General features: G+C 36.2%; 2 protein-coding genes across 5 annotated transcripts; both read right to left on the reverse strand.

The window, feature by feature from the left end:
* Positions 1–6,685: 6,685 nt before the first annotated feature.
* Positions 6,686–19,896, reverse strand: LOC115977624 (nuclear transcription factor Y subunit B-10-like). 4 transcript variants are annotated; one of them, XM_031099595.1, is made up of 14 exons: positions 19,756–19,896; positions 19,377–19,601; positions 19,156–19,285; positions 18,985–18,990; positions 18,739–18,813; positions 18,600–18,650; positions 16,975–17,140; positions 16,196–16,348; positions 15,609–15,959; positions 15,451–15,527; positions 14,714–14,786; positions 13,246–13,523; positions 10,351–10,639; positions 6,686–8,775 (listed from the first exon to the last, which is right to left on the reverse strand). In XM_031099595.1, exons 2-14 carry the CDS (start codon positions 19,592–19,594, stop codon positions 6,905–6,907), a joined length of 3,738 nt encoding a protein of 1,245 aa, XP_030955455.1. In that variant the 5' UTR covers positions 19,595–19,601; positions 19,756–19,896; the 3' UTR covers positions 6,686–6,904. The 4 variants fall into 4 exon arrangements, with proteins under 4 accessions (XP_030955455.1, XP_030955454.1, XP_030955456.1 ...); XM_031099594.1 differs by having other exon boundaries at positions 19,377–19,616; XM_031099596.1 differs by lacking the exons at positions 6,686–8,775; positions 10,351–10,639 and having other exon boundaries at positions 13,374–13,488; positions 19,377–19,616.
* Positions 19,897–23,654: 3,758 nt separating this feature from the next.
* Positions 23,655–49,246, reverse strand: LOC115974094 (probable WRKY transcription factor 26). Its single transcript, XM_031094311.1, has 4 exons — positions 48,962–49,246; positions 25,374–25,805; positions 24,477–24,608; positions 23,655–23,711 (listed from the first exon to the last, which is right to left on the reverse strand). Exons 1-4 carry the CDS (start codon positions 49,244–49,246, stop codon positions 23,655–23,657), a joined length of 906 nt encoding a protein of 301 aa, XP_030950171.1.
* Between the last annotated feature and the right edge of the window lie 22,843 nt (positions 49,247–72,089).

A 72,089-nucleotide genomic window follows, 5' to 3' on the forward strand; every position in this document is an offset into this window, starting at 1 on the left:
CATAGTGCAAGAGATCATCCACACTATTAGTAAAAAGAAAGGAAGAGTGGGCTACATGGCAATTAAAGTTGATCTCGAAAAGGCCTATGATAAGTTGGAATGAAGCTTTATCTGGGAAACTCTATTGAAAGCAAATCTCCATAGGGACTCAATTGATCTCATTATGAACTGTGTGTCTTCCACCACCACTTCTGTGTTATTTAATGGGGGCAATCTTGATTCGTTTTGGCCATCTCGAGGAATTCGGCAAGGGGACCCATTGTATTGAGGAAAAGTGTAGAGATAAGAAATGCATTCCTATTGAAGCTTCTAGAAGCGGAATTGCTTTTTCCCATCTATTTTTCACAGATGACCTTGTACTATTCACAAGGGTAGATGGCAGTAATTGTTTAGCTATTAGGGAGGCTTTGGATGAGTTTTGTATTAGGTCGGACCAATCTGTTAGCGAAGCCAAATCTAGAGTATTTTTCTCTCCTAATGTGGATAGAGACACTTGGGAAGCCCTTTGTGATATATTGGGTTTTTCTTCAACTCCTAACCTTGGTAAATACCTGGGGTTTCCTATTAGGCATCGAGGATCCAGCAGCCAAGACTTCAACTTTGTCCTTGATAGAGTCAAGCAAAAACTAGCAGGTTAGAAGGACAGTTTACTATCCTCTGCTGGTAGAACAATCCTTGTTCAGGCATCTTCTTCGACCATACCAACGTATGTTATGCAATGCAATGCTCTCCTGGGTAAGCTCCTGGATAACATCGATAGAGTGAATAGGAATTTTCTGCAGGGTTCCTCTGAGTTGGTGAAAAAGATGCATTGGGTGGGTTGGCAAGGTCACATAGCCTAAAAGTGAAGGTGGGCTCGGCCTACACACTGCAAAGGGCAGAAACCTTTCTCTTCTTGCTAAGCTTAATTGGCGATTTCATTCTGAGAAGGTTTTGCTATGGAGTAAGGTTTTAAGAAGTAAATATTGCAATAGGCAAAGACTGAATGCCAAAAATCCTGCAAAGCTACCTTGTTCCAACGTATGGTCAGCAATGAAAAATGGTGAAGATATCTTTCGAAAAGGGACAAGATGGGTTATGGGCAAGAATAGTGAATTGTGCTTCTGGTTTGATAATTGGTGCAGTGATGGGCCTCTTGGAAGTCTGGTACAAGGAGCTTTGCCTATGGAAGAGGAGAAGCTTAAAGTCAAGGAGGTGGTTACAGTAAATGGATGGGATTGGTCTAAAATCTCCATTCCTATGCCAGATAATGTCAGCACTAAGCTAAAAGCCACCCCGGTTTCCCTTGCAGCCCGAGGTCAAGACAGATTAACTTGGGGTGTGTCCACTAATGGAGGTTTCGAGCTTAAAAGTGCCTATAAACTTGCCATTGGAGGTGAGGAAGGGGATTCTCCTTTTACTGGCCAATGGGTTTGGAAAACCAACATCCTCCCCCATATTCAAACCTTTGTGTGGATGTGCTTGCATAATAGTATTGGCGTAAAGGAGTACCTCACAAAGAGGGGGGTTTAGGTGGATTCATAATCCACGCGCTAAGGGATTGTAGAATAGTTAAAAAATTTTGGGCTCAGTTGGAAGCAGAGGAGGTCAACACCTCATATTTCAGTGGGAATTTGCAACAGTGGGTCTCTATTAATGGAAGGGCTGAACGGAGAAAGCATAAAGACCACCCCCATGGTGAACTTCATTACTTTTTGCAATCTGGCGCATATGGAAGCATAGGAATCAAGTTGTATTTCATAACAAGCCCATACATCAAAACTTGGGTCATGAAATATTTAGAGAAGCCATGGAGTATGAACACTATGTAAAAGTCCCTAGAGCAATTACTAACCAAGTGGTGAAAAGAGTCAGGTGGGAAAAACCAGAGGCGAGGTGGTTCAGACTCAATTCGGATGGCTCCTCAATGGGCAACCCAGGCCCAGCTGGTAGCGGTGGCCTCATCAGAAATGGAGAGGGAGATTGGGTGTGTGGGTATGCGAGGAAGATTGGAGTCACAACGAGTTTTGCAGCAGAACTATGGGGTCTTAGAGATGGATTACTACATTGTTTTAATCTTCATTTACCTGCTATTGAGATTGAAATTGACACCAAATCTATAGTTGACTTGCTAAATAATCCTAAGAATGCTAACAATGTCATTTCTGCTTTGGTGGATGACTGCAGGTACCTTATCTATCAGCTTCCTCAAACCCAAATTAAACACTGCTTCCGAGAAGCAAATAGATGTGCTAATGCTCTAGCAAGACTAGGTTCCAACCAAGAAGAGGATTTTTGCTTTTTTAGTAGTCCGCCTGTGGACATTATTGATTTGCTAAAAGCTGATTCTGAAGGCTTGTGCTTAAATAGACTTTGTATTAAGCCTATTCTGGCTATTTAGTTTTAGTAATATATCCCTCCTTTACCAAAAAAAAAAAAAAAGATTACAAAATTTTCACAAGGAAGAAGGTATACTGTCATCTGCAAATGTCCGTTGAACCAAAGAACTAAAAGAATAGGTATCTTTGCCTATCAAGAGGAAGCTCAACCCCATCAAATTTCCTTTGACATCAAATCATCTATGAGAGACAGCACTAAATTCCAAACCCTTTGCTATTTGATCACCCAAAAACCCATATCAAACAAAGAAGCAACTCAAACTTAAGCTGCCATGCCGCCACCATCTCAAAGTCCAACCTTCAATAGATCTCAACCAAGCCCCAAAACACCACTTGAAAATGAACAAATCCAATGACCCATTTCAATTGAGAGAGACATAGGGCAAATGAGAGAGAGAGAGAGTATACCATCGGGCCAGTAGAGGAATTGGAACCACCTCAACACCAGTCCTCACTGCCATTCCTCATTGTCGAGCACTACAAGCAATGATCTTTAGGCCTCACCCTTTCTCTCTCGACCAAAACATGAAGCTCTGGATTGTGGGCCGTAACTTATAACAGAAAGGGTTTTCTATATGATAGTTAGGGATTTTGATCATGTTGAGTAATATTTTTAAAAAAATTTTAATTAAATGTGACGTGGCAGTAAGTTGACATGGCAGAAAATAATATTTTATTTGGGCCATTAGCCACATCAGCATTTTTCATCCAACACTTAACGGCAGGGATCAAATTGACATGACACTGAAAAAGTTAAGGACCAAATTGACACAATTTAAAGGTTAGAGACAAAATTGAAATATGGTGTAAAGGATAGGGACCAACTTTGTAATTTACCCTTATATAAATTTTATTACCATATCATTTGTTTAGTTATATACCGCCTTTAATGGGATTGGCTTGCATTTTGGATTAACACGCAATGGAAGTCCACACCCTCTACTTGTTAAAGTATTTGTTTGGCCCATTAAAACCAATACATTTTGTCACACACACATAGATAATTAGACACTCCATTCTTGACATTACATGAATTTTGTTCCTCTTATATTCATGGAGCCCCAAGCGTGTTTTGTTACATTTGTAATCCTATATTTAGTGAAAAATATATGCTACTTACATCAATTGCTGGAAAAACTTGATCAAATGAGGATCCACATTACCAAATGAGTAAGGGGATCTATAACACTCAAGTATAATTAACATATATTTGTCTTCATAATTGTCAGTATCATACGATACACAATACGTATTGTATACAAAAAGTTGTGTATCTAAAGCTTTATAAAAAATGCTTATGAATCACACGATACGTAGGTGCGTATCATATGAATCGTATCGTATTTGACGATACTGATGATATATGAACATATGGTTTAAATTTGGGTTTTTACTAAAATTTTGGCCGTTAATTTGAGCCCAAATGCTTTTCTACTTGTTTTTAAATAAAATTATTGGTCTACTACTACTTCAACCCAATACAAAAACCCAAAATGTGTTTTCTTTTTTTTTACTCTCTTTTTCCCTAAAAATTTTAGACCACGCATTTGTCTATTTTTAATCTCTCTCTCTCTCTCTCTCTCTCTCTCTATATATATATATATATGGATTTTAGGTTGAAGCCTCTCATTCCTTCTTAAGTATAACTCAAAAGCTTCTTTTGTTTTTACTTATTGAAACTTTCAATCCACTAGACCACAATTGATAATTAATGTATAATTAAAAATAAGTAATGCTAGAGATACAAACTTTTTTACAAATTTTTTTACAAATTGCTAATGTGATGAGTGGTTATTGGTGATGTTAATGGTGGGTCTAGATGAAGACCAATGAAAAGTTGGTCACATCAACAATATGTAAAAATGTTGTAAAATAGTTTGTGACTATTGCATTATTCATTAAAAATTATATTAAAACTAAATAAAATTTTATTTTGACATATATAGATTAACACTTTTACATTAGATAAATTTGAATATGGATGTTAAAAATATGTTTTCATTTGATTTATTTGATTAGTTTTGTCAAATATTTTGTCATAAGTGATAATTAAAGTAGTCATTAGTTGCATATGTAATCCAATTTTATAATAAATATAGCAATGAGCTATTTGGTGACCCTTGGTGCGGTGGTTACTCCACAAGTATAAATGTTTGTGGGGTGTGGGGGGCAAGGGCAGAGGTTCAAGTATTCAGGAAAGAGCTTCACACACAAATACACTTAGATTAAGCTAAAGTAGAATTTCTATCTTGTATATAAAAAAAAAATTATATATATATATATATATATATATTTATATGTATATATGTATATTTATAATTTTTTCATAAATTTTATGCAATGTTTATATATCTTACAATACATGATATGAAACAATATACGATCAAAAAAAAAAAAAAAAAAAAAACAATTCACGTTTTGACAACTATGATTGTAACAAATATTAACATGACACTAACACACCTGATGAAGAGCCCTCCATGAGAATGAGAAGATGAAAGCCGCGTGTTCTTGTAATGTCAAGAATGGAGTGTTCAGTGTGAGAAGGGGAGGTACTATGCCTTTTCCCCAACTAAGTAATAATTATGATCCCTAGAAAAAGGTAATAGTTATGACAACTTGAGGGAATATCAAGTGATTTTGAAAGAATAAGCATCAAAGTCTGTTTCACTAATTATGATTTGCGTTAGAAAGACTGAGCATATTCTTAAGGTGATTCGTTTTAATTTCATCTACTTTTTGTTAAAAATAAATATTTAAGGGGAACTCAAAAATAATATCCGCTCAGTGACTTACCAAGGTCAATGCACCTATGGTATTGGTATATATATTACACTGCAAACCTTACATCCAAGAAACTACAATTGCTCCGTGGACCGGGTTCATAAGAGATTTTTAGGTGAATGGCCTAGTAACATCCAAGAAACTAACATCCGTTAAACAAAACAACAAAGACGTTACCATCATATAAAATCAATCCACCGGAAAAGTTTACTAATGTTAGGTCATTAATTTAGTACATCAAAATAAAATAGTGTTGACTACACAACCAATATAAGATTCTGGCTTTAAAACAAAAAAGGAAGATAGACAATTAACACAAATGTGTAGGATTCCAGGAAAGACTTTCCCACATGTTCATGAGCTTGGATTTTATTAGTATTTTGTGTTTGGAGAATCATAAATTCAAATTTCAAACACAAACTTCTTTTATTTTATTTGGGAAAAATGCTAGAAGACCCCCTAAACTTTAGAGTAGTAGCCAAGAGACCCCCTGGACTTTTATTTTAGCTAATTTACTCCTTAAACTATACTTAAAAGCCAAATTGAGACATTTGTTCACTTTTCGTTTAAACTAACTAACGTTGATCACGTGACACGCACGTGCAACTTGCCAAACACCTAGAGAAAAGCTAGGCTAGGTTCAACATTGACAAAGTGCAGTTGAGAGGAGAGAGAGGATGCAGCTCACCGGACTTCGGGGTCCCGCCGTCACTGGTCTTGTCCAACACCGATCTTGACATTCTTGACTTCCCCCGAAAACCCATTACTAATTAAATCGCAACACGAATTGATATATTTTGATGTTGAACTTGAATGATTCTCCTTATTGTGGATGAGTGGCCTGTGGGAATAATCGCAAGCCAAATCAAACTTGCAAATTTTGATTTTTTTTTGTTCAAGTGGTTTTGCTTTTCTTTTTCCAATGCTGGAATGGCTAGCCATTCCTAGTGCTAGGACAAGCATCAATATTCAGTATGATGTTAATCTTGCATTCCTCTATTTACTTAATATTTATAGGGAAAAATAAAGATCTCTCTAGAAGCATCAGCCACAACCACAAGTTTTTCTTTGTCAAACTTGGCACAGTCAAGTTAATCGATTTATGGGTTTCCAATCTTTGGATTTATAAGAGCTTGTTTGAATCTGTCTCTCTATTTATCAGTTGTTGTCAGAAACCATTAACGGCAGCGAAAGCCAAGGATGGCAAGATCGGCGGTGGAAGAGACCAGTGACAGCGGGACCACAACTTTCGACGAGCCACAGCCTCTCTCTCCTTTTGTCTGCACTCTGTTAATGTTGAACCTAGCTTTTCTATCTCTGTCCATCAATTCGGGTGTTTGGCAAGCTGCATGTGCGTTTCACTTGAGCAATGTTAGTCAATTTAAACAGAGACTTTAACAGATGTCTTAATTTGGCTCTTTAAACAGAGTTCAAGGTGTAAATTGACTAAAATAAAAGTTCAGGGAGTCTCTTGACCACTACTTAAAAAGTTTAAGGGGTCTCTTGGCATTTTTCCCATTTTTTTTTACAAATAGCATGAGTAGGATAAATTGGGCTAGAGGGACTACATTCAGTGTAAGTAGGGTCTCATCCCCATAACTGCTACAAGAGTATAACATAGCAAACAGAGAGTGGTCCAAGGAAGCCTCAGCTTACAATTATACACTATAATTGACATTGAATCAACGAGCTTGCATAAGGCAATACACAGACTAATTTTCATTAGGGAACATTTCAAGTGCTCAGCAATCCCATATGTTGATTGGAACAAAAATTTTATCCAAATAACCCGGACGACCATTGATCCACTCCAATGCATCCCACCAACTCTTCAAACCCTTTATCCTCTTCAAATTCTGAGTAGATACTTCATCAATTAATGGATTCTTAAGATTTGGGCATTTATAAAAACTCAACCATTCTAACTTTGGTGCAATGTGTAAACCACCAAAGATGCTAACTAGTCCAGGCATGTCATGAAGTGAAATCTTTTTCAAATTTGGGAGAAAAGAAGTGGTTTTGTGCTCAACAGCAATGTCAAAACATACTATGCTGTTGATGGAGGCACAGTCTTCAACATTAAGCTCTTCTAATTTGCATAGGTTATTAAGCAACCCTTGTGTGAAAATAGTGGTCAACTTGGGACACGTGCACAATGTCAAGGACTTGAGAAGAGACAAAGAATTTTGCTGTACTGACCCCTCCCAGATGCTCCTTAAACTCCTCATATAATATATATACAGGTATTCAAGTGATCCAAGAACAAATTTTTCTGTACCATATGATTCAGATACATTTTCATTGCTATCATCTTCTTTATAACCATCTGCTTCATCTATAATCACTTGAAGCTTATTACATTCCCCCACAACTAAGCATTTTAGTTTCTCCATATTTTGAATTCCAAAATCAGATAGCTTCTTAACAGTTGCATGCCTGTCCAAGAAAAATGCCGTGGCATGTTGGAGTACCTTCCTAATATCTCTAGGGACACTCCTGCCATTTATGTATTTCAAGCACCTCTCCCATCGTTCTAGTTCAAACTCAACATCACGAGGGACTCGAGATAAAATGCGCTTGACATGACGGCCAACAATAAATCTGAAATACAACAGTGCAGGGATTTTGCACTGAATGCGACTTAAAAGCTCCATCCTTGGAAAATAGAATTTAAGCATGTTCAAATTCTTTAAGCTACATATTTCAGCAACAATAGCTTCCACACATGCATCCCATTGCTCAGCATCTGGATTCACATCAATATTCAACTCTTCTAAGTTAGATAGGGCAGAAATAACTCCACAAGGAACCATGGCACTTGATTGCATGGCTTTCCTACCATCACTCTTATATCCATAAAATGAAACTTCAAAGCAAGTCAGATTAGTTAACTTCTTAATCTCATGAGGTAAGTCCATAATCTCGGTCCCTTCAAGATCAAGAACCTCGAGCTGCTTGAGTTCTCCAACTTTGGGTGACAACCTCATGAATCGATGGCAATCATTTAGAAACAGTCTTTTGAGGCTAAACAATCTGATAATGGACTCAGGTAAGGACTTTATACCAGTCCTGGATAGGTTCAGGATTTCAAGAGCAGGCATGTAATCAAAAAATGTGGGAGGAATCATTTTTAATTTGTAGTTTCTTTTAAGGAACAGTGCTGACAGCTTGGGACACCTTGGATTCTCAGGTAAAACAGACAACTCATTGTCCATCAAGTTCATCACTTTGGCGTTCTCCCAATCCTCATCCTTTGGTGGCTCAGTTAATCCTAAACCGCCCTTCATGAGAAATTGTCGAGATTCTTCTGGTCGATCTGTTTCAGGTTCCATCTCATTGTCTTTGATCTGAAATTCCATCTGCCCGCTAGATTTAGGCATCTTAAGTGCATCAACATCAAACACCACTTCAAGAGGTTTCAGAGTACTTATTGCTTGTTCCATTTCCTCATCTTGTATAAACTCTGGCTGCTTTTGTGAAGCTTCATACCCAATTTCTTTAATTTCAAATTTCATTTCTACACTTGAATTAGATGTCATCTGATTCATCTCAACTGCTCTATCATCAAGCCACACTCCTTGAGGATCTAACTTTGTTTGTCCTTCACTTCTTGCTGCAAAAAGATTTCAAGTAGGCCAATCAAATCCATATCTTTCATAGATTCCAAAATAAGTATAAAAAATATAAAATAAATATTTCACAAAGATTTATATTGAAAAAAGTAAATGTGAAGTTCACCAAGTATCCCTATATTGATTGTTTTCAGCCCATCTGATGCAGCCATGGAGGATTAATTTGCAATTACTTTGCAAATTCGCCTATTCAAGAATTATTTAATTGGGTCCACATGTGAAGTCCAGTTGAAAGTAAAAGTCGTGTGGTTTTAAAGGTCTAAGTATGAGTTTTTTAGGGTAAAAACAGTTTCTATTTGGGTTTTATTTGATGCATTTGCTACTGATCAACCCTCCATGTTGCATGAAGCGGTAAAGCTTGATATGATGCTTTTTGTAAGTCAAGATAAGGTTGTAGTTTTTTGCTGGAGGAGCTTAGGGCCTGTTTGGTTATTATTGGGGTGTGTATTCATATTCTCTTTTCATTTTCTGAACTCATTTTCTATTTCTCAAATCCTGTATTCATTTTCTATTCTCACCTTATTTTCTGTTTGCCACCAATTTCCTAGTCTAGTATTTGATTTCTTTTTCCCCTTCTATCTTTCAATTAAAAAAACAGGTGCTGTCAAACCCACACCACACTTCATATCTCTCTCTCACCAACGGTAAAACCACCATCACCACCAAACCCATATCCACCACCCACAGCCATACCCACTACTTATATTCACCACCACCTACAACCCAAATCCACCACCTACCCCAAATTCACCACCAACACAGTCACAGAAATCCCAACCCACAGCCGCACCTACTGCCCGTATTCACCACCACCTACAACCCAAATCCAGGCCTACAATCTATCTTCACCACCATCAACATCAACCACAAATTCACCATCCCCATAGTCACACAAATACCCACATGCAAATGGGTTCAAAACCCACACTACCATCCAAATCCATCACCTAGAGCCACATCCACAAACCGTTTTCACCACCACCAACCCCAAATCCATGACCCAAATCAACCAAGAGAGAGAGAAAAAAATTGATCTTGTTGAGGAGAGAAATAGAACAATCTTACATCAAAACGGCGTCGTCTTGCGTCAATCGTCGACGAAGAACTCGTCAGAGGATAGAGGGAGAGAATCGGTGTAGAGGAAAGAGAGAAAAGTTGGTTCTGTGACTTGTGAGGGAGAGAAGAAGATGAAGTGTGAGAGAGAGAGATATGAAGTCTTTATTAAATATTTGGGCCCCACCAACTTTGAGTTTTTACAAGAATGCCACTGTATTCATTTTCATTGAAAATGAAAATGGCTAAAAGTTGTATTCATTTTCTGTATTCAAATCCACTTTTTTTTTTTTAACTAAAAATGAATATTGAGTACAAAAACACAACCAAACCAGTTTTTTTATGGTGGATCTCACAAAAAACTGAAAATGATTTAAGAATAAGACAGAACATATATTGGAAGAACCAACTTGTAGGAATGAAATCCGTATCAAGAGGAACAAACCGCAACATCATCTATAAGACAAATAGAACAATGGGTTAGGTGTTCCAGAAGGGAATACCTTTCTCGTGTTCCTCATCAGCTAATTTTGTATCAAAATATTCTTGCTGCTCTAGTTCCCTCTTTGCTTGTTCAGCATCATTTAGTTTCTTCAATGTTCCAGGAATGCAATGCTCTGAGAGAGCTTTTTGGAAGGTCTCAATAGCAGGTTCATAGTGCTTTGAGTGTTTTGCCATTTTCACCAAGGCAGTTCCTTTCCTACTCAAAGTTATTGCAATCATCTTAGAGTCTGATTTAAGTTGTCTTCCCCTTTCAACAACCTCGTCACAATCTTTAATACATTCATCATACTGAAAAAACAATAATATAAGAACTTGGATCAGAGTGTAGTTGAAAAAATATATAAATGCAAATATCAGACAATTGAATACAGTAAGTAATGATGCAGGACAAAAGCTTGAATGGGCTAATATACCAATTTTTATGTAGGATCTTTAGGAGTTTAACACTAAATTAGGGTTCTTTGTGATCATGAAGGGTTTCTTTTTTGATAAGTAATGATATTTTATTTAAGAGGTTACTTCATGTTCACAATGATGAGCACAACGTAATCTAAAAGAACTACAAAAGAATCGTACGCAAGAGTGAAGTGAATTTATGAAATCTAATAAGGAAATTCTACCAAGTAAGAGCCCACGCATGAGCCCAATCAAACAGATTACAGACCAATGTTTGTAACTGAGCCATTGATCATTCTATATTGTCAAAAATACGACTATTTCTCTCCTTCCACAGTACCACATCAAACATAACATAACATAGTTTCAAATATCCAATAAGTGCTTTATGACGCAGGAATACCCAAAAAAAAAAAAAAAAAAATTTAAGTAAAATTGAAAGACTGGAAAATAAAGGGAGAAAACCACTAGAAGTTAACAACTAGGGTGGAGCTGAAGTCAACACTAAACCAAAAGACCATATTTTTCATTTATCAAAATATCAACTATCTTCGAAAGGAGTACAATAGTTTGCTTATAATGGATTGTTAAACCCTAGTACACTGGAAGTGTACTATAGTGGCACAAATCAAGAACCTAGATTACAACGATCAATAAGATCGGAAAGAGAAAAATGCTGCTAGAATTTTATTAAAATCAATCTCACTATTTTTTATTTATTGAATATATAAATATTCTTTTATAGGCCATTGCCAATACTGCTAGAAAGACTAGAACTCCTATATTACATTTTGGGAAAACTATCCTTTAACATCCTATACTATACTTCAGATTACACTTTGCACTCCAAACTTTTTGAATGCACATTTGTATCCTAAACTATGACCATTGTGATACTTTGCACCCTGACATTAAGTTTGCCGTTAACCTGGATGGAAAAATATGACATCACGTGAAAAAATCCAATTGCACATCTTCTCAATTCCTTAAAAACAAATGAGAAATTACACTTTATCACCCTAAACTATACTCTTGAATACATTTTGCACCCTAAACTTTGGATTTCCATCCAAGTTAACAACAAATTTGACGTCGGGGTGCAAAGTGTTATAAGGGTCATAGTTTAGGCTATAAAACATGCATTTGAAAAGTTTAGAATGCAAAATGTAATATGAGCTATAGTTTATAGTTTAAGGTGATAAAGTGTAATTTTCCCTAACTTTTTCCTTAAAAGACTAGTACTCCTAATTATAATGAAAGGTAATTAAGAACTTCAAAACCAAATTGAAGGACTCAAGATGTAAAAATAAATAAATAAATAAAGAATCATGGGCTTCTAGAAGAACCTAGTCCAAAAAAATTGGAAGTTGCCAAATAGGTAAAACTTTAAAACTGAAACAGCAACTTCTAAAAAAAATCTTAATACCAGACTCAGCATTAACTGAAGTAGCATATGAAAAGGCCAAGATGATACGATTTAGGTAACTCAGCAAGTTGGACCTAGCTGAGCTGTATCAAGCTGAAGTAGCATATGAAAAAGCCAAGATGATACGATTTAGGTAACTCAGCAAGTTGGACCTAGCTGAGGTGTATCAAATAGAATTTCAATGAATTGATGAATCAAAATCCAATGACATTGTGATAAAGAAATAATTGACAGAGCCTTAATGGAAATCATATAATAAGCCCCAAGGTCCACATCCATATGAACTCCAACTCATCAAACTATAGAACCAATATGTTAGGAGTCACATATTGCAAAATTCTAACCTTTTCCACTTTCCAGTCTTGGTAACAGCTGCCCAAATTGAGAGAACTTTATAACTTCTAAACACAAAGCATACATACCCAACTCTCAAGTTCAGACAACATAATCTAAGGGGCAGTGTGTATCCACGTGTGCAATAACAGTTAAATAGTGAGTCTAACTCAATTTCGAAATTGAAAACATGATATAAACACATGATTTTAGTATTATTAAACACTTTGTGTGTAATAAGTTTTACCCTAATCTAAGAGAGAGCAACCATGGTGGACCAATCCACTAAGCTGCCACACAAGTCATCAACATAAAGGTTTCAAATTTGGCATATCAAGAAAAACATTGTCAACAAAAGGCAAAAAATTAACAACAAATTAGACCTCCCTATTATTGCTATTCCACATCAAACCCATCTTGTCTAAGTAATCAAACCTAAATAACTCCACCAATCTTTATTTTTGAGCCTTTTTGACACTAAGGAAGGAGCAACAGAGTTCAAATTACACACACACACACACACACACATCATTGAGACATTCATCAACCCAGTCAAGTACAACAACATAACTAAATTGTAACCAAAAGCAAACAAAATTACATGTAAAATAATACCAATGAGCATATAAACTCAATTGTAACCAAAAAAAAAAAATATATATATATATATATATATTACAATCAAAATCAAAAGTAAACCAGTCTGGCCAAGAAAATTTTGTAACCAGATTTGTCATACCTGTCCTATTGCCAGATAAGCAACAGCCCGATTCATGAGACACGAAATGTTCCCATCATCCAACACCATCACCTTAGTATAATGCGCAATTGCAGTATCGAAATCATTCTTAGTATATGCTGCATTGCCCATTTCCTGTTCCTTACATGCCTGCGACTCCCTATCCATCCCCTCATCTGCTGTCAACTCCATCAGATCCAGTTCCTTTGCCAGCTCAGTCTCAGCACTTTTCTTCCTCTCTGGCTGCAGCGACAGCAAAGACGAAGACTGAGGAAACTCTGCATCCACAGAAGTAGGTTTCCAGATGTTGATGTTCAACAAAACCCCAAGTGCTTGTTACTGGGGCTGTAAATGAACCAAGCCGTTCATAAACAGCTCGGGTTTGGCTCGATAAAAAGCTCGTTCATGTTTATTTGTTTGTTTATTAACAAGCCAAGCTTAAGCTTTGGTTTTAGGCTTGTTTAATAAACAAGTTGAGCCCAAGTAAAAAATATTGTTCATGAACAAACTTGTGAACACCAAGGCTCGATATAAAAGTAACAAAAAAAGTTGAGCCTAGGCTTATTTATGAGTTTGGTAATAAAATTGATATGAACTTAACAAGTAAACTCATATCCTTCTAAGACTTTAATTAATTATAAGTTAAGACCATTCATCCAAACTAAATAGGCTAGATAATAAATTTGATATAAGCTTGATAATATACTTGTGTTGGATCTCAAGCTCAAAAACATGATATTAAGTTTGAGCTTGGGCTTGATATTGAGCTTGAGCTTGGCTTAACCAATGAATCAAGCCAAGCTAAGCCAAGCTCAAGCTTTTATACTTTATAACAAGCTCAAGCTTGAACATTCTACTTTTTTTGTCGAGCCAAGCTTGAACATTCGCTACTCAACAAAGCTCGACTCGTTTACAGCCTGGCTTGTATAACCCTCTTGTCCTTAAGATAGTTATTATGGAGCTCATGCATCATCCTCACAAAATTGTTATTTTGAAGGTAGGCCTGGGTGGTTGGATTCGCAGTGAGCTTGTGCCACATTTCAGGCCACAACAACATGTCTTTGAAGGAAGATAAGACTAAACTAGCTTTGGAAAACATGCGAAGATCACATTGTTAGCGCCCAAGGAAACACACTTTAGTTCTTTTAATTAAATGATAGCTTTTGAGAAGTATGGCTCATAGGTCATCACTGACTATGTAATCACCATAGAGCAGGAAAGACAAGCCTACGAAATGAGAATTTAATCTTAACTTATTACAATAATATCATCAAGAAAATGGGGATAAACCAATTATACAGCATACAAACTATTGGAATTTGGGCAAAGTGCGTTCACATGATCAAGAAATAAAAATATTCACACAAGACAACAATATTTAACATGGTTCGCCCAACTGAAGACATTTTTTTATATGTCTTTAATTTCCAATCTTCGAATAAAAGTTTAAAGTAAGAAGAATCTTTACCCCTCAATGCAGCAACCATATTAGCTTGCTGAGTTGCCACACTACTGATTCTTTTCAGGTAGAGCATATATTTCTGCAACATCAGATAAGAGAGTAAGATTAAAAGATAAGACTGCAATGTAAATCATATTTTCTTAGATGTCCAAAATAAAGTGATTTGTTTCCATTAGGGTATATGTAAACCAATTTTTTCATGTAAGCTGAGCACCTCCCCAGCTATTTGGGACAGCCAATCAATTACTAAACTCCCAAATTGCACAGACTACAGCTGATACGAAATTAATCACTCTTATCTTTGATAAAGTAAGGAACTCCCTCAGTTATAAACTCAAACAACATAATTCTCCTAATCCACCCATGTTTTGTACCACGCAAAAAAATCTAAACTGACTCTGACTCTTCAGTTACAAAAGGAGGGTTTTATTTTATCATAGCAGGGTTTAGGGGTCCCAAACAGCTGCTTATTGAAAATATTACAAATAATTTGAATAAGAATCAGTATAGCTTAACAGGAAACGTGTTCCTATTTCAGATTCATTTTTGAAAGGTTTCCAAATGGTCAAATCTTTGACAATAGTAACAGCCTTCAAGTTAAACACAATACTAATTTATCTAACCAAAATCCAATGTTGCTCCTAAGGTCAAAAAGCTTTCTAAGTCAAGAATTTCTCAATGAAAAGGCATAATGATATTAGATTTGTTCTTAAACATGAGGAAGAAAAGAGAAAGATCTGTGCCTGCAGATGGCTTGCCACGTTTTCCCTTGTAAGTCCTTCAACATCCATCAGGCCAAGAATTTTCTTAGGAACAGCCTCTGCATTAGAATTAAAAGACATCAGGCATGATTCTTTAGTCGGGAAATTTAAATTATTACTTTCTTGTAGCAGAGACTCACTTTCAAGTCCCAATTGATTTACAGCTGCCACAAACTTTCTGTGCAGATCTACAGACCAAACTACCCGTGGCTTCTTCTGGCACGATGGGTCTTCACTGTCATTTCCATTTTCATCACCTTCTTCTTCATTACCCAATGATGAGGCCCCTTGTTCACTCTCGCTGTTACCCTGACGAGCCTTGTCTTCATTGGGTGACTTGTTTTGGTCCTTGGGGTCGATTTTTTTTCTCCGGATTACATGTTGCCATATGTTTTTGAGCTCTTCAATCCGAACAGGTTTCAACAAATAGTCAACAGCACCATGAATAAGTGCCTTCATCACAAGCTTGGTATCACTATGAGCTGACAACACTGGAACCACATGGAAAGGCAAAATTAAGCCAATTAACCAAAATTCTGAAACAACAAGTATCTATTTCTCACACTGAGTACTAAATGATAACCAGGTCACAAGAAAAAACCTTCCACTTCAACTAGAAGCCTTTGACCTTACATCTATTACAAAATTCAACACACGTTTTTGGGGACACAAAACCAATTTACTCTAGAGTTATATCTCAAAGAACAAATAAGAAGATGATGCTTACAGATGACAGGAAGGTCCATTTCAAGGCCCACTAGCTCAAGGAGCTTGAAACCATCCATGTCTGGCATATTCACATCACTGATAACCAGGTCAAACTTGTCTATATTCTCCCTCAACATTTCCAGTGCTATGACCGCTTGATTGGCCGTTGTAACTGCAAAAAACAAGATATCAGATATAAAAGAAAGCACCAAAAAAAAAGGTGAAACCCAGATTCTATAATCGAACAAGACACATTGATATGCATCCTACAAGCAAAAAACATAATCTGCATAACAGGAACAGTATTATATAACAGTAAATAACCGCCCAATCAAAACAAAGAGAAACCAGAATTATATTTAAATACTCAAACTTCAAATAGGGAATTAAAATCGAGTAAATATTCAATACTTTGGAGCAATACTTCCTCCTCTCACATAATAGTAGGTCCAAAGGGTTAAAAGCAATATGGGATCTACACTTTTTTTTAGGTTCTACAACAATCCCATTAAACATAATCTCTTAAATATTCCTCCTCATAATGCAAAAATGGATTGTAACATAGCAGCAGATTAACAAAACTACTTAAAAATTGATACACACAGCACCTATATAGAATACTGGTCAACATAATTACATTCAGTTTCCCCTTAAAAAAAAAAGGAAACAAACACACAAGTTTTGCAAAATTTCGAAAACAGCAAACGACTCCAGCAAGACCCACATGTTGCAAAAAAATAAAAATTCAAACCCAACTTCATAAAAATTGAAAACAATTAAAAGAGGATGGAAACAGACCCTGATATTGGCATTTTCGAAGCAAAGTCTCCAACAATTTGAGGCAAATAGGGTCATCATCCACAGCCAAAACACGCATACCCACTTGAAACTTGTCATAATGACTCACATCTTTACTCACCACGCCACCCCTTTGGTCCTCCACAGTCATTGTGAACCAACAACTCTACGAAAAGACCCAGATGAGAAACAGAGCACCCAAAACAGAGATCACATAACAAAGTTTCAATTTTGAATGTTGAGACTCGGTTTTCCAAGTCCTTTTCACCAAACCCAGTTCACAAAATACATAAGCAAGAGACTTTGAGAGAGAGAGAGAGAGAATGTGGAGGATTAAGTAAAGGCTGTACAAAGTGGACAATGATGGTGATGGCCAGAACAGAGTGAAGCGATTCAACCCAACAAAACAGAAATCTTTTTAGTATTTTAGTGAAAGACTCCCTCCCTCTCTCTCTCTCTCTCTCTCTCTCTCTCTCTCTCTCTCTCTCTTCTCTGTTGAATTGTTCTCTCTACTGTATATTTTGTCTTTAGCTTTTTTCTTCCCAACAGAACAGCTTTTTTAAATTATTTTGATTGATGGATGGGTATTATTATTATAATACACCTCTCTCTCTCTCTCTCTCTCTTAAACCCTTTTTCAGTGTTTCTTTTTGGGTAAACTCTCTCTCTGTCTTTCTTTCTCTGGTCTCTATATGGAAGTAAAACAGTGCAAGACCCTTTTGGTTTGATAATATACATCTCATGTCCACAACAAGTTGATAGACCCTTAACCACTTTACTTAAAAAAAACAAAAATACTAATTACTAGTAATAGTGCTTTGTAAGTCAAATGTACTTTCTGAGTCTATTAAATAATAGTCAGCCAAAATCAATGGGTCCTCCCTCCATATAGCTAAAATTTTATAGCACCAATGATTTAATCACGTCTATCATAAGTATGCTTTTCATGTAGAAATTATATGGTGATAAGGGTTATCCAGTAATATTATGGATATTTTCATATTAAATTCTATAAAGTAAGATTACTCGTTCTAATCCAACCCTATTATTAATATTACTTTTTATCTAATAATAATTTGACACTTAAAATTTGTTTAAAAAATATTACAAAGATAATATTTTTATTTATATTTTTACTTCTTTCGTCTGCTGTCTTTTCATCATTACAACATGTGTCGCTTAACCATAATTCTAACACTCCCTCTCATGTGTAGGCTCAAACTCCTTTTTAACAAGTGAGGCCCAACACGTGAGATTTTTAACATTTTAAATGGGAGGTAGAGTGAACACAGGGATCGAACTCAAGATCTCCTACTCTAATACCATGTTAAATTACTGATTATCCCAAAAACTTAAGCTATTAGGAAATGGTGAGTTTAATCAACTAACCACACAATTCTAACAACAACGAGCAATGCTAGTATTCCATTTTTATAAGTCCTGCACTGTTCTTAGAATTTTTTTTTTTTTTTTTTAATATTGGTAAGTTCCATTCACAGGACCTTACCCTACACCCCCATCATACTAATTAATTATGAAAATGATCCACCGGAAGTATTTAGTTTAGTATCAATGACGTGTGCTTATATCGTATGTAATGAGAGAGAGAGAGAGAGAGAGATTACTTGAGAAGTTGCGTAATTAACACCTTGTGAGAAAGAACCTTGATGAGCAATCTGCACCATCACCAAAGATAGCCACCATAAGATGCTAAGAAAAGTTCACACATAAAAATTAAGCACATACAAAGTCACAAATCATCACCTGAGCATTTGGGCTTGGCTGAACATCTTTCTTAGCAGATGATTCTCCACCCTTTGCTGATCCCTTGGTGTCACCCTATCAAATCCCATAATTTGCAAAACCCCAATATTCAAAATCCAAACACTCTTATAACAACGAAAACAATAAACCCAAACACATCAAAAAATGGGAAATTCTAACAACCAGTCACATCAATAAAGATTAAAAAATCAAAAATCAAGAAAGAAAAAGATAAATTTAACATACCTCCATCTACATCAGCACCAAGAAAAAACCAGATAACAAGGAAGCAAAGAACACTCGGTCAGTCAAAACTTACACAACAAAAACTCATTATCAGAAAAGATTAAAAAGGTAATTAAGGACAATAAATTCATTTTCATTGTTAAAAAGCCCAAATTTTCAACGAAATTTGACCTCTCTATATCTGGCGAGGTAAATCTTGAGTGGACCGATGTAATCTTCAAACCCTAGAGTAGCCATAGCCCAAAGCAAATCATCTCCATTAATAGTCTTCCTCTTCTCTCTCTGGCACTTATCGCTAGCCCTACACATTATTCAACCTCCAATTAATCAAACTAAACCTCAAGAGATTGAAAAGAAAAAAAAAAAAAAAAAGTTATGATCGATGTGATTACTCGCCGGTGATGAAGCTGATGAACTCAGAGACGCATTCTTGGACGGCTTCCTTGGCGTCCTTGGCGATCTTTCCATTGGCGGGGAGAGCCTTCTTCATGATCCAGCTAATGTTCGCGATCGGAAGAAACCGGTCCTGCTCGCGAACGTTGGAGCGCGGGCTCTGATCGCCGCTCTCGTCGTAGCTGCCTCCGTTCGGACTCGTCGGAACTTCCGCCATCGCAACCCTAGAAGAAGAAGCACTAGTCCATCACAAAACGACATCGTCAAACAAAAATGTCAGAGAGAGAGAAAGGGACTCGTGGTGGTTTGGTTTGTGTGAGTGAGTGAGTGAGTGAGTGAGTGAGTGAGAGAGAGAGAGAGTGAGTTGGAATTGTTTACCTTGTTAAAGAAAAATGGGCGCGAGAGAGGGAGAGGCTTTGGATGGAGTCGGAAGAAATGGAGGATCGGACGCTGGAGAAGAGAGGAGAGAGGAGACGACTGAGATGAGAGAATGAGGTTTATCAGCACCCTCCGTTTTTTTTTCTTCGAGGAGTGAGGTTATTTTTTTTCTTCGGTCCGTTTGGATTAAATTTAGGTAATGTTTGGATAGCGTGTTTTTGCTGCTTTGCGTTTTTTTCTGCGTTTTCACTTTCTTTTCTTTTTTTCTTTTTTTTTTTTTCACGCGTTTTTCGCACAAGCGGCTACGCAACTTTTGACCGGTCTTATGTGAACAGTACATCTCTGTACTGTTTATAGACCCACAAATTTTATTTTTTATCAATTTTTTATTAAAAATAGGTCTCACGGTACTATTCACATATTTAAAAATTATTGTACTACAGTATTTTCAGTTTTCAATTTTAAATTTCAGCAAAATAAGTTCTATCTAAACAAACCCTTATTATTACTGGAATTGAAAACTGAAAAGTAAAATAATTTTTAAATTTGTTAATAGTACCGTGAAACTTATTTTTAATATTTTTTAATACGTAAACAATATTATAAACGGTATATAAACAGTAATTTTTGTCCCCTTATACAGTAAAAAAAAGGGTAAATTCCAGAAACCTCCCCTGAGGTTTGAGGAAATACCAAACACATCCAACAGTTGTTGAAAATGACCAATTTACTCCTAAAAAGTAGACGACGTGTATTGCCGTTACTCTCTCCAAACGATTTTTTTCCATGGTCTCTGTTCACTTTCTTCTTCACGCCATAACATAAACGCTTCTCTCTGAAAGCTCAAACCACATGTATTTTGAGAAAGATTACAGAAAAAAAAAAATCACTCAGCTAGTACCCATTTTTCAAATCAAAACCATGCATTCTCATTTGGAAAAATAAAAATTTACATTACATTCCAAAAACAAAAATCCTCCCTCCATCAAACCAAGATCAACCCAATTAGATCCAATATCACACAAGGCAATCAAATATAGATCAGCTCAACCAGATCAAAAAAAAAAAAAAAAAAATTCAAAACAAAACCCAGACCCATTGGTGAGCATCGTGTGACCAAGCAACCGCCAACCACCATGGCACCACCCATCACTACCCACCCATCGATTTCAAACCCAAACCACTCCCACCATCAAACATCACATTATTCACACCTCAAACCCAAACAAAACCCAAATTATTTATAATAAAAAGAAAAAGAAAAAAAAGACCCACCGTCGAGCATCGTGTGACCCAGCAACCCCTGTCCACCACGGCACCACCCATCACTACCCACACATCTTCCTCGAACCCAAACCGTTCCAACTATCAAACATCACACCTCAGACCCAAACAAAACCCAAATCAAAAAATTAAAAAAAAAATACCCATACCCACAACGGCAGCTCACCGAACTGACCTTGCAACCGCCGTCTCCACTCATCGTGACCTAGCAATCGCCATCTACAATTCATCGTGATTCGCAACCCAACCACAAAGCTTTTAACGGCGGAGTATAGCTTGAGATTTGTGGTTAAACCGGCTTTGAAACCATTCCGGTGGAGGAGTTGTTGGCCCCGAGTCTGAAATTTCAGACTTGAGCTTGAGAGAGATATTTTTTGACGTGAAGAAAAAGAGAGAGATTTTCTGGGCGTGAAGGAGAGAGATTTTCTGTGTGATTCGGGAAGAAGAAAGAAATTACATAATATAGTTTGATATACGGTGCTCAAACGGCGTCACACGCCATTTGCATTTTAGGAGCAAATTGGTCATTTTCAACAACTGTTGGACGTGTTTGGTATTTCCTCAAACCTCAGGGGAGGTTTCTGGAATTTACCCTAAAAAAAAATGCTGAAAACACAGACCCACTTTCAGCCTCTTTCAGTACAATCTAAACGCTCTCTTTGTGTTTGTGTGGTAGGTAGGTAGGTACGTTTCGTTTCGTTTATTTTTATTTATATTTTTATATTATTATTAATATATTATTCATTTCATTGTTCTTTTTCCCGTGTTCTTCTAAGGTTTCTGTTCTGAATTGAATTCGTCGATGCGATTAGACCACATGTTCTGCCTTTTTGGCTTATCTCTCTGTTCTCGCCATTCGTTCCGGGCGGTCTTTTCATTTTGCTAGATGACATCGTTCCCTATTCTCTTTTTGTTAATTATTGCTTTTTTTTGGGTAAAAAATAACCTTAAATTAATTAATCAATAACTTAAAAATAAGGTTAAAATAGTAAATTGGCAAAAAAAAGAAGAAGTTAGTTATCACTTTTTTTTACTGTCAAAAGTACACCTACCTAAAACTTAAAATGGGGTTAAAAAAGTAAATTGACAAAAATAATAAATTTCTACTTTTACGTTGAAATGTCTTCCTACTTGTAATAAACTCCTACTTTTAAGTTGATTTAAATTTCTACTTCTACTCACTAACTCCCTACAAAATATGATCACTCTTTTGTTAGTTTTAAAACTCCTCCAATCTACAAAACTCACCCCACGTATTCATTTTTTTTTTTACTTCATCACAATGTATTTGTTTCTTCTGTCCCCTTTTTTTTTCAAAATTAAAAAAAAAAAAAAAAAAAAAAAAAAAAAAAAAAAACTCCTACTATAAAACCAGTACTATAACTTCTATCCATCCTTATCATCCCAACATCCCCACTAAAAAGCAGTTACTACTATGTAATTTCTTACGCTTTTATTTTTCTCAATTTCTCACTCACAATCTCTTTATTATCATTAACCTCCACGTTTGTTAGTCAGTTTTATATTTATCTTATATTTGTGAAGGCCAAGTTTCATTCTCATCAATCTCATGTTTCTTTTTCTTTTTCTTTTAAATTTTTTTTGACAATTTGTTCAATTTGTTCTTTTCAATGGTTATTTTTTAAAATTAAGCCAAACTTTAGCAACTAATTGATGACTTCAATGGATTTGATGTTAGGGACCCATTTTACGGGGTCTGGAATTGAGATTGGCAAATGCAATCAAGACTCAAACCATTTGTTGAGCAAACAGGTATCTTCCAAAATTCTTGGTAGTATTGATTTATGCATTTATGGGGGAAATAATTTCTTCATCACAACCTTAGGTTTTTTTTTTTTTTTTTTTTGGTGATTGGAAAAAGTAGAAAATCTAAATTATAATAAATATAAATTATTAATCTTTACCCAAAAAATAGAAAAGCTTCTGAGCACGCTCGTGAGCGCGTGCTCAGAGGCTAGTAAGGTTATTAAAGTTTATAAATATCACTAATAATTCCAAATAATGACTCATTTTTCAAAAAATAAAAAATAAATAAATTTAATGAATCCTTAATTTTTATTTATTTCTTAATATAACCCGATTTGAAAAGAATTTTACATGTGTAAAAAATGTCATGGTCAACCATGGAACATTCTGCTAAGTTATTACTTGGCAGAAATGGTCATTATTTAGGCCTTAAATGCTAATGATCTTCGAATATCCCCATTCTGGAAATTTAATTACTGCTCCTAACAAAAAAAAATTCTTTTATTGATTGAGAGGGACCCATGACTTGAGGCCATCCTTAAATAATTTGGTCCCATTTCAACTAGTAACATTAGAAGATTAAAAAAAAAAAAAACAATTTGAACTTTGGAAGACAATTTACTTTTATAAGGTGCATTATCGTCTTTTTATTGGTTTCTTTGCTGTAAGCTTGATGTTTTTAGTTTTCACTAAAGAAGGAAAAAAAAATCCATAATTAAAGAAAAGGCAAAAATGCAAAACTAACCCTCTAACTTTCATCTTTTTTTCATTTCAGTCCTCTAACTTTCAGTTTTGTCAATTCAGTCCTCTAACTTTTAATTTTTGTCAATGCAGGGCTCCGTTATAACTCAATTAGTAGCTGCTGTTAGAACTCCTGAAACGACGTTGTTGTTGTTCCCCTTCCCCTGAATCAAAACAAAACAAAGAAGAACACCCAAATCCAATTCAGAACTCCATCACCGATTCAGTCAATATAGGGATTCTCGGTCTCGATATCTTAGTCTTAATCTCTGCAAATCAATCTTCATCAAAACTCAATCACCGATTCAGTCAAACCGATTCATAATATCTCTGCAAATTAGTCTCGAACAGTCAAACCAAATCAAACAGACTCAGTTTCCTACTCGGTCTCTCTCTCTCTCTCTCACTCCTCAACTCAGTCAAAGCAGAACAACGAGGGTGATGGTGGTTTACACAACGAGCAGAGCAGTGAGGTATAACAAGGGACGACGAGGAGAGCAGCTGGTGATTTCAGTCCTCAATTCAGTCTCTCTCTGAAACTGACCCATTATCCCCAAAGTTACACGGTTAGGGATTTGGGTGTTCTTCTTTATTTTGTTTTGATTTAGGGGAAGGGGAACGACGAGTCATTCCCCTTAATGTTTTTTTTTTTTTTTCTTATTTTCTTTTAATTCTGAATTTAAAAAAAAAAAATGCAAAATGGCATCGTTTCAAGAGTTCTAACGGTAGCCACTAACTGAGTTGTAACGGACCCATGCATTGACAAAAATTGAAAGTTAGAGGACTGAATTGACAAAACTGAAAGTTAGAGGACTGGAATGAAAAAATGTGAAAGTTAGAAGATTAGTTTTACATTTTTTCCTAAATAAAAAGATGAATATGTACAGGTTGGGAACATGCCTTTTCTTTAGATTTGGCTCATCACCAACCCTATCTTCATTCTCACTGTCACCTGGTCCAGTTAACTCAACGACGCATGGTGATCCTGGATCCTCACTGTCACTACTACTTTCTTTTGCAGGCTTAAGAGCAACTGTATCAATTAGTGTAAAACTTTCCTTCTATTTTACACTAAAAGCTTTATTTTTCTATTTTACACATCTATTTTTACAAAACACTCACATCAATTTATCCATTCTACCCTCTATTTTATTTAAATAATCATTTTTCTCACTTTTTATTATTATTTTATCTCAAACTCTTTCTCTCCATTCACAAGACTCTTTATTCCAGACTCCTCTCTAAAACTCCTCTCTATTCCAACAAACTCACTCCTCTCTGAAACTCCTCTCTATTCCAAACTCCTCTTTGAAATTCCGATCCAAACACGGCGCTGATCTATTCCATTTGAACTCCAATCCAAGCACGGCATCGATCTCAAACCAACACTCACACACGGTAGAGGATTTGGCGGTGGTAGCAAGGGAAACCGAGGGCGGCAGTAAGGGAGATCAGCCAATGGTAGCAAGGGAGAGTCGGTGTGGGTTTGTACGGCAGATCATGTGGGTTTGTGTTGAGTTTTGTTTGGCTTGATTTTGGTTTGGGTTTGGGATGATTTTTGTTTGGCTTGATTGTTGGGTGGTGTTAAGTTGATGATGGTTGGAGGTTTGTCTTCTTCTTCTTTGCTGTCTCTGTTGGGAAAGAGAGGAACTGAACGATGAGAGAGAAAAAAACAATAAATTATTATTATGCACAGCTACAGTAACCATGCATATTTGCATGATTACTGTAGCAAGGGTGTAAATATACATATTTTTACACCCAGTGATGTGGGCAGTTTTGGAGGAAAATTGTGCAAATTTTAACACTTTTTGAATTTTGCAAACTTTTGCAACCACTGATGTGGTTGCTCTAATAGCGAGTTGTTGTTGAGGTTTTGGATGATTATGAGTGCCTGGGTAGACAATTTCAGTTATGTGTCTTGCAGGAGAACCCTCAACCTTTTTTCTGACAGGACAATTCGGATATGTACATTTGTAGTAGCTTTGTAGATAGTTACGGCCCTTAACAAGCTTCTGCCCATATTTACGCCACTTGTACCCATCATTTGAATCATATTTCTTTTTCTTATCAAAACTTCTCTCACAATTCACTAACCCAGCTTTGAGCCCCTCATCGTAGGGATTAAACTCAAATCCTTTCTTATAAGCAGTTACGACTTCATCGATCTGGCCCAAGTCGAGGTGAGCCGCACGAAGTCGATAATAGCCTCTAGACCAATCAGGCTTGAGCTTTACGGCTTGATAGTTTTTAGACCCCTTAAAAACACAACAAAATTAACCTAGTTAATTAGCCAAGTGATTACTTAGTCCAAATTCCAAATTTAGGTTATCACAATCAAACAATCATATCATGCAAAGCAACGAAAAGATAAATAATACAATGATATGATCACTTAGGAAACCAAACCAGTAAAAACCTGGAGAGGATTTAACATAGTTATCCTCAAGGTAAACCTAAATCCACTATGAAAGAATCGAAGTTGTTCAATAGGACTTAGACCGCTAGCATCCTTTTGCTACCCACCAGAAGAAACTTACTGACACGACCACATGCAAGTTCCGAAACCACAGACTCCTTTCTTGGATTCTCCAGCAATTACAAGAACACCCACTTGTGTTTCTTTAAGTTCTTATGGCAGCAACTGAATGATCATCAAGTTCTTGAACGAATCTCCTTCTTGATAATCCTAAGCTTGTGTAAAGGAAAGCTCCTCAAGATCTCACAAGAGATTTACACAAACAGCAATATGAGCAACACTAAAACGTGGCTAGGGTTTGCCTTATATACCTAGGGCAAATTACAAAACCCTAAACGTTTGAAAACAGACTAAGGCTAAGTTGGAATTCTGCAGAAAACGCATTTGACCCGATTTTCTATTGATCAAGCCTAAGCTTCAATCAATTGAACCGGGCCGAAATGCATTATCAATCCTACATCAACTTCATTCCAACTTTATGTAAAAGAATCAACTTTGAGCAAGACTAAACACGACTAAAAATCTTGTTTTGATCATGGACATCTTGTTTTGATCATGGTTTGCCAACAATACATATTAGAGTTCTAAATACATAAAATCCTAAGTGTTTAGAACCTAACAAACTCCCCTTTTGGCAATCCGTGACAAAATACAACTAAAAGCTCAAAGTTTACAAAGAAAAACCATTTACATAAAAATGCTCATAAAAACAAATTCAATCCTAACTACTATCTATTAGTTGAAAGTGTAGACAGCAGCTCAATTGAATCAACCTGTATATTTCCTGAAACACTAAACAAAATGCATAACCGCATGTGTGACAGAAAAACAAAAACAGTAAATCAACAATTATGCAAACTAACTCTCCCCCTAAGTTAGATACATCAAAAACAATGTTAACTCCCCCTAAACAGAACATTCTTGTATTTTCTAGACATATTTCCACATTTCATCTACATCTCCCCCTTTTTGTCACGAATTGACAAAGATAACTCAAACAAACAGTAACAAAGGTAAAGAGAAAATAGACAATCAAGGGAACACAAAACAAAACACCTCTATAGAAAATAGAGACAACTCCCCCTAGGAACAACAAAGGGTAAAAAACAAGCTTCTCCCCCTATAAAAATAGGAAAAACAAAACAAGTTTTGGGAAAAAAAAATTTTGGGGAAAAATTTAGGAGGTGGGGAAAAGAAAGACACACACACCAAACTTAAAAACTAAGTTGAGGATACGCATGAAGAAAAATATTCTCTCTTTTAATAAATGCAAACTTGACACGATATGACCCATAAACAGTTGCATGAGTAGAGAAAATATTTGCACATTGATTATCCATCATATCTCTTAAGAAAAAAAATTTCTGCAGTTCACAAATAAAAAATAGCATATACTAAAAAGTACATAACTCAAAAATTAATCAATCAATTTTTAAATCAAGTTGAGTACCCAATTTAACAAAGTGTATGCATATTATGTGTGAAAACAATAAGAGATATGACTGCAAAACTGCAAGATGGACACAAAAAAAAAAAAAATCAATGCAATGCATGTGAATCCTAAACATAAATGATGCATGAAAAAAATTTGGTCAAATACTTAAAAACTGAAATTTTTCAGTTTCAATCGATCGAGCATCGATCGAATGCCAATCGAGTTAGGCAGATTCAAACCAAAATTTTTTATCACAATTTCGATCGGTTGAGAGACAGATTCGATCGATCGAAAATCTAGAAAAATCAAAATTTTGAAAAACAGAGCAATTTAATGCAGAAACTCCTCAAAGCACAATATTTCATGAATGAAATGTATGAGTATGAGATTAAAAGTTTTTCAAAAACACTTGAATTCAACCCAGATCTTCCAAAAACAAGTTTTTCAACCAATTTGTCTCCAAAACTCAAACATTAAAGACATTTTGCATCAAAATCCAGACACATGTAATCTTGGATGGTCACAACAAGATCACACACAACATAATGTACCAAGTTTAGCAAAGAGTAACTTGTGTAGTGTGTGCAACTAGCAAAAGCTTAAAAAACATATGATGTGATATGTAAATAGAAATTAATCACAATTTCTACAAAATCCATCACATAGAATTTGAAAGAAACTATCACCAAAAGAGTTACATCATATAACTCTCACATCTCCTAGAAAACAAGTTTGCAATCATGTAAGTTTCTTGATTTGTCTCATATTGTACACACCAATTTTTATTTGATCAGAAACTTATTAAAATAGCCGGGATAATGTACACACCAATTTTATTTGTTTGAATTAACATTTAGTCCAATAATGTACACACCAATTTTAGCATTTAAACCGAGGCTGCATCTTATGATCTTTTTGTGCATCTGCTACACTTTCTCGAGCACAAAATCTTACGATATGCACTAAGGTGTTCATGATTGGCTAGTAAACAATGGTGAGATGGTTATTTATGCATTTCTCAAAAGATTCAAGTCCGACAGTCAAAGATATGTGACTTCAAGATCAAGACAAAGTGATCAAAAACTATAAACATCTCCCACACAACATACACTACAAAGCTCAAACTAGTAAAGTGCAATAAAAGAAACTCGTCCAAGCTAAACAAGGTACATAAACATGTTATGTAAAGATAATATGGCCAATCCTTGATTATAAATCCAAGATGTGAAATACAAAACACAAAAATCTTTTTGGTTTAAAAAAAAATTTATGACTAAAAACAAAAAGCACACATTATGCTAAATGAACAATGCAAATGCAATGCATGACAGTTCTTAATTAACCCATGAGTACATGTACAAACTAATACATACTCATACGAAATCAAAAATAGCTTAGCACATATAAAACACATTCTATTCAAGTTTCTCCACAATATCAAGTATGTTCTAAATTAAGAGAGAGATATCATAATTCATGTAATCCTTAAAACAAATAAAACAAGACACAAAATAAAATATTTTTGTCTTTTTGAAATTTTTCAATGTTTTTGGATTTTTTTTTTTAAAAAAAAACAACTTAAAAAATAAAACAACCAAAAACAGAATCAAGACATGTCCACAAACAATTGAAAGAATTAAATCAGGAACAAGTCAGCAACACTCACCCTAGAGAATTTTTTCTTACCCATATAGCACGAGTCTTCGGTTTTGTAGGTGAAAATCCATGAGAAGCAGAGTGTATTTGAGAGATTACACCAATCTTCTGAGAAAGACTAAAATCCTGCAAATTCCTTTCACAAGCCAACAAGCTCAAATTTTTCAAAAAAATATGAAACAATTTATATGGACTTATGGCAGGAGAAATATCATCACAAATCCTAAACTGAAACACAGAATGCTTAAATTTCAGTTTATGACAGTTAGGACGAATGTGACCATGGACACCACAAAAGTAAGAAACAGGAACAAATTTAGGAACATCAGTATTCCTAGTGGGGTTTCCGGTCACAGGCTTTGATTCTTGCCTCAACAAAGAACAATTTGGTCTAATATGACCAACAACACCACAAAGGTGGCAAGTAGGCACAAAAACAGATTTATTATGCTCTCTAACAGTAGGTTTTAACTTAGGTTTAGAAATTTCAGAGTCTACATCAGAACTTTTACCTTTGTCTAACCTAGCAAAATAAGCCTTTTCTTTATTATTCCTCTTGGAAGGAGGGATATAAACTTTTTCAGTTTTAGGCTTAAAAGAAACAGAAACATTTCTGTTATCAACAGCAGGCTTGGTACTAGTCAAATTTTCAATTTTAGCTTTAGATTCAACTAACTCTTGTTCCAAGCTTTTCATCTTCTCATCTTAAGAGGAAATTTAATTTCTCAAAAATTCATTCTTTTTATTAGATTCATCTAATCTAACAATCAATTCCTCTTTTTCAAGATTAGCCAATTTTAACTATTCCTTAAATTTCTTAGCTATTTTCATAGATTTCAATAATTCCTTACGAAGAGTTTCACAGGCATCAATAAAATCAACAGAAGCATAAGTAGAAACATGATCAGAAAGACACTTCAAATTATCCATGACAACAGGGATCAAGGATCAACTCTTAGATCAAAAGATCTAACACAAAAGAGCAACTTGCTCTGATACCACTTGATAGTTTTTAGACCCCTAAAAAATACAACAAGATTAACCTAGTTAATTAGCCAAGTGATTACTTAGTCCAAATTCCAAATCTAGGTTATCACAATCAAACAATCATATCATGCAAAGTAGCGGAAAGATAAATAATATAATGATATGTTCACCCAGGAAACCAAACTAATAAAAACTTGGGGAGGATTTAACCTAGCTATTCTCAAAGTAAACCTGAATCTACTATGAAAGTATTGAAATTGTTCAACAGGACTTAGACCGCTAGCATCCTATTGCTACCCACCAGTAGAAACTTACTAACACGACCACGTGCAAGCTCCGAAATCACAGATTCCTTCTTTCTTGGATTCTCCAACAATTACAAGCACACCCGCTTTGTGTTTCTTTAAGTTCTTATGGCAGCAACTGAATGATCATCAAGTTCTTGAACGAATCTCCTTCTTGATAATCTTAAGCTTGTGTAAAGGAAAGCTCCTTAAGATCTCACAAAAGATTTACACAAACAGCAATATGAGCAACACTAAAACATGGCTAGGGTTTGCCTTATATACCTAGGGCAAATTACAAAACCCTGAATGTTTTAAAACAAACTAGGGCTGAGTTAGAATTCTGCAGAAAACGCATCTGACCCAATTTTCGATTGATCGAGCCTAAGCTTCGATTGATCGAACCAGGCGAAAATGCATTATCAATCCTACATCAACTTCATTCCAACTTTACATAAAAGAATCAACTTTGAGCAAGACTAAACACGACTAAACATCTTGTTTTGATCATGGACATCTTGTTTTGATCATGGTTTGCCAACAACACACATTAGAGTTCTAAATACATAAAATCCTAAGTCTTTAGAACCTAACACGGCTTTCTCGGCGTTGGCCAAGGCTTCGGAGTACTAGTGGAGGCGAGTGTAGGCGGCGGAGCGGTTTGAGTAGAGGAGGTAGTTGGAGGGACCAACTAACATCGCCGTCGAGAAGTGGCGGATGGCAGTGGAGAAGGTCATGTAGGCCTTGGCTTTGGCTTGTTCGGCCAAGGCATGAGATTGAATTAGAGTGCCGCAGAACGAGTGAGGCTTGTTGGCTTTCACATATATGTTACCGAACAGAAAGTAGGAAATGACTTCGGCTTCTTTGGCAATGACTTGATAAATCCTCGTCAAGATGATTTCATACAGAGAATAAATTGAGAATTTTGATTTGAATTTTTTTCTCTTTCACTTTCTATAACGGTTTGATTAACCAACGCCTTGTTTTTGCTCATATATGTTAATACTACACAGAATCAGTAGGTTGAATGTTCTGGGTTTCAATGAAATAATGACTCACTTAGAAGACCTGAAAGGAAGAACACACAATCAAAAGGCAACTGGGGTGGACTGGCCAAGTACCCTCCGATGATTAAATTAGTTTTGCTCTGGAAAATAAAGTTCCAACTTTTGAGGAGTTCTCTTAGAAAAAACTTACTTTGATTTGATGTAGGCGAGTCCTTATATAGAGGGTCTCGGAACGGTTATTTGCTTAATAACTTTCCCAAGATTTGTGGGAATTAGTAAGTTCAGACATAACCTCCACAACGGCTATGGAAGTTATAACCTCCAATCTTATCCGTCACAACTGCTACTGGAAGTTAAGCATTTGTGAGGAAGTTACGGCGATAAATAAGGGTTTTGTTCTCACTGTGGTCTGGATCTTCAACATATGTGGGTAAATTCCATCATTGAGAATTTCCTAAATGTCACGTGATCGTCCAGGCACTTTTCCATGGACAACCTCTTTAAACACCAGGCCTTTGGCTCCTGGACGACCCCTATGGACGAGCCAGAGATAGTAATATTTTTTTTGCTTCCCCATCATATGTTATTAGTAACTAGTTCATTTGTGGATATACATAGTTTCTACTTTCTATAGAAGAATTTTAGAGTTTTGGGGCCACTGCAGTGGGAGGCGAACGAGACATTTGTTAAAGCTTTCATAGAGAGTTTAGGTTATAAAGGTAATTATAAGTTCTGACTATTGGTTTTTTTTTTTTTTTAAATAAAAAATAACTATAAAAGCCAAACTATTTTGTTAGTTAGCACAATTTTGAAACTATTTGGGGATCTAAAAACTTGAGACCAAAGGACTCGATTTTGGAATGCAAATTGAGTACACTAAACTCGATTCCAACGTTGTGCTGTAGTTGATGTGGAAATTTGTCCACGCATGAAAACCAAGTCTGTAACGCTCGATTTTGGTACCTAGAAAATCAAGTCTGTAACGCTTGATTTCAGTACCCAGCAATAACGAAGCACCAAAGAAGCAATAACAAAGCAACCCAGACAGCGAATGCTTCAGGCGATGGCGGCGAAGGCTGAACACATCAGACTTAATGTGGGTGTGGTTTCTTGCCGCCACTCCAGGTGATGTTGCTGCTCCTCCAGTGGAGGAGAAGAACACATTGGAGTCTAGAGAAGATCTTGCTAGAGGAGAAGCAACCTAGGCGGCGATTCTGACTAAACCCAGGCGGCGAAAGCTTCAGGCAATGACGACAAAAGCTTTAGGCAAGGGAAATCTGATCCGATTAGGTATTTGTTTTGGGTTTATTCCTGGGTTTTTGGGGCTTGGAAGAACAAGGAAGTTCGTCTCTAGTTGTTGAAGCAAAGGAAGCAAAACTAAATTGAGTCCTACGGACTCAAATTCTATTTGACAGAACTCGAGTCCATTTAACTCGTGTTCGATGCCTACGTGGACCAAGTATCCACATCAGCTGCAGATGATGTGGAAATTGAGTTCAGTGTTGTCGATTTAGCATTCCAAAATCGAGTTCTTTGGTCTCGAGTTGTTAGATACCCAAATAGTTTCAAAACTGTGCTAACTAACAAAATTTTTTGGCTTTTATAGTTATTTTCAAAAAAAAAATCTAGTAATAATTTCTTCTATAGTAATTTCCTATACGGTTGGGTACCCTCAAAATGATTTTTCCTTCAAAGAGTTCTTCAAAGGTTTTCCACTTTATAACAAAATCGGTGTTGGCTATTTAATTACTTCTTTTTACTACTTTTAGGATTTTGGTGATATTTATTGTGATTGTGCAATCTAACAAATTATTAACTCTGTAGTTAATTAGAAAATTAAAGTAGTCATAGTTAATCAATTAATCCCTTGCTTAGAAGTTTGGGGTCTAAATCATATATTTTCAATTGGTATAAAATCGTAGATACACTGGATTAGGAATCTATCCCTGAGGACATTTACCTAGCTTTTAGGGTCACTAAGTACAAAACTTTGACCAATATTAGAATGGTTTTGAAAACTCTTTAGGATAAACCATATTAACAAAAAAACTCAAAAGCTTAACAAAGATTATAAAAGCAAGATCAACAACCTTTCTGAGAGATTTAAAAAAAAAAAAAAGAAAAACATTTTCCCCCTAAAACTTTGAAAGAAAGAGGAAGAATGTAATAGATCCTCATGGCCTTGAGGTTTTTTATAGAGGTATTTTGGGGGGGGGGGGGGGGGGGCGTTGGTTGTGCATATCACAAAATCCCTAATATGCCCTTGAAAATTGTGGGCTCGGCAAGTTTTATATAAGAAAAGTGGTCTTAGGGTTTTTTGCCTCTAGGAGTGCATACACAATTGCATGCACCAACCATGCATACACAATTGTATATAGTAACAATGTGAGCCTTTTGGATGTTTGAACTCAAATACTGGTTCAAAAGTATGTAAATATTATTGGAAGTAAATTGTCCAATGCGTTTAACAAAATAAGCCCAAAATAAATAACCCAATCTGATTCAAACCAATATAATGTGGTTTGGTTTAGATTTATCATTTTTACACTGTTTTACTCGGACTTAGTTGATGTGCATTTTTTTTTTACCAAAGTTGATGGAGATAGTTGGTGACATGCTTAGCAATGAGATAATCAAATCAAAAGTGTCACTCTCAGATGAGTCACAACACGCTACATATATCGTTCAATGGCTAATTAATACACATAGACACAATTAGTTAATGTCATAACGAGAACATAAATTTATAATTAGTGATTGTCGGTGGGTGGATTGAAATCATTATCTTCTAACTTACTAATAGCTTAAAACTTTAATTATATTATTTATTGGTTCACTACACTAATAGTAAGGACACAACTTATTTCTTAATAATTTTTGCAACTTATTAAGGTACTAGATTGTAATTAGTTCAACATTTTTCTATCGAAGGATTGATACTATTTTCAATCCCAATCTAATTTTTCAAAAACTTTAAAAAATTACTAGTCTCATCATACGTGCTTTGCGTGCGCGATAAACATTTTTTTTTAATGGTCATAAACATAGGGATGTAGGGACATTTTTGAGCCAAAAAAAATAAGAAACCCAAACAGGGGAAGCCCCTTAAATAATAGTATAGTTTAGAAGCATGCATATAGAGTTGGTGAATAGTACATGTGGCAAAATCCAATTAGTGGAATGGTGGGCCATTACATTTTTTTTTCCTGGTGAAGATAAGAGGAGATGGCAAGAAAGGTTAGTGTGCTGTTGTTTTAGCTTTTTGGAGCACAAAAAACGCTTTTTGCTACCAAAAATCCAAATCGCGTGTTTGGTGAAATTTAGTAAACGTGCTTTTAATAAAAGTCCATTGTTGCAAAACGTGGAGGAAGTCTAAATCGTGTGGCAAGAATTTTGTAACTCAAAACACTTTCTTGGTTGTAAGAGTATTCACATCCGGTTTCTACCAAAAATTCTATTTTATCATCTCAAAAGTTACTTTATCACTTATACCATATTATTTTACAAACACCTAACATCCCAACTTTTATTTTACCATACTACACATTAAAATAATATAAAGTAGAATAAAAATAATATAAAAATATTCTCACTTCTCTCTCTAATCTCTGTTTCTTTTACTCTTTCTCAGCCATCCACCACCACAACCACTGAGCTTGCCAGTCACACCACCCACCATTGAAAGCACCACAAAGTGCTAACCTTTGGTTATCTTGCCAAAGAAAGCAAAGAATGAGAAACCAAGAACAGAAAGCATGCTCATTCTGTTAGGACATATGTGTTTCACATGTTAAGAACATATGTCATGATTTTATGTAATTGGTTTATCTTTTGACAAAATGCACTTTACTTGTATTTGGGTAGATTTAGGATGTGTTTAAATACTTCAAGAAACCATGTTTCAAGATCAAGTGTTGAAGCCTTTAAGTCTATCCAAGAAAACAAGCTGAAAGTGCAAATTCATTAAAGCTCGACAGTTGGCTCGACAGCTGCATCTATCGAGCTTAAGAAAGCTGTTCAAAGTCCGGTGTGCTCGACACCTTCTCGACAGTTGCTCGACACCTCCTATCTGTCGAGGTTTAAGAATTTCAGAATTCAAATTTGATTTTCTTGGGATCTGTGAATATGTCTTTGGTCTTTCTTTTCTCCTAATCCTAGACATATAAAATGATTGTTTTAAAGGCCGTCAAACAGTTCACAAGTTGCACAAGTTTTGAGCAAACTCTGTTCAAGCAAATTGTGACCGGAGACGAAGTTCTTGCCCTAGTTCATCTCTTTCTCTTGAAGAAGTTGCTGTGTATTTGCACCGTAGGGTTTTGTGACCAAGCATCTTCTTGATCTTCATTGTGTGGATGAACTGAAGAACTTTGCAGTCAACAACCTTCTTAGTTGGTGATTGAAGTCGCGTACTGGGATCCGCGCAATTGGTTAGTCACGTACTTGGGAGTCGTGCATAAAAAATGGGAACTGTCACTACAGAACAAATCCAATTGGGTATTGGGGTAAGGGTTCAACTGTAGGTTGGTAAGGTACTTGAGATTCCTTTACTTGTAACCGCTTGTTGTGATAATAGTGGAGTTTCGGGAGTGGTGACCTAAAAATCACCCGGTGGGGTTTTTGCCATTAGGTTTTCCCTATTCGTAAACAAATCACCGTGTTATTTATTTTCCGCTACATGATTAGTTTATTGGTGATTTGTTTGTGCTACCACGCATTTGCATGATAAATTGATTAATTAATAACTTGGCTAATTAATTAATTAATTTTTATCACAAGGGGTCATTCAATTTGTGGCCTATCAAGTGGTATCAGAGCAGGCACACTCTGATTAGGGTTTAATATTTGCTGTGTTGATCCATTGACCCCTGTTTGTCATGGATAGAGGACAGTCATTAATCATACCTCCTTTATTTGATGACACTAACTATGCATACTGGAAGGTACGCGTGAGAGCTTTCTTGTAGTCTTTAGATGAAAAAGTATGGCAAGCTGTCGAGATTGGTTGGACTAAGCCAAAGGAAACACCGGCCGATTAGGATGAAGCCAAGATCAAGGCGACAAATTTCAACAGCAGGGCATTGAATGCTTTATTCAGTGCAGTCACCAATGAGGAGTTCAAGAAGATATCCTCTATTGAAACTGCTAAGGAAGCATGGACCATCCTCCAGACAACCTATAAGGGTACTAAGGCGGTTAAGGACTCAAAGCTTCATAGGCTCACTACAAGCTTTGAAGAGATAAAGATGGAGGAGGATGAGTCATTCGATGAGCTCTATGCCAAGCTAAAGGACATAGTGAACTCAGCCTTCAATCTTGGGGAAACCATTCCTAAATCCAAAATTGTGAGGAAAGTGCTTAGATCTCTACCCGAGAGATTCCATGCCAAGATTACGGCAATAGAGGAATCAAAGGATATTGACAAGATTCCTCTGACTGAGCTGGTTGGAAACTTGCAGACCTACGAGCTAGGGTTGACAAAAATAGGCAAGTCGGGTAAAAGCAAAAGCATTGCTTTGAAGGCCAAGAGCAGTGAGACGGATGAGTCTTCAGATGATGAAGATTCCAAGATGAAGTCCTACATCACCAGGCAGTTCAAGAAGTTTATGAAGAACGCAAATGGAAAAGGCTTCGACAAGGACCGCAGGTAATCCAGTTCTTCTCAGTTTAAAAGCCAAGACAAAGGGAAGAAGGATGCTAAGGAAGGTGGTCAGTACACTGTTCCCGCAGGACCTAAGTGCTTTGGGTGTCAAGACTTCGGTCACATGAAACATGAGTGTCCTACATATCTCAAGAGCATTGGGAAAAGCAAGGCACTTGCTGCTACCTTGAGTGACACCGAGCCTGAGGATGATTTCGACAATGAGGATGACGGAATCTTGAATGCCTTCACTGCCACTGTTGATCCTACTGATGGGATTGTTGAAGATGTGGTTGAAGAAGAGGAATTGGTGGAATCTAAGTTTGAGAAGATGGATAATCAAGATGACATTCATACAGCCTATGAGAAACTATACAAGCTTTCTGAGAAGCATGAGAAATTATATAGGCTAACCACTAAGAAGCTCAGTGATGTGGAACTTGACTGTGAGGAGCTTTCCACAAAGTTTAATAAGGCTAATCAGACTATTGGAGTACTGAGGTTTGAGAACAATTTCTTGGCTGAAAAGACCAAGAAGATTGAAGCGAAGCTGTTTCAAGTCAGAGCTCAGTTGGAGAGGACTTCAAGTGCAAAGCTTGATGAGATGCTCAGCATTCAGAAATCTGCTTCAGATCGAACAGGTTTAGGGTATGGTCTTTCTTCCTCTAATACTGCTTCTTCTAGTATTACTGTTTTTGTTCCTCCTGCTAATAATGTTAAAATTGAGAACAATGAGATTAAAACTGAATTAGCTAGTGAGAACATAGACAATGGTAAATTTATCTTAGGAGCACCCCCTAAGCTTGAGAAGAAAGATGTTAAAAACCTAGGGTTAAGAAGGCTAACTCTCAAAAGCCTAAACAAAAGAAGCAGCATCTCTTTCATCATTGTGGAGCTGTCGGTCATACTCGACCAAATTGCTACAAGTGGCTTGCCACTCAACAGAGCAACAGCATGATAGCATCTGGGAACCAGAATCAACTTCAATCCTCTCTTTCTCCCCTTGGAGATCTTCTCAAAGCCCTTATGTTCCTTTCGAACTTGAACGGTTTTAATTTTTCCCCTTCACCGCAGGTTCAAGGGTTTGCTAGACGGAAAGGTTCTTCCAAGGTGTGGAAGGAAAAGAGCTCCAAGTGATTCTGTCACTTTTCTCTCTCTCTCTTCTTGTTTTGTGTGTGCATTACTTATGTGTTTTGCTTTCAAGTTTTGAGTCAGTCTATTTTTTATGCTTTAGTTGTTTAACATGTTTTTGTTGTTTTTTTCAGTTTTGCTTTGTTTTGTTTTTCATATAAAAATTATAAAAAAATTGAAAAATCAGAAAAATACAAAAATAGTGTGTGTTTTGTGTACATTGGTACTTGTGTACCTTGGATGGCCATTGAAACAAAGTCTTCTAAACTTTGTATCATTTGTAGTTTAGATGAGCATCTCTATGCACAACTAAGCAAGTGAGTTTTGTGGCTCTTGTTAGTGATGAGTAAGATTAAGTTATCTCTTGTACTTAACACTCGTATCACTCTTTTTGACGGGAAGAACTAAAAAATCTTGAGAGAAAGGCATTAATAACCATCTCACCACTGTTGCCCGCCAATCATAATATGACACATGTATGTTTCGGCATAGATAAAGTGCAGTGTCAATGACATTTGTGTGCTTTGTCAATGACATTTGTGTGCTTAGGTATAGCAAAATTGGAATGTCAAATATCATTGGATATTTCTTTTCTCTCTCTAACATGCACATGCATGATATGCTTAAAAGAAAAAAATGCAAAGAAAAATAAAAAGCAAAAAGATCAAAAATACTTTAAAAATGATTGCAAGCGTGTATTCTAGGAGATGTGAGAGTTGTAGGATGTACCTTGAAGGTGATAGTCCCCATCAAGCAGTTATGATTGTGTGTGAGTTAAAGTGATTTTCTCATATCTCAAATCGTCATAACATGTATACACTTATGCAATCTTGCGATGTTTTTCACACACAACACGCAATATTCTTTGCTATTCTTGATACATGTGCAGGTACAATGTGATTTGACCATCACAAGGTTTTACATGTGTTAATGTATACTCACTAAACTGTCTTGACTTGTTTTTGAAATATAAAATTGGTTAGACTTGTTTAGTGTGTGTGTGTGTTTCTTTTTAAAGATCCATGTGCTTAAAATTTTTATTAAGAGATGATTTTGAGAGCTTAATATATTGATTGGATCATTGGTTGAGTTGCAAGTTGGATTGCATTCATGTCTGTGTTTTTCACATCTCGAAAAACTGGTTTTAAAAGCTGGCTTGACACCTCCTCGATACCTTCTCGATACCTTGCTGTCTGTCGAGCTTCTTCAGCTTTTTCTTATCGCAATCCCGACAGCTTCTCGATACTTGGTGGATCGATCGTGAATGGGTCTGCATCCTCGATAGCTTCTCGACACTTGGTGGATCGATCGAGCTTCTGTTCTTGATTCTGTTGGATGTTTCTCAACACCTCCCTTGACAGGTGTCTCGATACCTCTCGACAACTGAATCTGTCGAGATTTACTGCTGGCACTATTTAAGCACCCTGTGCGATCTGGAACTCATTTCATTCGATCTCTCTCTCGATACTTCTTTGTTTTCTCTCCCAAACTTTCTCATCTCACTCCAATCTTTGTTCCTCAAGGTTTCTTCAAGCTTTTTCAAGTTTTTTTTTTTTACTTGGTAAGCTTCTAATCCTTTCACATTCATGCATTTCATGTTTTGAAACCTAGGTTTTGGGGTTTTTGAAAACTTTTGGGGTTTTTCAAAATTGATGAGTTATTATTGAAATTTTGGGATGAGTTTTCACTTAAACAAATTTAAAACCTCATACATTGCATCACATTAGCATTATGATAGTATTGTCATGCATTTAGATGTGTGCTATCTGTTTGTGTGTTGATAGGTTTGGATTGGGCTGAGCCCATGATGCAATTTCTTTTGCATGTCACATGTTCATGCATTTCCCATGCATACGTACTCTCTTTTCAATATATTTGTTATATTTGAAATTGTTTGAGACTTTTCTGATTGTCTTTCTTTTTCTCCCTCTCTTTCTGTTTACGTTAGTCGTGTCTATGGCACCTAAGTGTAAATCCACTCTAGCCCGGAACCCTCTTCGTTCCGAAGCTTCTTTGCCCTCTGATCCTACACTATCTCATATTTGGTTCCATGATCATGATGCCTTTAAGGCATTCTCGGAGAACTTTTCTAGACAAGGCATTCATTCGGAACACCGAGTCATTCTGTTGGACTTTGCCGACATCGACCTTCCCTCTGTCATTCATAGTAGGGGATGGGAGTCACTGTGTGACGTCCCGGTCACTTGTCCTCTCGTGCTTATCCAGGAGTTTTACTCCAACATACACGGGATTGATTGTTCAGTACCTCTTTTCTTCACTCGCGTTCGAGGTACGCGCATTCCTATCACACCGCAACTTGTTGCAGATGTACTTCGGGTCCCTAGGATAGAGTTTCCTGACTATCCTAGTTGTGAGCGTCTGAGGACTGTGTCTAGGGATGAGCTCATGTCTATTTTTTGTAAGCGCCCTTCTGTTTGGGGTGAGCGTCTGTTTACACCATGTCGACCTTTTGCTAAAGGTCCTAGATTCATGAACATGGTGATGACTTTTGTTTTGCATCCACTCTCTTACTATAACTCCATTACAGAGCCTCGTGCTCAATTTTTGCTATCTCTTTTTGAGCATCTTACTATAAATTTCCCTTCTCATTTCATTTTCTCTATTATAGATGTTCATCTAGATTTGGCGTCCCGTGATAAGCTCATCTTTCCTTCCGCTATCACGAGGATCTTACGCCATTTTTCTGTTCCTTTTCCCTCTTCCGACCATTTTACCGTCATGTGTGCCATAGATTACGCTACTGTTAAACGTAGTGAGGCCCAGTTTCGGTCGAGGCAATCGGATTCTGCAACTCCTCCCTCCCGTTCAGCTCCATCCACATCCGCTCCTCCCTCTTCTTCGGGCGATGTGACTTTAGGAGACATCATGGCGCAGTTGCAGCGCATGGATGCTCGCCTAGATACACTCTCTACGGAGTTGTATCAGGTGAACGTTCGTGTCGGTCGTATTGCACGGCGACAGGCGTCCATGGGTGGTTTTGCTCCTAAGGCTACTCCTTCACCACCTTCTCCCGTGGCTTTTGATTCTAAGGATGAGGATGATGATGATGGTGATGACGATGATGTTTCGGATGATGCTGATGGAGATGCTAACTCTACTGATGAGATGTCTACTTGACACTCTTACCCTTTATCACTCGTGACAAAAAGGGGAGTAGTTTTGGTTATGAGAGTAGTCATTCTTAGGGGGAGAGTTAGTATAGGACCATTTTGTTAAGAGGAGTGTTCATATGTTCATTTGAGGGATGTAGTGAGGATAGTATGTATCTTTTCTTTTCTTTCTTTTTAGATACATTATTCTTGTACATGAGGTCTTGTGACCATTTATAGACATACATTGTACTTATCTCTTTATTTATGTTAATGTATGTTTTTTCTTTCACCTATCTCTTCATGTGTTGTTTCTTTTCTCCCTTAATACACATGTTTCTTATACTTGTATGCAATCTATTATTTCTGTTTCACACAAAGATGCCTTGATGATTTTTGTTTAAAATGTTTCAGAAATACAAGTTGTCAAAGTCTACTTGCCATAAACTCTCTTCTTGCAAAGTTTTTCAAGAGTTTGTATTAGGATAGATTTTATTGTATTCAACAAGTGAATATGAGTTGAGTGATTTATGACTTCTCTCATATGTTCATTTGTTTGTTGTGGTTTTGTCACGGATTGCCAAAGGGGGAGATTGTTAGGACATATGTGTTTCACATGTTAAGAACATATGTCATGATTTTATATAATTGGCTTATCTTTTCACAAAACGCACTTTACTTGTATTTGGGTAGATTTAGGATGTGTTTAAATACTTCAAGAAATCATATTTCAAGATCAAGTGTTGAAGCCTTCAAGTCTGTCCAAGAAAACAAACCGAAAGTGCAAATTCATTAAAGCTCGACAGCTACATCTATCGAGCTTAAGAAAGCTGTTCAAAGTCCGGAGTGCTCGACACCTTCTCGACAGCTACTCGACACCTCATATCTGTCGAGGTTTAAGAATTTCAGAATTCAAATATGATTTTCTTGGGATCTATGAATATGTCTTTAGGATTTCTTTTCTCCTAATCCTAGACATATAAAAGAATTGTTTTAAGGGCCGTCAAACAGTTCACAAGTTGCACAAATTTTGAGCAAACTCTGTTCAAGCAAATTGTGACCGGAGACGAACTTCTTGCCCTAGTTCATCTCTTTCTCTTGAAGAAGTTGCTGTGTATGTACACCATAGGGTTTTGTGACCAAGCATCTTCTTGATCTTCATCATGTGAACTGAAGAACTTTGCAGCCAACAACCTTCTTAGTTGGTGATTGAAGTTGTGTACTGGGATCCACGCAATTGGTTAGTCACGTATTTGGGAGTCGTGCATCAGAAAGGGGAACTATCAATACAGAACAAGTCCAATTGGGTATTGGGGTAAGGGTTCAACTGTAGGTTGGTAAAGTACTTGAGATTCCTTTACTTGTAACCGCTTGTTGTGATAATAGTGGAGTTTCGGTAGTGGTGACCTAAAAATCACCCGATGGGGTTTTTGCCGTTAGGTTTTCCCCATAAGTAAACAAATCACCGTATTATTTATTTTCTGCTGCATAATTAGTTTATTGGTAATTTGTTTGTGCTACCACGCGTTTGCATGATAAATTGATTAGTTAATAACTTGGCTAATTAATTAATTAATTTCTATCACATGGGGTCATTCAGTTTATGGCCTATCACATTCAACCACAAATCAACAAACCCACCGATCAACCACAACCCACCATGACCTACAGCAGCCCACTGATCAACCACAACTCAGCAAACCCAACCCAGCAAAACCCATTGCTCATTCAAACTTAAACCTATGGCAACCCACTAATTAACAACCTATAACCACCGATCAACCTATCAACAACCCATAACCACCGATCCCGAAACCCATTAAACCTTGTTAGAATCCACCCCAAAATTAGAATCCACCCCATTAGAAATCCATAACAAAAAATCAAAACCCACCCAAAATCCATAGAAAAAACCCACCCGGTCTTACCACGTCGTGACCACGCCCATCTCCACCATGCACGACCCATACTGATCCCCACCACTGCACGAACCCTATTGGAACACATAACCACCAATTCCAAAACCCATTAAACTTGAAACCTATCAAACTCAAAACCCAGCTAAACCCATAAACAACCCATAACCAAACCCATCAACCATCGTGAGAGAGAGACCCATCAACCACGCTGATCGCCGATCTAGAAACACCTCCATGCCATGCCACCACCAGACACATGCCGGACCCACGACCCATGCCAGAAAAAATCACCACCGTGAGAGAGATATGTGAGAGAGAGGCTTGGAATGGAGAGAGAGAGAGAGAGAGAGAGAGAGAGAGAGAGAGAGAGAGAGAGAGAGAGGAGATGAGAGATTGACGAAGAGAGAGAAAGAGGAGATATTTAAAGGTATGGAATAAAAAATATTATATCGGTTTCCAATTGTGCTACAGTACCGTCACAAATTTGTGACGATACTGTAGCACAATTGCAAATTTTTTTACCATTACAATACTGGGTAACGCGTGTTTTTGATGCTTGGATGCTAAATAATCGCAACATATACCATTTGCATCACCGAGTATGAATGCTCTAAGTATTTCAAAAGGAACTATCAATAGATAAATCCTTGTACTTACTACTGAATTATCAAGAAAAAATCAATCAATCATTGATTCAATTATTGAAATAATAATTATTTTAATTTAAAAATATAAAAGTTAAAAATGCATTAAAAAAAATACGAGCAGTAAAATGATATGATATTTAAATTAAAAAATGGGTTTAAGTTACACCTGGTGTAATTCTTAGAAAGTTACACATTTTTTACACCGTAGATTTCTAAAAAATCAAATGGTTAAAAAAATATCATTAAATGTTACTATTACTTTCCATTTTTTGCCTAATTAATATTAGCATTTTTTTTTTCTCTATTTCCTTATTTAATTGGTTTCCACTTTCCACTTGATTAGAAGATACACATCCATTTTCAATACCTTGCAAATCATATTTATATCCACTAAAGAGTACCTCCACAATAACCAAACCTCCTGTTTCGACAAAAATTTATACCAAATTTTTTATTTTCATGCAGATGGGTAGATCTGGATAGATTTTCATTTAAATGACTCAATCTTACTTCAAAAAAGAAAGAGAGGAGAAGCAAATCAAGTGACTTAATCTTACTCTCTTTTTATGTAGATACAGATTGTAAGGACCCGTTTCGCAGCCCAAGCCCAAGTTGTATGATCTTGGCCCAGTGAGCCCAGTACAATGAATTTGTAGAGAGTGGGTCAAAGAACTAAGCCTTGGACAACGGCTAGTATTGAATTAAATGACAATCAAACACAAATAAGAGATTTTGATATCAATGGACTTACAGTTCGAGGAGGTCTTACTTTTGTAAATTGATCACAATTGGGTACAAGTGCAATTTAGATTACTACAATGTTCTCTTTGATGAATTTTTTCATTCTTTTCTCATAGAGGGCCTCTCACATTATATAGCTCCCTTGAGATCATCTTGATCCTACACTTGTTGACCATTTGAGCCCTTACTTGAGTGTCTATCCTATCAGACACCCTCTTTGGTTTCCCGTGAGTGGTGGTAACCAAGACAACACTATTCAGGGGTCTTCTCCACATAAATGCGGCAAAAAAATAGCTGCAGTGCATTTAATGTGGTGGTAGCAGCTTTCCCTTAAATATTTTTGGGTTTCCTTCCTTCTCATATGTTCATGAGGCACGTCCCTATTCTTGAAGCCTCTTGGAGGGTCACTCTAATTGCTGAAATAAATACTTGAGTTGCATTCATCATATCTGAGGAGAAGTTTCTCCTCAGACCACCTTCCATTCATTCCTTTCTCATGAGACTTTAAATCAGAACCCCTTATAACCATTTGTCCCTCCTCGGACCATTCAACGTCCTCGGACAAAACCCAAGGCCTAATATATGATTTTGGGCCCTTATCTCTACACAGATAAATTTTCATTTTATGTTTTGAATTTTAGTGTTTATTGAAATAAATAAAATCATAGTAGTGATTCTAGTGATTTGGTGAAGGTGGAACTGAGGATTATTTCCCCAGTTGATTGGCGTTGAGCATCTTTGACGTTGATCATACCCAAAGGTCCCAAATTTGGCCGCCAATCACTTCTATGATTTTTTTTGGATAATATCCTTGATAGTTGATAGTATTGGGTCATAATATATCAAGGTCACAAACTGTTGAAAAAATATTTCCATAGAGTTGCTTGATTTTTTTTTCCGATAATCTCTACAGAGTTGCTTGATAGTATTGGATAATGTCCTGCAACTGTTTGCCACTATCCTTAGTTTTTTACAAATTTCTACTCTACATGGGAGATACAAACCTAGGAGAGAAGAGAGAATATGAGCACATTTTTGGAGTAGAGACAAATATGGAAATTCTTAAATAAGGGATAATAAATGGGATGGTAATCAATGAGTTTAATTTTTTGACCGTTAGATTTACTTAAATCTAATGGTGTAGAAAATGTGTAACTCTTTAGAGTTACACTAGGTGTAACTTGAACCCATCTCTTAAATTAAAAATAAACATGCTATTATATAATTAAAAACTAAAAATAGGATATTTGAATTTGTCTTGCAACTTCTTTTCTTTCAATGAAAATTTTTACATCCAATAGTATACTACTAGAAATGCATTGTGATTCTTCAAGCCATATAGTGTAAGAGTTCAAATCTTCTGTTCCATTTTTCCTATTGCCAATTTTCTGTATTCTTAATTAAATGCTAATTTTCTACATACTTAATTAAATGCTAATTTTCTGTATTCTCTTTTTTTAGTTTCCTAAAATAAAACCAAAACATCCCCACCGGTCACTACCATTGGTCCACCACCATCAACCAGCGCCGGTGCCACTACAAGTCTACAACGGCCATCTATTAACACCTCGTTGTTTTCAAATCCATGACTAGGTACAGGTATAGAGAAATTGTGTTGTCCTTTCATCAACTAGCATCTATTCATCGAATCCACCAACCGATGGTCTATTTTGGTAGATTGATAAAGTATATTAGAAAACAAAAAACTAATATCAAGTGGCTTTGTGGCTGTGATTTTCTTTTGGTATTTAACATAAACTACGTTCAGTATATACTTTGATATTATTGTCTTAGGAATTTAGGATCCTACATTTGCTTTTGAAATAAAAGGGGACTGTTTCACGATATGGGAGTATGCATGGGTCCATTTGGTTCAATTTTAAAAAGAATTTCATAATAAAACAAACGTTGACCCCTTGAGAATACCAACCATCCAACATATTCTAAAAATTGTACAGTATATTGGAGCATAAACATAACTGGTGGTGGATGGTCGTTGATGAAGTGGCAGCAGCGCTAGTTGGTGGTGGTGGACTAGTGGTGGTGGCTAGTGGGGATGTGTTGGTTTTTATTTTATTTATTTTAGGAAACTGAAATAAAAAAAAAGAAGAAAATTAGTATTTAATTAAGTAGGTGTACACATGGCAACTTTTTATTTGTGGAGCATATAGTAGGATTGGGAAAGTGAGATAAAAGATTTGAACTCACAGTGTAATACATAATTTGCCAATTCTATTGTTGCTCGCGCTCCTCTTCCCTAAATGAACTCAGCCCAATGACAGCACAGGTGGCCACCATATAGAAGCTCTCATAGTCATGAATTATGATTGCCATGGCTGCCATATTACTCTCCTTTTTTCAAGTTAACTGCTACATTTACCTTGCAAACTTCTTGTGGACTTAAGAGTGAATTTGTCAATGAGATCCTCAGCATCATAAGCAATTTTTGTGATCTCTGCTACCCAACTTCGCACACGTGCATCTTGTTCCTGCTTGCGGTACCCATTGTCAAATTCTCTCTCTCTCTCTCTCTCTCTCTCTCTCTTGTAACCTTTCTAGAATACCTTATGTTTCTCTCACTAACCTCACACATTTTCTTTCTCCAATCTTTTCCTTCCACGTTTTTAGAATATTATCACCCTCATCACCATGTGGAAAGAATTGGATGGCAGAAGGGAAAATTCTCTCTTGAGGTGGAACCTAAAGACAACCTAGTAGTTGATAAACTTCTCTAGAAAATTAGTGAAGGGGATAATTATTAAACTAGAATGTTATAAATGAAGTAGAAGTTAGGCTCTATTTGGATGTAAGATGGGATTCATGGGAAAGTGAAACTTTGAGGATGGAAAATATTGGGAAAATATAAAATATTTGTATTTTTTATCATGTGTGTTTGGTAAAAATTGCAGAAAAGTGGAATGATAAAAAGAAAAGTACTATTATGTTTTTATTATTAAAAGCATAATGATGAAAAAATATGGATAATTTTGTACTTTCTTTCTTAATACCATCTTCTCTCTCTTATTTCGACTAATTTGGAAGGAAAAAATGGTGAGTTCATAATCTTCAAATGGAAAACTTTATCCACTCCCTTTTTTTTCTTTTCCTTTTTATTCCAACCAAACAATGAAAAATTATGGACCCTTTTAGTAAGAGATTTTTAATATCGTTGTTTAAATGTTATAAAAATACATGGAGATGAAAAAGTGTTGTGAAAATACGTGTTGTGGTATTTAAAATTATTGTTTAAACAATAGTACCAAACAACTCCTATATTTTTCTCTTTTTTCTCTCTTATTTTCCATTATCGCCATTTTCACCCGAACCAAACATAACATTAAAGTAGTAAACTAGAATCTTGTTACATACTTCCTATGAAATTATGAAATGGTATTACAATTTTATTTGGAAGTAATGGGGGAGTTTAAGTGTAGCATGTACCACCACCAAAATGGCCTTCTCTAGTGGTAGATAACGGACCTCGGCTTCATGTAATGACTTGCTCACATAATAAACTGGCCTTCGTGTGCCACTATCAACTTGTATCAACACCAAGCTTACAGCATGAGGGGTTACAACAATATAAGCAAACAGGACCTCATCCATCTAAGGACTGGACATAATAGGCGGCCGAGAGAGATATTCCTTAAGCCGCTAAAAGGCTAAAGCACACTCCTCAATCCACTCAAATCCCTTCCACTTATTCATCAACAGGAGGAAAGGTCTGCATCTATCCACTGACCGAGAGATAAACCGGTTCAAGGTAGCAGTTATTCTAGTTAGCTTCTGGACTTCCTTGAGATTTGGAGGTGGTTGTAAACTGTTAATTGCCTTAATCTAATCGGGGTTAACCTCACTTCCCCAGTGAGTTACCATGTAGCCTAGAAACTTGCTTGACGCCACACCAAAAGAGCATTTGGAAGCATTAAGGCGTAACTTGTGTTTCCTTAGAATTTCAAAAATGTTCCCGAGGTCTCTCACATGCTCGAACACCACCTTACTCTTCACCACCATATCGTCTATATAGACCTCAATACTTTTGCCCAACTGTGGTTCAAACATTCTAGTTTGATAGGTAGACCCTGCATTTTTCAAACCAAAATGCATTACTTTATAGTGGTAGTTTCCAGTGGGAGTGACGAAAGCTGTTTTTTCCTAATCACCTAGGGCTAGTGGTATTTGATGGTATCCTTGAAAGGCATCTAAGAAGCTCATCTGAGGATGGCGTACAGTTGCATTCACCAGCTGGTCTATCCTAAGCATAGGGAAGGGATCTTTTGGACAAGCCTTAATTAGATCTGTGAAGTCCACACACACTCGCCACTTCCCATTCTTCTTCTTTACCACCACAGTATTGGCCAACCACTCAAGGTAGAATACCTCCTTAATAGCCCTTGCCTGTTTAAGCTTTATCATCTCATCTTTGACAGCATCAGAATGATCCTTGGACGAACGCTGAGGTGGTTGCTTCTTGGGGGTGACAGATGGATTAACATTTAAATGATGGCAGATGAAACTTGGATCCACCCTTGGGGCTTCATAAGCGTTCCATGTGAACACATCAACATTTCTCCTAAGAAACTCTATTAGTTCTTCCTTCTCTTGAGGAGGTATCTGAACTCCAATTTGAAAGAACTTCTCCGGATCATCACCAATAACAACCATTTCTAAATCTTCACATTTTGCTTCCTCGACTAATCTATTGATGGGCAACACTGGAACTTTTGATTGCTATAAGCCTCTTTCAGTAGAGGCTGATGACTCAGCTTCGGGCTGATGTAAGATGGCAGCCATCAGACATTGCCTAGCCGTGGACTGACTCCCAACAAGCTCTTCAATTTGGCCCCCTGATAGATATTTCACCTTCTGGTGCAAGGTAAAAGAAACGGCCCCTAGGGTATGAAGCCAAGGTTTGGCCATGATGGTCGTGTAGGCATCCACTACAATGAAGTCTACCTCCACTATTTCTGAACTAGCCTGCACAGGCAGTCTAATTTGACCCCTTGGAATGACAATCTTCCCATCAAAACTCACTAAAGGAGAATCGTAGGTTGTTAAGTTCTCAGGTCTCAAGTTTAGCCCCTTGTACAAGTCAAGGTACGTAATCTCAGCACCACTGCCTTGGTCCACTATCACCCTCTTCACGTCATACCTCCCAATCCTGAGTGTAACCACCAAAGCATCATCATGGAGCTGTATGGTTCCAATCATATCCTCGTCCGAAAAACTTAGTGTCGGTTGGACATCCACCCAGCCTTCTTCGGCTCCAGATTAATGTCCTCGACAAACAGCCCAGCCACTGACATCACTCTAGAGGGACAAGAAGTGGTCCTCCCCGGAGTAGCGAAGATGACATTTATCGTCCCCAAAGGAGGTTTTGAAGTAGCATCTCTCCGGGGTTCTGAATTTGCTTGACCCTGCAGACCACTGGAATGATGCAAAAACTACTTCAATTTTCCTTCTCGGACCAGCTGGTCCAGATGATCTCACAAATTCCTACAGTCCTCCGGAGTGTGTCCCTGGTCTTGGTGGTAATGGCAATAAAGGCTTTGATTGCGCCTCATGGGGTTTCCTACCATCTTATTCGGCCATTTGAAGAATGGCTCATTCTTAATATTCTCTAAAACCTGGTGTATCGATTCTTGAAAAACCGCATTAACCACCTAAGTACTGGTAGGCCCTGGCTACCCAGCAAAGTCTCTCTGAGGTCGGTTATTATTGTACTAGTCTGACCTGAAATCCTTCCTCTCCTGAGGTATATCCTTAGCCTTACCTTTCCCCTGTTGCTGGTCTTCCTCAACCCTTTTATATTTGTCAATCTGGTCCATGAGTTGGCGTACACTAGTGACAGGCTTTCCCGTTAAAGACTTCCTTAAACTGTGCTTTGTTGGGAGGCCGACTTTGAAAGTATTGATGGCCACGTCATCAAAGTCGCCATCTATCTCATTGAACATCTCCTAGTATCTATCCGAGTACGTTTTCAAGATTTTCCCCTCTCGCATGGATAAAGATAGTAGGGAATCCAAGGGCCGAGGAACTCTGCTACAAGTAATAAAACGAGAGCCAAATTTGGGTGAGCTCCTTTAAGGAATTTATGGAACCTGGCCCTAAGCTATTGAATCATCTCATTGCCATGAGCCCCAGACTGGATGGGAACACCTTGCACATCAAGGCATCGTTCTTGGAATGGATAGCCATTGTCTGGTTAAAATGGCTCACATGCTCCATAAGATTTGTTCGACCATTGTAGATGGTGAACGTTGGTTGATTGAATCGCCGAGGAAGTTTTGCCCCTTCAACCTTGCGCGTGAAGAGCGACCTGGAAATCTAGTTCAATGCCTTGCTCATAGCGTTATTTCCCAGGCCTTTGCGAGGCAGGCTCTCATACCCACGTTTATGATGGTGCTCCTCCTCGTAGGAGAAAGACTTGCTGGGTGGGGTTCTTGACCTTCGTTTGTAACTAGCATCCTCTTCATCATCAGAGGAAACGTCGGAGTTGGAGGGGGTTCGCTCTCGTCGTGCATGGCGCAACTTCCTCTTTAAGTGGTCAATCTCCAATTGCATGGCTCTGTTATTCTGCTCTTGAGAGACGTGACTTCCAACTCGAGAGTGGCTTCTACTTGTATGTGTAGTATGCACGCTACCCTCTCGATCTCTCCTTTGTTCCAGATTCAAGAAATTATCTTGTCGTTGGGACCTCGTGGACCCTTGCTGATGGGGACCTGATCCTACCATAGTTAACTGTTGCACTCACTATCACCAAATAATTCCTCACAGACGAAGCTAAATGTAAGGATGTGTTTTGGACCCTAAACCCAAAGTATGATTGGATCCAAGCCTAATAAGCCCAATACAATAAATTTGTAGAGAATGGGTTGGAAAACTAGGTTCTAATGAATGGGATAACAGTTAGGATGGATTTCAAAAGATAATCAAATAGAGATGGACTGGAGTTCTCTAAGTAAATTTGTCCTCGGCATAATCCGAGGAGGTCTGTTCTAGTATATATTGATTGAAAATGATTATAGATATGGTTCAAGTTGCTATAGTGCTTTCTTTTACAAATTTCCGATCCTTTCTCTATGGAGGGTCTCTTACATTATATAGTTCCCTTTAAACGATCTTAACCCTACACTTGTTGATCATTTAAGCCACTACTTGAGTGCTTGTCCTATCGAACACCCCCTCAGGCCTTCTGTGAGTTGAGGTAGCCAAGATAGCACTGTTTAAGGGTCTTCTCCACATTAATGCAGCTAGAAAATTAGCTGTAGATCATTTAATGCGGTGGCAACAGCCTTTCCTCGGATATTTTTGGACTTCCATCCCTTTCGTACATTCATAATGCATGTCCTCATCAATGGAATTTCTTGGAAGGCCACTTTGGACAAAAGGATATACATTTGGTCTGCGCTTCACTTATCTAAGGAGACACTCCTCCTCGGACTATTTCCCCCAACCTTTCCACTCGCAACATACGCAAGGGATTCTAAACTTAACACTCTCATTACCGTTTATTCGCCCTTGGATCACCCCATGTTCTTGGCCAAGGCCCACACATACCACAAACCCATATACACAGGCCTACACTCAACATAACCAACACAGACCCAAATGTGAATTAATAAACCCACACCCATGTTCATGATGTGCCTCCAAATATCCACGCGCAGCCACATTATCACCAACTCCAACCTTCGATTGTTAGACCTCCACCTTCATAAATCTCTTTTCCACGTGCCATATAGATCCTTCATGGGCCTCGGATCAAAAGTGAAAAGTTTGAGGTTATGGGTTTAAGGGGTTTGAGCTTAGAGATCAAAGGAGAGAGGGTGCGAGATAGAGAAAGAAGTATTTGAGAGTTACTGTGCAATAAACTCTACACTCTCTAAATTATAAGTTTTAACTTCTCTCCATTTTATGTATGATTAAAATTATATTTTTTTATTATTATAAAAGAATTAAAATTTTCTTAAATAGTGTATATTTTTAGGGGTAAATAGCACTTTCCATGATCAATGTTCCCTATTAGATTAAAATGTAGCAATATCTTCTCTTTATCTTTCAATAACGTACGCCTTTTCCCCTTCCCTGAAATTTTTCATCAAATTAACAATAATTTTATTTTTATTTTTAAAAAATGGCTGGTCCAATTATGCCAAAAATTTAAGCTTTATGGAAATTATTAATTTAATCATTTAACTATAATTCCTACCATGGTGGCGGCAAATTGATTCTAATGTATTTACAAAGCTTCAAACCATGTCCCTAACTGACAATGAGGAGGAAAACACTAAGATCGCTAACGAAATACGATGTAGGAAATTGAGGAATGCCGTTTGAGTTTGATAGGGAGTTTCCTCGCCAAAAAACCCTACAACAGACGAGCGGTAAAAGCAACTACTAGCAGAGCATGAAGCCAGAAACAACGCTCATGGAAATCATTGAAGTGGGGGACAGTCTATTCTTGTTCAAGTTCTGGTAGATGAGAGAGCTGTCACAGGATTGCAACGGGGTCTGTGGAATTTTGATAATAAACTTCTCAGCGAATGGGAGAAAGGGGATTGATTTTGGTTTCTTCGGCAGTGCCATAATAAATCCCCATGAAGTTTTTAGAGGGTAAAAAAATAGGGAAGTGATTCAAAGAAGTTGGAGTTTAGAGAATTTTGTTTTAAAATTTTTTTTTCCCTTTTTGTTATTACACAGTACACATCAAAAGAGAAAAAATGGAGAGGTAACGAGAAGGAGACAATCGGAGAAGATAGAGACAAGACATTTTTGTGACTAACAATAGATATATGAGTGAGTTTGAGAAATACCAAGTTGGAGAATAATACATGTAGCAAAGAGTAGCATTTATTACACACAAATTATTTAACACAGTGGGTAAGAGCAATGACGGGCTATAACAGATTTCCTTCTTAGTTCTTAGGTGAAGATAAGAAAAATTATTTTGTATCAATGATACATGTCATCCATAACAAAATTTAATAAATAAGAGACACGTGTACAAAAAAACTACCTACTAACACATGCTTTTCATTTGTTAATAAGATAGTTATTTTTTATTAACATGTTTCATACTTATTAGATTTTGATATCACTGACATTGTATCATTTGATATCAAATACCTTCTCAAAGATAAGAGGAAAAAAGAAAATTAGTTAACCATGAGATGGCCGACTAAACTGGTTGGAGAAAGATACATCCACACTACATATTTTTCACAAATAGCAGGAGAAAGATACATCAGGCAAGAGCGACTATATTCAATGAAAGATACGTACATAGCTGATAGCTGCTACTGGAGTACGAGCAGAGCAAATAGAAAGTGGTCCATGGATGCCCCAGCTTACAATATATCATTGACATAGAACCAATGAGCTTGCATAAGGGAATGACCAGACTAATTTTGATTAGGGAACATATCGAGTGCTCAGCAATCCCGTATGTCAGTTGGAACAAAAATTTCATCCAAATTGCCAGGACAACCGTTGCCCCACTCCAATCCTTCCCACCAACTCTTCTCACCCTTTATCTTCTTCAAATCATGACTAGATTTTTCATCAAGTAATGGATTCTTAAGATTTGGACAATTATAAAAACTCAGCCATTCTAACTTCGGAGCAATGTGTAAACCACTAGAGATGCTAACAAATCCAGGCATGTAATTAAGTGAAATCTTCTTCAACTTCGGGAGAAAATTATAGGTTCTATGCTCGGCAGAGATTTCACAGCTCACTACGCTATTGATGGCGGGAAGTCTTCAACTTTAAGCTCTTCCAATTTGTTTGTCCTTCATGATTATGTAGTCCTTCGTACGTAGATAGTTTTAGTTGTTTGTCCTGCAGGAGAACGCTCCTCCGTTATTTTGACAGGACATTTAAGATGTGCACATTTGTAGTAGTGTCGTATATATTCACTGCCTTAACACCTTCAACATTACTTGGTTTTCTTCGAAACCCCTCCATCTCACCTCTCTCTCCAATTTTCAAACCAGGCATTTGTCCCATTCCTATTCCACCAGCCGATTTATTTCTATTTGTACTCATATTAAAAACAGTCCTGGCAACCCATTTATCAGTTGTAAGCTTGGATTGATCTCCATATCTCTCAGCATGCCCAATAGGCCAATATCATCTTTCTTTAAATTCCTTTGACTGCATCTCAAAGAGTCATCACTTGGCTTAATATCTATATGGGAATCATCTCTCAAATCAACTGTTTCTTCCTCTGAGGAATGGTCTGATTTAGCAGAAACTCCGACAACCTTTTTTTTTAATCTGACTTCTCCTCTGACAAACCATCTGCTCGTCTATACTTATTTTTTGCTGCAAATTAAACAAACAAGAGTCGTATTAAAAATTCAGTTTTTAAGAGGGAAAGAAAACCGAGTGACTTTCTATTCTGTCGCAAAGAACGCAAAAGAAATGCCCATCAGTAATTGAACCCATAAACTATAAGCTTTTAGATTTCTTTAGGCATGCATCAAATAATAAAAAAAACACTCAATCCCAGAATGTCAATAGTTGTGTTTCTAACTAGATTTTCTTGATCTTATTGGGATCTAATTCTATCAATGGAAGTTTAAGATTCTGACTTTAATTACTTTTCTTATGCTTTTTGTCAGCAATTAAAAAGGGATGCTCGTAATTTCTCACTAAATTCCATTCTCTATAATCATCACTAGCATTATTAAAAAAAGAAATGTTAGTTTAATAAGTAAACAAGCTAAACAATCATTTTGCTTAGGAAATATAATAAAATTATTTGATAAAAAATGAATCTATGTCTATATAATATATAATATCTAAAAGTTAAAGTGTAACATTTATTATTGCTAAACTTCTATTGAACCACATTATATCAAATGAGACTCTACAAATAAGTTGATTCTCAAAAAAAAAAAAAAAAAAGACTCTACAAATAAGTTAAAGTGTAACATTTATCATTTTTAATTTCATTTTTTGATAAAGTTTCGTTGATAACAACTTATTCTTCTTTGTGTTTTTATTTTAGTTTTTAATTTCTACATTGATAATTGGGTTTTAAGAAAAAATTCTATCCTGATTCCTTACAACCATCAATCACGTTTTCTTTTTTTCTTTTTCTTTTTTATGTTACGTTCATATCAACATTTTTTTTCCTTTCATACTATTCATATGACTTTTTAAAAAAAAATTCAAATTGCAACAATTATTTTTAGCTCAAAAAAAATTGTAAATGAATCATCTTCTTTGTTCTTATCAACTTTTCTTTTATGACTTTATTGCTTTTTTGGATAAAGTTATGTTGAGTTTAACTTCTTCTTCTTTAAATAACATTAAATTTCTAAACTGATTATAACTTTAAAAAAAAAAAAAAATCATATTTCCTTATTAGCATCATACACGTTTACATGCTTTTATTATTTTTTATTTTTTATTCATTTTCACATTACATTCATGTCATTGATGTCAACATTTTATTCTTATATATTCTTAAGCACAACAAATTCTTCTCCTTTTCTTTCCTCCATTATCAATAATTCTCATTCTCTTACCATTTCTATGTGATAGGCCAAGAATGTATTGGTCCCTTGTGATAAATTAACCAATTAATTAGTCAAGTTAATTAATTCAATTAACATGCAATAAGTGTGGTAGCACAAACAAATCACCAACTAAGTAAATATGAAGCGGAAAATAAATTGGCACGGTGATTTATTTATAAATGGGGAAAAACTACACAGCAAAAACCCCACCGGGTGATTTTAAGGTCACCACTTCCTAAAATTCACTATTATCACAACAAGTAGTTACAAGTAAAAGAATCCCAGTACCTTATACCAACCTAATGTTGAACCCTTATCCCAATGACCAATTAGACTTGTTCTGTAGTAATAATCTCTTCTTTCAATGTACGGCTCCCAGTACGTGACTAACCAATTCGATGTGAGGATCCCAGTACGCAGTTTACTCACCAACTTGAGAAAGATTTTGGTTTCAAAGTTCTTCAGTTCATCACCCAATGAAGATCACGAAACTCCTTGGTTACAAAATCCTACTATGTACAAACATAACAGCTTCTTGAAGAAAAAGATAAACTAGGGCATATGTCTTTGGTTCACAATATGATTGTGAAAAACTTTTGCATTGAGTTGCATCAGTTGTGACGGCCCTTAAAACACTCCTTATATATGTTTAGGGTTGTGAAAAAAGAAAGCCCAAATATCTATTCACAGATTGGAGTGAAATTAGATTTGAAAAATTGATTTTCATAAACCTCGATAGATACACTATCTATCAAGCAGCTGTCGAGCATTAGGTTTAAACAGCATTTTAAACCTTGATAGATACTAGCTGTCGAGTTTTAAAATCTAGTACTTCTTCACTTCATTCTTGTACAGACTTGCATGGCTTTAACACTTAAACTTGAAACCTTATTCCTTGAAGTATTAAACACATCCTAGATCTACCTAATTACAAGTAAAGTGCGTTTTGTCAAAAGATTAACCAATTCTACATTTACATATGTTCCTTAGGCAATTTGATGTCTGTGAAATCCATAATAGAAGTCTTTATAGGCAATTTAACTCTCCTTTTTTTATTTTTTTTTATTTTATACATATACAAGATAAAATTTTTACTCTAGCCTAATCTAAGTGTATATGTGTGTGAAATTCTCTCTTCAAGACTTGAACCCTGACCCTTGCCCCCCACTTTCCACAAGTATTTATACTTGTGGAGTGACCACTACACCAAGGGTGCACAGTGGTCCCCCCCCCCCCCTTTTTTCTTTCTTATTAGTATTTCTCTTAGTTGTTTTTGTTTGTTTGTTTTTTTTATTTTTTATTATTATTATTTTTTAAGGTTGTGTTTAAGAGTCATAAATGCAGTTTTAAATCCATGAAATCCATTATATAAACCTCTATAAATATTGACTTTGCACCTATTAATTTGATAATCCATCAAATTATATAGATTTCTATACGTGTATTCTTGAATTACCAGTTTTAATTTTAATATCAAGATTATATTAAATTTGGGCTTATCAATTCCTTAATACATTTTTCTTTTTAAAGAATTATCAATTTAAAATTTAATTTGGAATTATCAATTTAATTTAATTCTAGGAAGAAATCTTACCCCTTATTTTAGTGAGATAATTAATTACATTTTATCACTTTTTCTAGAATCTTACTGATTCTTTAACTCTTTTAGGCAACTTTTATGAGCATTACGTTGATTCTTTATCTTAAATATGAGGCTTTCATTGCTATGGCAGCAATGGTAGATAGCTACGTATCTCATGCAAGCATACATAAACTTAAATTGTCTTTCAATATTTTGGTTTTAAATTGCAAAATTTTGGAAATTTAATTCCTGAATTTTCTTAATCTTTAAAAAGTCATCATTCTTCCAATATCAGTTCTTTTGTGCATTGATTATTTTTATTCTTGAGCCATCACTAGAAAATAGGGTTTTTTTCCTTTACAATAATCAAACTTATTTGACTAAAATAGTAAAATCAAAGTTGAAATGATAGCTTTTTTTATTTTTTTATTTTTTTTATTTTTTTTTATATATAAAAAATTTATTTTAAAGCGGTCACAGACTCATATGCAATTTTACAATCTATATGGTTCTTTTTTCTTTTTTTCTTTTTTTTTTTAATTCAGTTTAATTTTCTTCTTTATTTATTTATTTTTTTAGGTTTGTCATAAAAGATTTCAAGCTATTCTAGGAAAGGTTTGTAATCTATATGTAGATCCATTAAATGTGAAATTTATATGCAAATAGTTTGATACATGTAACAACAAATGACATTATAGCACAACTAGTGTGCTAGAAGATATTTTTGTATTGAGGTGTTATCGCTATTATACCAATGCAATTTATTCCTTTCATTATAAGAATGATTTATTTTGTTATTGTTTGTTTTTAGACCCCTTAAAACACAATCGGATTAACCTAGTAAATTAGCCAAGTGATTATTTAGTTCAAATTTCAGATCTAGGTTAACACAATCATATAATCATATCAATGTAAAGTGCAGAATATAAAGAACACAAAGATATGATGACCCAGGAAACCAAACCGGTAAAAACCTGGGGAGGATTTAACCTAGCTATCCTTAAGGTAAACTTGAATCCACTATGAAAGAATCAAAGTTTTACAATAGCGACTTAGACCACTAATATCCTATTACTACCCACCAATAGAAAACTTACTGACATGACCACGTGACAGTTCCGAGACCACGGACTCCTTCTTTCTTGAATTCTCCAGCAAGTACAAGCACTCCTGCTTGTGTATCTTTAAGCTTTTATTGCAGCAACTGAATGATCATCAAGCTCTCAATGAAATCTCCTTCTTGATAATCCTAAGCATGTGTGAAGGCAACCACCTCTCAGATCTCACAAGAGATTTTCACACATAGCAAATAGAGTAACCTCAAAAATGTGGCTAGGGTTTCCCTTTTATACCTAGGGAAAAACATAAAACCCTACACGTCATATGGGCTTAGGGCTGAGTTGAAATTCTATAGAAAAACGTTTTGCCCACTTTTGATCGGTCGAGCCTAATTCTCGATTGATCGAGCCAGATCGAATTGCACAATGAATACTGCACAGCTCGATTCTAACTTTACATAAAACACATACTTTGAGCAAGTCTAAAATAATACTAACAACTTGTTTTGATCATAGTTTGCCAACAATACAAATTAGAGTTCTAATACATCAGTTCCTAAGTACTTAGAACCTAACAGTTATAATAATTATTTAAATATAATAATTATTTTACATATATTCTATAAATTTTATAATAAAACCATGCAACGCATGGGCCTTTAACTAGTATATATAAAATCGAAACCTCTGAAACTCTCAAAATTTTTCATGCCAGCATAATATTTAAATAAAATTATTTTTGTTTAGTCTATCTTTCTAACAAGTCCAACTTAAACTCAAACTCATCATTATCAATTTTTTTAACAAAATTATTTTTGTTTAATCAAAACTTAACAAGGATTGAAACACTATCTCTCTAATAAGTCCAACTTAAACTCAAACTCAAACGTTGATAATCTATGAAAACAAAAATTATGATAGGACTAAAAAAAAAAAAAAAAAAAAAACCATAGAGACTCACGTTGAAAAAAAAAAAAAACTCACGTTAGATTAAGAAAAAGAGAGAGAGAGAGAGAGAGAGACTCCTGTTATGACTCTCTCTCCCTCCTCAAAGTCCTAACAATTACCACCTCAAAACTCTAAACTTAACTACACTTTAGGATTAAAAAGAAAAGAAAAGAGAGAGACTCATGTAACCAAAAAAAAAAGTTACGATTAAGAAAAAAAAAAAAAAAAAGAGAACGATTCCTATTAGGATTCTCTTTTCCCTTTCAAAACCTTAGCAATTACCACCTTTAAAACCCTAAACTTAACTTCACTTTAGGAATAAAAAAAAAAGGAAAAAAAAAAAAAAAAGGCAAGGAATTTGATTCAACTTTCTTCTTTGATTAATGAATTTTATGTCGAATTTGTTTATATTATTTATAAAATTTCAATTTAACATATGTGGATATTTTTTTATATTGTTATTAATGAATTTTATCTTTTATGTCAAATTTTTTATTTGCTTTCATATGTGCCCGAGATTTTCTTTTTATCTTATTCTTTTGTTATGTTTAGAATTGATTTTCTTTTGAGTATTTGTGTTAATCTCCATCATTATATTGACATTGTTTTCATGGGTTTGGTTTTTGAGTTGAAATTTTTACTTATTATTTTTTTATATTGTACATGGCAAATAAAGCATCTCTATTTTTTTTGGAGAAAAATCAAAGCTACAACCTATGTCTTCCAACCTAGAGAATGATAAATTTTTATTTGGTATGTTATATATAAATTTGTTGAATTTAGTTTGGTTTTGAGGTAGAATTTGAGGAAAAAAGAAGAAGAAGCAAAACTAGAGTACCTCAATACAAGAGAGAGTTGTTGGCGGATAAAATTAAAAATTGAAGAGAAAATACATAGAAAAGCTTCGCAATATTTTATTAAGGGGCTATTGATCTTGTTGGAGGGAAAGTAAAATTGCTTAGCCAACTAAATTCTGAAAAATGAAAAGAGGATATTTATTGAGCTCATTGTGAATACTTTAAGTGAAATGAAAGTTACAGATCTCTTTCCTGGTACTCAACAAAGATTAATGATTATCACATAATACTCGTACACACAATGTCATGTGGACTCAAAACACAATTTTAAAGGTATATAGAATATGCAACCAGCCAAGAGTGTAGCCTAGTAGTAGGAGCCCTAGTTCCATCATGCCTGTGAGTCCGGATATTGTAATTCGAGTAGTAGCACCTACATTCCCCTGCTTGTCCAATTTGGAGGTGAGGTGTCCGGGTAGTCTTGTGATAGCTTGGGTGGTACCCATTGACTGGTTACAATAACCCGGGGGGTGTGGGGTCAGTGAATCCACACCAGAGACCCCTTTTTTCGGCCTTAAAAAAAAAAAAAAAAAGTTAAATAGAATATGCATGTAATAAGGAGAAAAAATATGATAAAGAAAAGTAAAGAGAAAGCAAATGTCTTCCCCTGTTATTTTTTTTATGGGAACTCTTCACCTATTCGCTAACCAGTGTTTTCCACCCACGCCCACGAGAAAAAAAAATTATATCTGAAGAGAAAGTAAGGAGGAAACGCTTTGGCTAAAGGCTTTTAAAGCAAACTAGCATTTGAGCACGCGCATGAGGCTCTTCTATTTTATTTTATTTATTTTTTGGTAAAAGTTAATAATTTGAATTCATTATAATTTTTTTTGTAGGTAACATTTTAGTGGGAGTTAAAGATGTATCTACTTATCAAAAGAAAAGTCTATATATCTATCTAGTTTAGTTTTTTTTTTTTTTAAGGAAAAAATCAGCGTGGGTTGTTCAACTTACTTTTCTATTTAAAGTAAAAAAAATAAAAATAAACGTATAGTTACTTTGAATAAGTGGGTAAGTGGAATAGTGTTCCTATTTTGTAGGCAATGTTTTAGTGCAAGTTAGACATGTATTTTTAACATACTATTCTTTAGTTTTGACTCTACTTAAACCTAAAGGTGTAGGGGCATTTTGGAACAAAAAAAAAAAAAAATCGGGTCCAAATAGAGGAAGCCCCTTAAATAGTAGTATAGATAATTCAAATGCCTTGCCATTATGACGTTTTGCAACTGCCAATGAGATCTTCTTTTCTATCTTAACTTCTTTTTATTCCTCTTTTCCTTTAAATAAATAAATTTTAGGGGAAATTACAGTAAACTCGCTTGTGGTTTGGCTTGTTTTCATTTTGTCTATTTGTGATTTAAAACTTAACACTTTGCCCACTTGGGCTTCAATCCGTTTGCTCTCCATTACCCACCTCTCCCTTAGACGTTAGAAAAACATATTTTTAATACAAATCAGAACATAACAAGGATCAACACATGAACCCTTTGAAATTTTTCCTCACGAGCCCTAGAATCATGAAAATCCTTGTATTGAGCTAGGGTTTTGATTTTTTGACTGTGTTGCATAAAATTGATAGGTCAAAAACGTATTGACCCCTTATGATAAATTAATTGATTAATTAGCCAAATTTAATAATTAATCAAATTATCATGCAAACGCATGGTAACACAAACAAATCACCAATAAACTAATTATGTAGTGGAAAATAAATAACACGGTAATTTGTTTACAAATGGGGAAAACCTAACGGCAAAAACCCCACCGGGTGATTTTCAGGTCACCACTCCCGAAACTCCATTATTATCACAACAAGTGGTTACAAGTAAAGGAATCCCAAGTACCTTACCAATCTATAGTTGAAGCCTTACCCCAATACCCAATTGGACTTGTTCTGTAATGACAATTCCCCTTTCGATGCACAGCTTCCAAGTACGTGACTAACCAATTGTGTAGATTTCAGTACGCGACTTCAATCACCAACTAAGAAGGTTGTTGGCTGCAAAGTTCTTCAGTTCATCTACACGATGAAGATCAAGAAGATGCTTAGTCACAAAACCCTACGGTGCACATACACAACAACTTCTTCAAAAGAAAGAGATGAACTAGGGCAAGAACTTCATCTCCGATCACAATTTGCTTGAACAGAGTTTGCTCAATGCTTATGCAACTTGTGAACTATTTGATGGCTCTTAAAACAATCCTTTTATATGTCTAGGGTTAAGAAAAAAGAAGGCCCAAAGACACATTCATGGATCCCAAGAAAATCATACCAGAATTATGAAATTCTTAAACCTCGATAAATAGGAGGTGTCAAGCAGCTGTTGAGCAGGTGTCGAGCATATGGGCTGAACAGCTTCCTTATACCTCGACACATTCTAGCTGTTGAGCTTTAGTAATTTTGCACTTTCAGCTTGTTTTCTTGGACAGACTTGAAGGCTTCAACACTTGATCTTGAAATATGGTTTCTTGAAGTAGTTAAACACATCCTAAATCTACCAAAATACAAGTAAAGTGTATTTTGTCAAAGGATAAGCCAATTACATAAAATCATGACATATATTCTTAATATCTGAAACACATATGTCTTAACAATCTCCCCCGTTGGTAATCTGTGACAAAACCATAACAAACAAATGAGAATATGAGAGAAGTCATAAATCACTCAACTCATATTCACTTGTTGAATAAATAAAATCTATCCTAACACAAACTCTTGAAAAACTTTGCAAGAAGAGAGTTTATGGCAAGTAGACTTTGACAACCTATATTTCTGAAACACTTTAAATAAAACTCATCAAGGCATCTTTGTGTGAAACAGAAATAACAGATTGCATACAAATATAAGAAACATGTATATAAATAGGGAAAATAAACAACACATGTAAGGGTAGGTGAAAGAAACATACATCTACATATAAAGAGAATAAGTACAATGTATGTGTAAAAGTGGTCATAAGACCTAACAATGTACCTATAAAAGAAAGAAAAGAAAAGATACATAATAGCCTCACTACATCGCTCAAAACATATCAACACTCCCCCTAACAAAATGGTCCTATACTAATTCTCCTCGTAAGAATGACTACTCTCATATCCAAAACTACTCCCCTTTTTTACCACGAGTGACAAAGGGTAAGAGTGTCAAGTAAACATCTCATCGATAGAGCTAGCATCTCCTTCATCATCATCCTCAGAAGCATCATTGTCATTACCATCATCATCATCAGAAGCAAAATCAACAGAAGGTGGTGAAGGAGTAGCCTCGGGAGCAAATCCGCCCATGGTCACCTGTCGTCGTGCAATATGGCCAACACGGACGTTCATCTGATACATCTCTGTGGAGAGTGTATCTAAAAAAGCATCCATGTGCTGCAGCTATGCCATGATGTCTCCTAGAGTCACATCTCCTGAAGAAGATGAGGGAGCATATGTGGATGGAGCAAAACGGGATGGAACTAAACGGGAGGGAGAAGCTGCTGAATCCGACTGCCTCGACCGAAATTGCACCTTGCTACATTTAACGGTAGCGTAGTCTATGGCACACATGACAGAAAAATGGTCAGAAGAGGGAAAAGGAACAGAAAAATGGCATAAGATCCTCGTGATAGCGGAAGGAAAGATGAGCTTATCATGGGACAACAAATCTAGATGAACATCTATAATAGAAAGAATGAAATGAGAAGGGAAGTCTATAGTAAAATACTCAAGAAGAGACAACAAAAACCGAGCACGAGGCTCTGTGATGGAGTTGTAGTGAGAGAGTGGATGAAGTGCAAAAGTCATCACTATGTTTATGAATCTAGGACCTTTAGCAAAAGGCCTACATGGTGTAAACCGATGATCACCCTAATCAGAAGGGCGCTTGCAGAAAGCAGCCATGAGCTCATCCTTGGACACAGTCCACAGACGCTCACAACTAGGATAGTCAAGAAACTCTATCTTAGGAACCCAAAGCATATTCGTAACAAGCTACGTTGTGACAAGAATGTGCGTACCTCGAACCCGAGTGAAGAAAAGAGGTACTGAACGATAAATCCCATGCATGTTGGAGTAAACTCCTGGATAAGCACGAGAGGACAAGTGACCGAGATGTCACACAGTGACTCCCATTCCCGACTGTGAATGATAATGGGAAGGTTAGTGTTGGCGAAGTCCGCCAGAATGACTTGGCGTTCCGAATGATCACCTCATCTAGAAAAGTTCTTCGAGAATGTCTTGTGGGCATCATCATCACGGAACTGAAGAGAGAGAGAGGAGCAAAATCAGAAGATGAAGAAGCTCCGAAATGGAGAGGGTTCCGAGCCGGAGTAGATTTACACTTAGGTGTTATAGACACGACTAACGTAAGCAGAAAGAGAGGGAGAGAAAGGAAGAGAATCAGAAAAGTCCCAAGCAATTCAAATGTAACAAGTATATTGAAAAGAGAGTACGTATACATGGGAAATGCATAAAATTGTAACATGCAAAAGAAATTGCATCATGGGCTCAACCCAATCTAAACCTATCAGCACACAAATAGTTTACACACATCTAAATGCATGACAATACTATTATAATGCTAATGTGATACAATGCATGAAATTTTAAACTCATTTAAGTAAAAACCCATCCCAAAATTTCAACAAAAACTCATCAATTTTGAAAACCTCAAAATTTTTCAAAAAACCCCAAAACCTAGCTTTCAAAACATGAAATGCATGAAGAATGAGAGATATGAGGCTTACCAAAGTGAAGAAAATCTTGAAAAAGATTGAAGAAACCTTGAGGATCAAGATTGGAGTGAGATGAGATTGTTTGGAAGAGAAAAGAGAGAGCCATCGAGAGAGAGATTGAAAGAAATGAGGCTCGGATCGCACAAGGAAGAATAAATAGTGCCTTAGTAAATCTCGACAGATGAGGTGTCGAGCCATCTGTCGAGGAAGGTGTCGAGAAAATGGTCTTTGACAGATACAAGTATCGAGGAGGTGTCGAGGAACAAACCATCAGATACAAGAACAGAAGCTCGATCGATCCATCAGATGTTGAGAAGCTGTCGAGATTGCGATAAGAAAAAGCTGAAGAAGCTCGATAGACAGCAAGGTATCGAGGAGGTGTCTTGCTAGCTTTTAAAAGTAGTTTTTCTAGAAGTGAAAAACACAAACATGAATGCAATCCAACATGCAACTCAAATAATGATCCAAACACCATATAAACCTCACAAAATCATCTCTCGACAACAATTTTAAGCACATGGATCCTAAAAACACACACTCACACTAAACAAGTCTAATCAATTCTATTTTTAAAAAACAAGTCAAGATAGTTTAGTGAGCATACATTAACACATGTAAAACCTTGTGATGGCCAAATTACATTGTACCTACACATGTGTCAAGAGTAGCAAAGAATATTGCGTGTTGTGTGCGAAAAAAAGCGCAAGATTGCATAAGTGTATACATGTTATGACGATTTGAGATATGAGAAAATCACTTTAAGTCACACACAATTATAACTGCTTGATGGGGACTATCACCTTCGAGGTACATCCTATAACTCCCACATCTCCTAAAATACTCGCTTGCAATCATATTTAAAGCAATTTTGATCTTTTTGCTTTTTAGTTTTCTTTGCATATTTTTCTTTTAAGCAAATTATGCATGGGCATATAAGAGATAGAAAAGAAATACCCAATGATGGTAAGCATTTGACAATCAAATTTTGTTATGCCGAAGCACATAAATGTCATTGACACTGCACTTTTACTATGTCGAAGCATACAAGTGTCATATTATGATTGGCGGGCAACAGTGGTGAGATGGTTATTTATGCCTTTCTCTTAGGATTTTTTAGTCCTTCCCGTAAAAAAGAGTGATACGAGTGTTAAGTACAAGAGATAACTTAATTATACTCATCACAAACAAGAGCCACAAAGCTCGCTTGCTTAGTTGTGTATAGAGATGTTCATCTAACTTACAAGAGATACAAAGTTTAGAAAACTTTATTTCAATGGTCATCCAAGGTACACAAGTACCAATGTACACAAACATGCACTGTTTTTGTATTTTTCTGATTTTTCAATTTTTTTAATATGGAAAAAAAAAAACAGTAAAATAACCAAACAAAAACATGTTAAACAAAGCAAAGCATAAAAACTAGACTGACTTAAAACTTGAAAGTAAAACACACAAATAATGCACAGACAAAAACAAGAAGAAAGAAAGAGAAAGTGATAGAATCACTTGGAGCCCTTTTCCTTCCACACCTTGGAAGAACCTTTCTGTCTAGCAAACCTTGAACGGTGGTAAGGGGGAAGAACTAAAACCGTTCAAGTTCGAAAGGAACATGAGGGCTTTAAGAATATCTCCAAGAGGAGCAAGAGAGGATTGAAGCTAATTCTGGTTCCTAGATGCTATCATGTTGTTGCTCTGTTAAGTGGCTAGCCATTTATAGCAATTTGGTCAAGTATGATTGGTAACTCCACAATGATGACAGAGATGATGCTTCTTCTGTTTAGGCTTTTAAGAGTTTGTCTTTTTAGCCCTAGGATTTTTTTACATCTTTCTTCTTAAGCTTAGAGGGTGCTCCTAAGATAGATTTACCCTTGTCTAAGTTCTCACTAGCTAATTCAGTTTTAATCTCATTGTTCTTAATTTTAACATTATTAACAGGAGGAACAAAAACAGTAGTACTATTAGAAGATATATTAGAGGAAGAGAGACCATACCCTAAACCTGTTCGATCTGAAGCAAATTTCTGAATGCTGAGCATCTCATCAAGATTCGCACTTGAAGTCCTTTCCTATAGAGCTCTGACTTGAAACAGCTCCACTTCAAGCTTCTTAGTCTTTCTCGAATCTCAGTGCTCCAATAGTTTGATTAGCCTCATCAAACTTTGTGGAAAGCTCTTCACTGTTAAGTTCCACATCACTGAGCTTCTTGGTGGTTAGCCTATACAGTTTCTCTTACTTCTTAGAAAGCTTGTACTATTTCTCATAGGCTGTATGGATGTCATCTTGATCATCCATCTTCTCAAACTTGGATTCCACCAATTCCTCTTCTTTAACCACATCTTCAAGAATCCCATCAGTAGAATTAACAGTGGCAGTGAAGGCATTCAAGATTTCATCATTCTAATTGTCAGAATCATCCTCAGGCTTGGTGTCACTCAAAGTAGCAACAAATGCCTTGCTCTTCTTAATGCTCTTGAGATATGTAGGACACTCATGTTTCATGTGATCGAAACCTTGACACCCAAAGCACTTAGGTCCTGCGGGAACATTATACTGACCTCCATCCCTAGCATCCTTCTTCCCTTTGTCTTGACTCTTGAATTGAGAAGAACTAGATTGCCTACGGTCCTTGTCGAAGCCCTTTCCATTGGCATTCTTCATAAACTTCTTGAACTGCCTAGTGATGTAGGACTTCATCTTGGAATCTTCATCGTCAGAAGAATCATCTGTGTCATTGCTCTTGGCCTTCAAAGCCATGCTTTTGCCTTTACCTGACTTGCCTATTCTTGTTAACCCTAGCTTGTAGGTCTGCAAGTTTCCAACTAGCTCAATCAAAGGAATCTTGTCAATATTCTTTGATTCCTCTATCACCGTGATCTTGGCATGGAATCTCTCGAGTAGAGATTTGAGCACCTTTCTTACAATCTAGGATTTATGAATGGTTTCCCCAAGATTGAAGATCAAGTTCACTATGTCCTTTAGCTTGGCATAGAACTCATCGAATGACTCATCCTCCTCCATCTTTATCTCTTCAAAATTTGTAGTAAGCCTCTGAAACTTTGAATCCTTAACAGCCTTTGTACCCTCATAGGTTGTTTAGAGGATGGTCCATGCTTCCTTAGCAGTTTCAGTAGAGGATATCTTCTTGAACTTCTCATTGGTGACCGCACTGAATAAAGCATTCAATGCCCTGCTGTTGAAGTTTTCCACCTTGATCTTGGCTTCATCCCAATTGGCCGGTGCTTCCTTGGGCTTAGTCCTGCCAATCTTAATAGCTTGCCACACCTTTTCATCTAAAGATTGCAAGAAAGCTCTCATGCGTACTTTCCAGTATGCATAGTTAGTGCCATCAAATAAAGAAGGTATAATTAATGACTGTCCTCTATGCATGACAAACAGGGGTCAATGGATTAACATAGTAAAGATTAAACCTAATCAGAGTGTGCCTTCTCTAATACCACTTGATAGGCTAAAAACGTATTGACCCCTTGTTATAAATTAATTGATTAATTAGCCAAGTTTAATACTTAATTAAATTATCATGCAAACGCGTGGTAGCACAAACAAATCACTAATAAACTAATTATGCAGCGAAAAATAAATAACACGGTGATTTGTTTACGAATGGGGAAAACCTAACGGCAAAAACCCCACCGGATAATTTTCAGGTCACCACTTCCGAAACTTTACTATTATCACAACAAGCGGTTACAAGTAAAGGAATCCCAAGTACCTTACCAACTTATAGTTGAAGCCTTACCCCAATACCCAATTGGACTTGTTCTGTAGTGACAGTTCACTTTTCGATGTGCGGCTCTTAAGTACGTGACTAACCAATTGCGTAGATCCTAGTACATAACTTCAATCACCAACTAAGAAAGTTGTTGGCTGCAAAGTTATTTAGTTCATCCACACGATGAAGATCAAGAAATGTTTGGTCACAAAACCCTATGGTGTACATATACAGTAACTTCTTCAAGAGAAAGAGATGAACTAGGGCAAGAACTTTGTCTCCGGTCACAATTTGCTAGAACAGAGTTTTCTCAATGCTTGTGCAACTTGTAAACTATTTGATGGTCCTTAAAACAATCCTTTTATATGTCTAGAATTAGGAGAAAAGAAGGCCCAAAAACACATTCACGGATCCCAAGAAAATCATATCAGAATTCTGAAATTCTTAAATCTCGACAGATAAGAGGTATCGAGCAGCTGTCAAGCAGGTGTCGAGCACACGAGCTGAACAACTTCCTTAAACCTCGACACATTCTAGCTGTCGAGTTTTAGTAATTCTGCACTTTTAGCTTGTTTTCTTGGATAGACTTGAAGGTTTCAATACTTGATCTTGAAATATGGTTTCTTGAAGTATTTAAACATATCCTAAATCTATCCAAATACAAGTAAAGTGCATTTTATCAAAGGATAAACCAATTATATAAAATCATGACATTTGTTCTTAATATGTGAAACACATATGTTCTAACAAAAACTTTCATGTTCCTAGACATATTGAATTTTGGTTGTCTTGAGGCATTGAATATTCGAAGATACAGCAAGCCAAGTACGAAATTTCTACTTTACGTGTTTTGGGTTTTCACCTTTTGATGCTAGCTTTGATTCACAAGAAATTTGGGCAGAAGTTCATAAGTGATGTCTTCTTCAAGTGGAAATTACTCAGGTTCAAGTGGGCATATGTGTACATATGAGACTTATGTGCTGAGAACAAGTCTGACAGCGGATAATTTTGTAAGAAAGTTTCTGGGCTTTAGCCGATATAAGGTAAGTATAGTTTTTAGTTAATCTAGTTTACTTAAGTGAGTTTGGAATGTAATATATTCAATTCAATTTATAAACAAGTTAGTCCCAAGTGCCATTTCTTTCATTGGATTGATAATCCCACTTGTATGCGTGGGAACAAAGCTGCCCATTTGGTGCAACAAAAGTTGGAAACTCCGAAAGTTTTGAGCTTCCTCTATTAAAGCCAAGGAGATAGCAGTGAGAGCTTTAGAGCAAGAGAGAAAGTGTAGAATTGCACTAATTCTATCATGGTCTTTTTTTGTTTTGGTTATGTTGTTTTCCTGTTTTGGCTCAAGTGAGAATGTTGGAATGATGAGATTAATTTTGCCTGGTGGGTTGTAATGTATAAGTAGATCCTTAATTGGCCAATGTTGGCTTGAAACTACTTTATATTGTAATAGAGCTTTAGATGCTGTTGACTTAAAGCCACTTTATAATATAAGCTTGTTTAAGATAAAGTGTTATTTATGTTAGATGCTATTGGTGTTTTTGTTTAAAGTGAATTGACAATTTGTGTCTTGTGGTTTTGTTGGATGTTATGAACTGTGTTGGATGTTGTGACTTGTTCAAAGTGCAGAATTGTGTCTAGTGTTTGTGCAGAAAGTGTATTGTGCGAAGATAATTGTGTTGAAAGTGAATTATTTTACGTGCATTGTTGAAAGTGTTTGTGTTGAAAGTGCATGACAACCATCTATCAACTTGCGAGAAAAGACAAAAAATGCACACATAAACCTGTTATATTCAACATGTACACTTGCTGCATTCAATACATACACACATAAACTTGTTGTGTTCAACTGCAATAATCAATCACATGACAAAAACTAGTCAAAATAATAATTTTAAACACTTGCCATTGAGTTGGGAAATTGTATACACATTTAAAGTGGCATTGAATATTGCCTTTCATCAACAACCAGTCAATATAAGGCATTGGGTACAACAACCACAAAACAATTGCACTTGCCCTTGTTTACAAAAACTTACAAAACTAACACAAACCTCAACATATGTTTTGACAGCATATATAACTGACAATTTTCTTCCTTGCCATTGTTCATAAAATATATTCAACCCTAACACCTAATCATATTACCCTAACACTAAATAGACTTAGCAATAATCTTCTTCACATAAGCTTCATTTACTGCCCTTGCCTCTCCTCTCATAGTTGCCCTTTCCACCTCTTGTGTTACATTTCTGTGTCCTTGCTATATTATTACTTCCTCTAAAAGCATCTCCTCTGCTCGTAGGTGGTCTTGTAGGCTACAAAGTATAAGAATTCAGATGTTAGCTACCATTATCATAGATTTATGAATAAAACATTAAACATAAAACTACAAAACCAGTGATGGTGCTCTAGTGTCCCATGTTTCTATAGGGGTGTGTGGTGTTGGTTGGCTTGAAGAGAACTAAGGAGGTCCTCTAACTGTGTACCTGAAGTTTGCAGAGTACGATTGAGTCGGTTGTTGTGATCATGAAGTCTGACCTGGTGGCTATGACCCTACTGTTTGGTTGGATGAGGCCATAGTATAACGCTAATGAGTTGGTGGGGGCTGAGATGATGCTAAGGGCTGAGTTGAGGATGGGGCTTAGGATGAAGATTGGGCCTAGGATCCTTGTCTGCATAGGGCTTGGGATGAAGATTTTCCTTTCTACATTCTCTTCCTCCTCCCCCATGGTGTCTCACTAGTGACATTAGCCTTGTATCCCCTTACATTGTGCCCTTCCTTTTGACACCTCCCACACTTGATCGGCTTGTTTGCTTTAGACACCCTGTAAGGGTTCCTTGGCTCATCAACATCCCTTTTCCTTTTTATGGATGGCTTGCCTGGTGGCTTATAAATAGTAGGTGCAACAAGAGTAGGTTGGCCACTTGAGATCTACTTAGACTAGCCAGGCATGAGAGGTATGAGTGTCTTGTATGTCTCCATATAAGTATCTTTGTAGTAGCATGGATGGGTGTAATCCTCTGGTTTCTCACGATTTATAAAAATGGTTGCAACTCCATGCTTGCAGGGGATTCT

The sequence above is a fragment of the Quercus lobata genome, chromosome 2 (genome assembly GCF_001633185.2).
Source record: "Quercus lobata isolate SW786 chromosome 2, ValleyOak3.0 Primary Assembly, whole genome shotgun sequence".
NCBI classification, from domain to species: domain Eukaryota; kingdom Viridiplantae; phylum Streptophyta; class Magnoliopsida; order Fagales; family Fagaceae; genus Quercus; species Quercus lobata.

Bases quoted from the DNA above. Each gene is read 5' to 3' on its own strand.
- LOC115977624 (XM_031099595.1), bottom strand. From the start codon at position 19,594: ATGGCGGAAGTTCCGACGAGTCCGAACGGAGGCAGCTACGACGAGAGC. The intron at 17,141-18,599 runs GTAATCTCTCTC...GTCTTTTCGTAG, and splicing joins TTAATTACGCAACTTCTCAA to AGTTGTTGGTTCACAATGAC. The intron at 16,349-16,974 runs GTCTGTTTCCAT...TGTTTTTTGCAG, and splicing joins TCGAAAATGCCAATATCAGG to TTACAACGGCCAATCAAGCG.
- LOC115974094 (XM_031094311.1), bottom strand. From the start codon at position 49,246: ATGGTTGTTATTGGTGATGATCCGGAGAAGTTCTTTCAAATTGGAGTT. The intron at 25,806-48,961 runs GTATTCTACCTT...TGTGTTTTTAAG, and splicing joins AGGCAAGGGCTATTAAGGAG to GGGTCTAAAAACTATCAAGC. The intron at 24,609-25,373 runs GTTTGCAAAATT...AGTGTAAAATAG, and splicing joins CCACATCAGTGGTTGCAAAA to AAGGAAAGTTTTACACTAAT.